The sequence below is a fragment of the Eucyclogobius newberryi genome, unplaced genomic scaffold, assembly GCF_026437365.1.
Source record: "Eucyclogobius newberryi isolate DKJ021-1_F unplaced genomic scaffold, fEucNew1.0.hap1 SCAF_1, whole genome shotgun sequence".
Taxonomy (NCBI): Eukaryota; Metazoa; Chordata; class Actinopteri; order Gobiiformes; family Gobiidae; genus Eucyclogobius; species Eucyclogobius newberryi.
In genome coordinates this window covers 30,328,335-30,400,423 of record NW_027315723.1, presented here as the reverse complement: position 1 = coordinate 30,400,423, position 72,089 = coordinate 30,328,335, and the positions used below count along the sequence as shown (strand labels likewise).

The 72,089-nt window shown below is 41.8% G+C and overlaps 4 protein-coding genes across 4 annotated transcripts; 2 read left to right on the top strand and 2 right to left on the bottom strand.

Annotated features, from left to right (window-relative positions):
* Nucleotides 1-33,844: 33,844 nt before the first annotated feature.
* On the top strand, nucleotides 33,845-36,423 carry LOC140365281 (12-(S)-hydroxy-5,8,10,14-eicosatetraenoic acid receptor-like). Its single transcript, XM_072451620.1, has 2 exons — nucleotides 33,845-34,416; nucleotides 35,653-36,423. Exons 1-2 carry the CDS (start codon nucleotides 33,856-33,858, stop codon nucleotides 36,115-36,117), a joined length of 1,026 nt encoding a protein of 341 aa, XP_072307721.1. The 5' UTR covers nucleotides 33,845-33,855; the 3' UTR covers nucleotides 36,118-36,423.
* A 5,931-nt stretch (nucleotides 36,424-42,354) lies between these two features.
* LOC140358439 (12-(S)-hydroxy-5,8,10,14-eicosatetraenoic acid receptor-like) lies at nucleotides 42,355-55,642 on the top strand. The gene is made up of 3 exons (XM_072443283.1): nucleotides 42,355-42,633; nucleotides 54,207-54,612; nucleotides 54,988-55,642. The coding sequence occupies exons 1-3, from the start codon at nucleotides 42,482-42,484 to the stop codon at nucleotides 55,432-55,434; spliced, it is 1,005 nt and encodes a 334-aa protein (XP_072299384.1). The 5' UTR covers nucleotides 42,355-42,481; the 3' UTR covers nucleotides 55,435-55,642.
* Nucleotides 55,643-56,501: 859 nt separating this feature from the next.
* On the bottom strand, nucleotides 56,502-61,648 carry LOC140363692 (dynein regulatory complex protein 1-like). Its single transcript, XM_072450306.1, has 16 exons — nucleotides 61,593-61,648; nucleotides 61,415-61,472; nucleotides 61,103-61,230; nucleotides 60,846-61,029; nucleotides 60,635-60,775; nucleotides 60,480-60,563; nucleotides 60,294-60,416; nucleotides 60,078-60,205; nucleotides 59,845-59,979; nucleotides 59,447-59,774; nucleotides 59,281-59,370; nucleotides 59,122-59,205; nucleotides 58,426-58,565; nucleotides 57,594-57,731; nucleotides 57,079-57,205; nucleotides 56,502-56,548 (listed from the first exon to the last, which is right to left on the bottom strand). Exons 1-16 carry the CDS (start codon nucleotides 61,646-61,648, stop codon nucleotides 56,525-56,527), a joined length of 1,968 nt encoding a protein of 655 aa, XP_072306407.1. The 3' UTR covers nucleotides 56,502-56,524.
* A 3,086-nt stretch (nucleotides 61,649-64,734) lies between these two features.
* ostm1 (osteoclastogenesis associated transmembrane protein 1) lies at nucleotides 64,735-69,439 on the bottom strand. The gene is made up of 6 exons (XM_072443271.1): nucleotides 69,077-69,439; nucleotides 68,169-68,283; nucleotides 67,998-68,095; nucleotides 67,783-67,893; nucleotides 66,995-67,160; nucleotides 64,735-66,362 (listed from the first exon to the last, which is right to left on the bottom strand). Exons 1-6 carry the CDS (start codon nucleotides 69,422-69,424, stop codon nucleotides 66,307-66,309), a joined length of 894 nt encoding a protein of 297 aa, XP_072299372.1. The 5' UTR covers nucleotides 69,425-69,439; the 3' UTR covers nucleotides 64,735-66,306.
* Between the last annotated feature and the right edge of the window lie 2,650 nt (nucleotides 69,440-72,089).

Sequence of the window (72,089 nt, the reverse complement as noted above, 5' to 3'; positions counted from 1 at the left end):
GAGAAGAAACATGAACATCAACATAACTCTAATACAGGACCAATGAGAAGAAACATGACCATCAACATAACTCTAATACAGGACCAATGAGAAGAAACATGACCATCAACATAACTCTAATACTGCACCAATGAGAAGAAACATGACCATCAACATAACTCTAATACTGTACCAATGAGAAGAAACAAGAATATCAACATAACTCTAACACTGCACCAATGAGAAGAAACATAACCATCAACATAACTCAAATACTGCACTAATGAGAAGAAACATGACCATAAACATAACTCTAATACTGCACCGATGAGAAGCAACATGACCATCAACATAACTCTAACACTGCACCGATGAGAAGAAACATGACCATCAACATAACTCTAACACTGCACCGATGAGAAGAAACATGACCATCAACATAACTCTAATATTGCACCAATGAGAAGTAACATGACCATCAACATAACTCGAATACTGCACCAATGAGAAGAAACATGACCATCAACATAACTCTAATATTGCACCAAAGAGAAGAAACATGACCATCAACATAACTCTAATACTGCACCAATGAGAAGAAACATGACCATCAACATAACTCTAATACAGCACCAATGAGAAGAAACATGACCATCAACATAACTCTAATACTGCACCAATGAGAAGAAACATGACCATCAACATAACTCTAACACTGCACCGATGAGAAGAAACATGACCATCAACATAACTCTAAGACTGCACCGATGAGAAGAAACATGACCATCAACATAACTCTAATACTGCACCAATGAGAAGAAACATGACCATCAACATAACTCTAATACTGCACCGATGAGAAGCAACATGACCATCAACATAACTCTAACACTGCACCGATGAGAAGAAACATGACCATCAACATAACTCTAATACTGCACCAAAGAGAAGAAACATGACCATCAACATAACAACATAACTCTAATACAGGACCAATGAGAAGAAACATGACCATCAACATAACTCTAATACAGGACCAATGAGAAGAAACATGACCATCAACATAACTCTAATACTGCACCGATGAGAAGAAACATGACCATCAACATAACTCTAACACTGCACCAATGAGAAGAAACATGACCATCAACATAACTCTAACACTGCACCGATGAGAAGAAACATGACCATCAACATAACTCTAATACAGGACCAATGAGAAGAAACATGACCATCAACATAACTCTAATACTGCACCAAAGAGAAGAAACATGACCATCAACATAACTCTAATACAGGACCAATGAGAAGAAACATGACCATCAACATAACTCTAATACTGCACCGATGAGAGGAAACATGACCATCAACATGTCTCTGATACTGCACCAATGAGAAGAAACATGACCATCAACATAACTCTAACACTGCACCGATGAGAAGAAACATGACCATCAACATAACTCTAATACTGCACCAATGAGAAGAAACATGACCATCAACATAACTCTAACACTGCACCAATGAGAAGAAACATGACCATCAACATAACTCTAATACAGGACCGATGAGAAGAAACATGACCATCAACATAACTCTAATACTGCACCAATGAGAAGAAACATGACCATCAACATAACTCTAATATTGCACCAATGAGAAGAAACATGACCATCAACATAACTCTAATACTGCACCGATGAGAGGAAACATGACCATTAACATAACTCTAACACTGCACCAATGAGAAGAAACATGACCATCAACATAACTCTAATACTGGACCAATGAGAAGAAACATGACCATCAACATAACTCTAATACAGGACCAATGAGAAGAAACATGACCATCAACATAACTCTAATACAGGACCAATGAGAAGAAACATGACCATCAGCATAACTCTAATACAGGACCAATGAGAAGAAACATGACCATCAACATAACTCTAATTCTGGACCAATGAGAAGAAACATGACCATCAACATAACTCTAATACTGCACCAATGAGAAGAAACATGACCATCAACATAACTCTAATGCAGGACCAATGAGAAGAAACATGACCATCAACATAACTCCAATACTGTACCAATGAGAAGAAACATGACCATCAACATAACTCTAACACTGCACCGATGAGAAGAAACATGACCATCAACATAACTCTAATACTGCACCAAAGAGAAGAAACATGACCATCAACATAACTCTAACACTGCACCGATGAGAAGAAACATGACCATCAACATAACTCTAATACAGGACCAATGAGAAGAAACATGACCATCAACATAACTCTAATACTGCACCGATGAGAAGAAACATGACCATCAACATAACTCTAAGACTGCACCGATGAGAGGAAACATGACCATCAACATATCTCTGATACTGCACCAATGAGAAGAAACATGACCATCAACATAACTCTAACACTGCACCGATGAGAAGAAACATGACCATCAACATAACTCTAACACTGCACCGATGAGAAGAAACATGACCATCAACATAACTCTAATACTGCACCAAAGAGAAGAAACATGACCATCAACATAACTCTAATACTGCACCGATGAGAGGAAACATGACCATCAACATAACTCTAACACTGCACCAATGAGAAGAAACATGACCATCAACATAACTCTAACACTGAACGGATGAGAAGAAATATGACCATCAACATAACTCTAATACTGCACCAATGAGAAGAAACATAACCATCAACATAACTCTAATACTGCACCAATGAGAAGAAACATGACCATCAACATAACTCTAACACTGCACCGATGAGAAGAAACATGACCATCAACATAACTCTAATACTGCACCGATGAGAAGAAACATGACCATCAACATAACTCTAACACTGCACCGATGAGAAGAAACATGACCATCAACATAACTCGAATACTGCACCAATGAGAAGAAACATGACCATCAACATAACTCTAATATTGCACCAAAGAGAAGAAACATGACCATCAACATAACTCTAATACTGATCCAATGAGAAGAAACATGACCATCAACATAACTCTAATACAGCACCAATGAGAAGAAACATAACCATCAACATAACTCTAATACTGCACCAATGAGAAGAAACATGACCATCAACATAACTCTAACACTGCACCGATGAGAAGAAACATGACCATCAACATAACTCTAAGACTGCACCGATGAGAAGAAACATGACCATCAACATAACTCTAATACTGCACCAATGAGAAGAAACATGACCATCAACATAACTCTAATACTGCACCGATGAGAAGCAACATGACCATCAACATAACTCTAACACTGCACCGATGAGAAGAAACATGACCATCAACATAACTCTAATACTGCACCAAAGAGAAGAAACATGACCATCAACATAACAACATAACTCTAATACAGGACCAATGAGAAGAAACATGACCATCAACATAACTCTAATACAGGACCAATGAGAAGAAACATGACCATCAACATAACTCTAATACTGCACCGATGAGAAGAAACATGACCATCAACATAACTCTAACACTGCACCAATGAGAAGAAACATGACCATCAACATAACTCTAACACTGCACCGATGAGAAGAAACATGACCATCAACATAACTCTAATACAGGACCAATGAGAAGAAACATGACCATCAACATAACTCTAATACTGCACCAAAGAGAAGAAACATGACCATCAACATAACTCTAATACAGGACCAATGAGAAGAAACATGACCATCAACATAACTCTAATACTGCACCGATGAGAGGAAACATGACCATCAACATATCTCTGATACTGCACCAATGAGAAGAAACATGACCATCAACATAACTCTAACACTGCACCGATGAGAAGAAACATGACCATCAACATAACTCTAATACTGCACCAATGAGAAGAAACATGACCATCAACATAACTCTAACACTGCACCAATGAGAAGAAACATGACCATCAACATAACTCTAATACAGGACCGATGAGAAGAAACATGACCATCAACATAACTCTAATACTGCACCAAGGAGAAGAAACATGACCATCAACATAACTCTAATATTGCACCAATGAGAAGAAACATGACCATCAACATAACTCTAATACTGCACCGATGAGAAGAAACATGACCATCAACATAACTCTAACACTGCACCGATGAGAAGAAACATGACCATCAACATAACTCGAATACTGCACCAATGAGAAGAAACATGACCATCAACATAACTCTAATACTGCACCGATGAGAAGAAACATGACCATCAACATAACTCTAATACAGGACCAATGAGAAGAAACATGACCATCAACATAACTCTAATACTGCACCAATGAGAAGAAACATGACCATCAACATAACTCTAATACAGCACCAATGAGAAGAAACATAACCATCAACATAACTCTAATACTGCACCAATGAGAAGAAAGATGACCATCAACATAACTCTAATACAGCACCAATGAGAAGAAACATAACCATCAACATAACTCTAATACTGCACCAATGAGAAGAAAGATGACCATCAACATAACTCTAACACTGCACCGATGAGAAGAAAGATGACCATCAACATAACTCTAATATTGCACCAAAGAGAAGAAACATGACCATCAACATAACTCTAATACTGCACCAATGAGAAGAAAGATGACCATCAACATAACTCTAACACTGCACCGATGAGAAGAAACATGACCATCAACATAACTCTAAGACTGCACCGATGAGAAGAAACATGACCATCAACATAACTCTAATACTGCACCAATGAGAAGAAACATGACCATCAACATAACTCTAATACTGCACCGATGAGAAGCAACATGACCATCAACATAACTCTAACACTGCACCGATGAGAAGAAACATGACCATCAACATAACTCTAATACTGCACCAAAGAGAAGAAACATGACCATCAACATAACAACATAACTCTAATACAGGACCAATGAGAAGAAACATGACCATCAACATAACTCTAATACAGGACCAATGAGAAGAAACATGACCATCAACATAACTCTAATACTGCACCGATGAGAAGAAACATGACCATCAACATAACTCTAACACTGCACCAATGAGAAGAAACATGACCATCAACATAACTCTAACACTGCACCGATGAGAAGAAACATGACCATCAACATAACTCTAATACAGGACCAATGAGAAGAAACATGACCATCAACATAACTCTAATACTGCACCAAAGAGAAGAAACATGATCATCAACATAACTCTAATACAGGACCAATGAGAAGAAACATGACCATCAACATAACTCTAATACTGCACCGATGAGAGGAAACATGACCATCAACATATCTCTGATACTGCACCAATGAGAAGAAACATGACCATCAACATAACTTTAACACTGCACCGATGAGAAGAAACATGACCATCAACATAACTCTAATACTGCACCAATGAGAAGAAACATGACCATCAACATAACTCTAACACTGCACCAATGAGAAGAAACATGACCATCAACATAACTCTAATACAGGACCGATGAGAAGAAACATGACCATCAACATAACTCTAATACTGCACCAATGAGAAGAAACATGACCATCAACATAACTCTAATATTGCACCAATGAGAAGAAACATGACCATCAACATAACTCTAATACTGCACCGATGAGAGGAAACATGACCATCAACATAACTCTAACACTGCACCAATGAGAAGAAACATGACCATCAACATAACTCTAATACTGGACCAATGAGAAGAAACATGACCATCAACATAACTCTAATACAGGACCAATGAGAAGAAACATGACCATCAACATAACTCTAATACAGGACCAATGAGAAGAAACATGACCATCAGCATAACTCTAATACAGGACCAATGAGAAGAAACATGACCATCAACATAACTCTAATTCTGGACCAATGAGAAGAAACATGACCATCAACATAACTCTAATACTGCACCAATGAGAAGAAACATGACCATCAACATAACTCTAATGCAGGACCAATGAGAAGAAACATGACCATCAACATAACTCCAATACTGTACCAATGAGAAGAAACATGACCATCAACATAACTCTAACACTGCACCGATGAGAAGAAACATGACCATCAACATAACTCTAATACTGCACCAAAGAGAAGAAACATGACCATCAACATAACTCTAACACTGCACCGATGAGAAGAAACATGACCATCAACATAACTCTAATACAGGACCAATGAGAAGAAACATGACCATCAACATAACTCTAATACTGCACCGATGAGAAGAAACATGACCATCAACATAACTCTAAGACTGCACCGATGAGAGGAAACATGACCATCAACATATCTCTGATACTGCACCAATGAGAAGAAACATGACCATCAACATAACTCTAACACTGCACCGATGAGAAGAAACATGACCATCAACATAACTCTAACACTGCACCAATGAGAAGAAACATGACCATCAACATAACTCTAATACAGGACCGATGAGAAGAAACATGACCATCAACATAACTCTAATACTGCACCAATGAGAAGAAACATGACCATCAACATAACTCTAATATTGCACCAATGAGAAGAAACATGACCATCAACATAACTCTAATACTGCACCGATGAGAGGAAACATGACCATCAACATAACTCGAATACTGCACCAATGAGAAGAAACATGACCATCAACATAACTCTAATACTGCACCAATGAGAAGAAAGATGACCATCAACATAACTCTAACACTGCACCGATGAGAAGAAAGATGACCATCAACATAACTCTAATATTGCACCAAAGAGAAGAAACATGACCATCAACATAACTCTAATACTGCACCAATGAGAAGAAAGATGACCATCAACATAACTCTAACACTGCACCGATGAGAAGAAACATGACCATCAACATAACTCTAAGACTGCACCGATGAGAAGAAACATGACCATCAACATAACTCTAATACTGCACCAATGAGAAGAAACATGACCATCAACATAACTCTAATACTGCACCGATGAGAAGCAACATGACCATCAACATAACTCTAACACTGCACCGATGAGAAGAAACATGACCATCAACATAACTCTAATACTGCACCAAAGAGAAGAAACATGACCATCAACATAACAACATAACTCTAATACAGGACCAATGAGAAGAAACATGACCATCAACATAACTCTAATACAGGACCAATGAGAAGAAACATGACCATCAACATAACTCTAATACTGCACCGATGAGAAGAAACATGACCATCAACATAACTCTAACACTGCACCAATGAGAAGAAACATGACCATCAACATAACTCTAACACTGCACCGATGAGAAGAAACATGACCATCAACATAACTCTAATACAGGACCAATGAGAAGAAACATGACCATCAACATAACTCTAATACTGCACCAAAGAGAAGAAACATGATCATCAACATAACTCTAATACAGGACCAATGAGAAGAAACATGACCATCAACATAACTCTAATACTGCACCGATGAGAGGAAACATGACCATCAACATATCTCTGATACTGCACCAATGAGAAGAAACATGACCATCAACATAACTTTAACACTGCACCGATGAGAAGAAACATGACCATCAACATAACTCTAATACTGCACCAATGAGAAGAAACATGACCATCAACATAACTCTAACACTGCACCAATGAGAAGAAACATGACCATCAACATAACTCTAATACAGGACCGATGAGAAGAAACATGACCATCAACATAACTCTAATACTGCACCAATGAGAAGAAACATGACCATCAACATAACTCTAATATTGCACCAATGAGAAGAAACATGACCATCAACATAACTCTAATACTGCACCGATGAGAGGAAACATGACCATCAACATAACTCTAACACTGCACCAATGAGAAGAAACATGACCATCAACATAACTCTAATACTGGACCAATGAGAAGAAACATGACCATCAACATAACTCTAATACAGGACCAATGAGAAGAAACATGACCATCAACATAACTCTAATACAGGACCAATGAGAAGAAACATGACCATCAGCATAACTCTAATACAGGACCAATGAGAAGAAACATGACCATCAACATAACTCTAATTCTGGACCAATGAGAAGAAACATGACCATCAACATAACTCTAATACTGCACCAATGAGAAGAAACATGACCATCAACATAACTCTAATGCAGGACCAATGAGAAGAAACATGACCATCAACATAACTCCAATACTGTACCAATGAGAAGAAACATGACCATCAACATAACTCTAACACTGCACCGATGAGAAGAAACATGACCATCAACATAACTCTAATACTGCACCAAAGAGAAGAAACATGACCATCAACATAACTCTAACACTGCACCGATGAGAAGAAACATGACCATCAACATAACTCTAATACAGGACCAATGAGAAGAAACATGACCATCAACATAACTCTAATACTGCACCGATGAGAAGAAACATGACCATCAACATAACTCTAAGACTGCACCGATGAGAGGAAACATGACCATCAACATATCTCTGATACTGCACCAATGAGAAGAAACATGACCATCAACATAACTCTAACACTGCACCGATGAGAAGAAACATGACCATCAACATAACTCTAACACTGCACCAATGAGAAGAAACATGACCATCAACATAACTCTAATACAGGACCGATGAGAAGAAACATGACCATCAACATAACTCTAATACTGCACCAATGAGAAGAAACATGACCATCAACATAACTCTAATATTGCACCAATGAGAAGAAACATGACCATCAACATAACTCTAATACTGCACCGATGAGAAGAAACATGACCATCAACATAACTCTAATACTGGACCAATGAGAAGAAACATGACCATCAACATAACTCTAATACAGGACCAATGAGAAGAAACATGACCATCAACATAACTCTAATACAGGACCAATGAGAAGAAACATGACCATCAGCATAACTCTAATACAGGACCAATGAGAAGAAACATGACCATCAGCATAACTCTAATACAGGACCAATGAGAAGAAACATGACCATCAACATAACTCTAATTCTGGACCAATGAGAAGAAACATGACCATCAACATAACTCTAATACTGCACCAATGAGAAGAAACATGACCATCAACATAACTCTAATGCAGGACCAATGAGAAGAAACATGACCATCAACATAACTCCAATACTGTACCAATGAGAAGAAACATGACCATCAACATAACTCTAACACTGCACCGATGAGAAGAAACATGACAATCAACATAACTCTAATACTGCACCAAAGAGAAGAAACATGACCATCAACATAACTCTAACACTGCACCGATGAGAAGAAACATGACCATCAACATAACTCTAATACTGCACCAAAGAGAAGAAACATGACCATCAACATAACTCTAATACTGCACCGATGAGAGGAAACATGACCATCAACATAACTCTAACACTGCACCAATGAGAAGAAACATGACCATCAACATAACTCTAACACTGAACGGATGAGAAGAAATATGACCATCAACATAACTCTAATACTGCACCAATGAGAAGAAACATAACCATCAACATAACTCTAATACTGCACCAATGAGAAGAAACATGACCATCAACATAACTCTAACACTGCACCGATGAGAAGAAACATGACCATCAACATAACTCTAATACTGCACCGATGAGAAGAAACATGACCATCAACATAACTCTAACACTGCACCGATGAGAAGAAACATGACCATCAACATAACTCTAATACTGCACCGATGAGAAGAAACATGACCATCAACATAACTCTAATACTGCACCAATGAGAAGAAACATGACCATCAACATAACTCTAACACTGCACCAATGAGAAGAAACATGACCATCAACATAACTCTAACACTGCACCGATGAGAAGAAACATGACCATCAACATAACTCTAACACTGCACCGATGAGAAGAAACATGACCATCAACATAACTCTAATACTGCACCAAAGAGAAGAAACATGACCATCAACATAACTAACACTGCACCGATGAGAAGAAACATGACCATCAACATAACTCTAACACTGCACCAATGAGAAGAAACATGACCATCAACATAACTCTAATACTGCACCGATGAGAAGAAACATGACCATCAACATAACTCTAATACTGCACCAAAGAGAAGAAACATGACCATCAACATAACTCTAACACTGCACCGATGAGAAGAAACATGACCATCAACATAACTCTAACACTGCACCAATGAGAAGAAACATGACCATCAACATAACTCTAATACTGCACCAATGAGAAGAAACATGACCATCAACATAACTCTAACACTGCACCAATGAGAAGAAACATGACCAATAACATAACTATAATACTGCACCAATGAGAAGAAACATGACCATCAACATAACTCTAATACTGGACCAATGAGAAGAAACATGACCATCAACATAACTTTAACACTGCATCAATGAGAAGAAACATGACCATCAACATAACTCTAATGCAGGACCGATGAGAAGAAACATGACCATCAACATAACTCTAACACTGCACCAATGAGAAGAAAAATGACCATCAACATAACTCTAACACTGCATCAATGAGAAGAAACATGACCATCAACATAACTCTTACACTGCACCGATGAGAAGAAACATGACCATCAACATAACTCTAATACAGGACCAATGAGAAGAAACATGACCATCAACATAACTCTAATACTGGACCAATGAGAAGAAACATGACCATCAACATAACTCTAATACAGGACCAATGAGAAGAAACATGACCATCAACATAACTCTAATACAGGACCAATGAGAAGAAACATGACCATCAACATAACTCTAATACAGGACCAATGAGAAGAAACATGACCATCAACATAACTCTAATACAGGACCAATGAGAAGAAACATGACCATCAACATAACTCTAATACTGCACCGATGAGAAGAAACATGACCATCAACATAACTCTAATACTGCACCGATGAGAAGAAACATGACCATCAACATATCTCTAATACAGCACCGATGAGAAGAAACATGACCATCAACATAACTCTAATACTGCACCGATGAGAAGAAACATGACCATCAACATAACTCTAATTCTGCACCAATGAGAAGAAACATGACCATCAACATAACTCTTACACTGCACCGATGAGAAGAAACATGACCATCAACATAACTCTAATACAGGACCAATGAGAAGAAACATGACCATCAACATAACTCTAATACTGGACCAATGAGAAGAAACATGACCATCAACATAACTCTAATACCGAACCAATGAGAAGAAACATGACCATCAACATAACTCTAATACTGGACCAATGAGAAGAAACATGACCATCAACATAACTCTAATACAGGACCAATGAGAAGAAACATGACCATCAACATAACTCTAATACTGGACCAATGAGAAGAAACATGACCATCAACATAACTCTAATACTGGACCAATGAGAAGAAACATGACCATCAACATAACTCTAATACAGGACCAATGAGGAGAAACATGACCATCAACATAACTCTAATACTGGACCAATGAGAAGAAACATGACCATCAACATAACTCTAATACTGGACCAATGAGAAGGAACATGACCATCAACATAACTCTAATTCTGGACCAATGAGAAGAAACATGACCATCAACATAACTCTAATACTGCACCAATGAGAAGAAACATGACCATCAACATAACTCTAATACAGGACCAATGAGAAGAAACATGACCATCAACATAACTCCAATACTGTACCAATGAGAAGAAACATGACCATCAACATAACTCTAACACTGCACCAATGAGAAGAAACATGACCATCAACATAACTCTAACACTGCACCAATGAGAAGAAACATGACCATCAACATAACTCTAACACTGCACCAATGAGAAGAAACATGACCATCAACATAACTCTAACACTGCACCGATGAGAAGAAACATGACCATCAACATAACTCTAATACTGCACCGATGAGAAGAAACATGACCATCAACATAAATCTAACACTGCACCGATGAGAAGAAACATGACCATCAACATAACTCTAATACTGCACCAAAGAGAAGAAACATGACCATAAACATGACTCTAATACAGGACCAATGAGAAGAAACATGACCATCAACATAACTCTAATACAGGACCAATGAGAAGAAACATGACCATCAACATAACTCTAATACTGCACCGATGAGAAGAAACATGACCATCAAAATAACTCTAACACTGCACCAATGAGAAGAAACATGACCATCAACATAACTCTAATTCTGGACCAATGAGAAGAAACATGACCATCAACATAACTCTAATACTGCACCAATGAGAAGAAACATGACCATCAACATAACTCTAATACAGGACCAATGAGAAGAAACATGACCATCAACATAACTCCAATACTGTACCAATGAGAAGAAACATGACCATCAACATAACTCTAACACTGCACCAATGAGAAGAAACATGACCATCAACATAACTCTAATTCTGGACCAATGAGAAGAAACATGACCATCAACATAACTCTAACACTGCACCAATGAGAAGAAACATGACCATCAACATAACTCTAACACTGCACCGATGAGAAGAAACATGACCATCAACATAACTCTAATACTGCACCGATGAGAAGAAACATGACCATCAACATAACTCTAACACTGCACCGATGAGAAGAAACATGACCATCAACATAACTCTAATACTGCACCAAAGAGAAGAAACATGACCATCAACATGACTCTAATACAGGACCAATGAGAAGAAACATGACCATCAACATAACTCTAATACAGGACCAATGAGAAGAAACATGACCATCAACATAACTCTAATACTGCACCGATGAGAAGAAACATGACCATCAAAATAACTCTAACACTGCACCAATGAGAAGAAACATGACCATCAACATAACTCTAACACTGCACCGATGAGAAGAAACATGACCATCAACATAACTCTAATACAGGACCAATGAGAAGAAACATGACCATCAACATAACTCTAATACTGCACCAAAGAGAAGAAACATGACCATCAACATAACTCTAATACTGCACCGGTGAGAGGAAACATGACCATCAACATATCTCTGATACTGCACCAATGAGAAGAAACATGACCATCAACATAACTCTAACACTGCACCAATGAGAAGAAACATGACCATCAACATAACTCTAACACTGCACCGATGAGAAGAAATATGACCATCAACATAACTCTAATACTGCACCGATGAGAAGAAACATAACCATCAACATAACTCTAATACTGCACCGATGAGAAGAAACATGACCATCAACATAACTCTAACACTGCACCGATGAGAAGAAACATGACCATCAACATAACTCTAATACTGCACCAAAGAGAAGAAACATGACCATCAACATAACTCTAATACAGGACCAATGAGAAGAAACATGACCATCAACATAACTCTAACACTGCACCAATGAGAAGAAACATGACCATCAGCATAACTTTAACACTGCACCGATGAGAAGAAACATGACCATCAACATAACTCTAACACTGCACCAATGAGAAGAAAAATGACCATCAACATAACTCTAACACTGCATCAATGAGAAGAAACATGACCATCAACATAACTCTTACACTGCACCGATGAGAAGAAACATGACCATCAACATAACTCTAATACAGGACCAATGAGAAGAAACATGACCATCAACATAACTCTAATACTGGACCAATGAGAAGAAACATGACCATCAACATAACTCTAATACTGGACCAATGAGAAGGAACATGACCATCAACATAACTCTAACACTGCACCAATGAGAAGAAACATGACCATCAACATAACTCTAATACTGGACCAATGAGAAGAAACATGACCATCAACATAACTCTAATACAGGACCAATGAGAAGAAACATGACCATCAACATAACTCTAATACAGGACCAATGAGAAGAGACATGAGCATAAACATAACTCTAATTCTGGACCAATGAGAAGAAACATGACCATCAACATAACTCTAATACTGCACCAATGAGAAGAAACATGACCATCAACATAACTCTAATACTGTACCAATGAGAAGAAACATGACCATCAACATAACTCTAACACTGCACCAATGAGAAGAAACATAACCATCAACATAACTCTAATACTGCACCGATGAGAAGAAACATGACCATCAACATAACTCTAACACTGCACCGATGAGAAGAAACATGACCATCAACATAACTCTAACACTGCACCGATGAGAAGAAACATGACCATCAACATAACTCTAATACAGGACCAATGAGAAGTAACATGACCATCAACATAACTCGAATACTGCACCAATGAGAAGAAACATGACCATCAACATAACTCTAATATTGCACCAAAGAGAAGAAACATGACCATCAACATAACTCTAATACTGCACCAATGAGAAGAAACATGACCATCAACATAACTCTAATACTGCACCAATGAGAAGAAACATAACCATCAACATAACTCTAATACTGCACCAATGAGAAGAAACATGACCATCAACATAACTCTAACACTGCACCGATGAGAAGAAACATGACCATCAACATAACTCTAATACTGCACCAATGAGAAGAAACATGACCATCAACATAACTCTAACACTGCACCAATGAGAAGAAACATGACCATCAACATAACTCTAAGACTGCACCGATGAGAAGAAACATGACCATCAACATAACTCTAATACTGCACCAATGAGAAGAAACATGACCATCAACATAACTCTAATACTGCAACAAAGAGAAGAAACATGACCATCAACATAACAACATAACTCTAATACAGGACCAATGAGAAGAAACATGACCATCAACATAACTCTAATACAGGACCAATGAGAAGAAACATGACCATCAACATAACTCTAATACTGCACCGATGAGAAGAAACATGACCATCAACATAACTCAAACACTGCACCAATGAGAAGAAACATGACCATCAACATAACTCTAACACTGCACCGATGAGAAGAAACATGACCATCAACATAACTCTAATACAGGACCAATGAGAAGAAACATGACCATTAACATAACTCTAATACTGCACCAAAGAGAAGAAACATGACCATCAACATAACTCTAACACTGCACCGATGAGAAGAAACATGACCATCAACATAACTCTAATACAGGACCAATGAGAAGAAACATGACCATTAACATAACTCTAATACTGGACCAATGAGAAGGAACATGACCATCAACATAACTCTAATACTGCACCAAAGAGAAGAAACATGACCATCAACATAACTCTAATACTGCACCAAAGAGAAGAAACATGACCATCAACATAACTCTAATACTGCACCGGTGAGAGGAAACATGACCATCAACATATCTCTGATACTGCACCAATGAGAAGAAACATGACCATCAACATAACTCTAACACTGCACCAATGAGAAGAAACATGACCATCAACATAACTCTAACACTGCACCGATGAGAAGAAATATGACCATCAACATAACTCTAATACTGCACCGATGAGAAGAAACATAACCATCAACATAACTCTAATACTGCACCGATGAGAAGAAACATGACCATCAACATAACTCTAACACTGCACCGATGAGAAGAAACATGACCATCAACATAACTCTAATACTGCACCAAAGAGAAGAAACATGACCATCAACATAACTCTAATACAGGACCAATGAGAAGAAACATGACCATCAACATAACTCTAACACTGCACCAATGAGAAGAAACATGACCATCAGCATAACTTTAACACTGCACCGATGAGAAGAAACATGACCATCAACATAACTCTAACACTGCACCAATGAGAAGAAAAATGACCATCAACATAACTCTAACACTGCATCAATGAGAAGAAACATGACCATCAACATAACTCTTACACTGCACCGATGAGAAGAAACATGACCATCAACATAACTCTAATACAGGACCAATGAGAAGAAACATGACCATCAACATAACTCTAATACTGGACCAATGAGAAGAAACATGACCATCAACATAACTCTAATACTGGACCAATGAGAAGGAACATGACCATCAACATAACTCTAACACTGCACCAATGAGAAGAAACATGACCATCAACATAACTCTAATACTGGACCAATGAGAAGAAACATGACCATCAACATAACTCTAATACAGGACCAATGAGAAGAAACATGACCATCAACATAACTCTAATACAGGACCAATGAGAAGAGACATGAGCATAAACATAACTCTAATTCTGGACCAATGAGAAGAAACATGACCATCAACATAACTCTAATACTGCACCAATGAGAAGAAACATGACCATCAACATAACTCTAATACTGTACCAATGAGAAGAAACATGACCATCAACATAACTCTAACACTGCACCAATGAGAAGAAACATAACCATCAACATAACTCTAATACTGCACCGATGAGAAGAAACATGACCATCAACATAACTCTAACACTGCACCGATGAGAAGAAACATGACCATCAACATAACTCTAACACTGCACCGATGAGAAGAAACATGACCATCAACATAACTCTAATACAGGACCAATGAGAAGTAACATGACCATCAACATAACTCGAATACTGCACCAATGAGAAGAAACATGACCATCAACATAACTCTAATATTGCACCAAAGAGAAGAAACATGACCATCAACATAACTCTAATACTGCACCAATGAGAAGAAACATGACCATCAACATAACTCTAATACTGCACCAATGAGAAGAAACATAACCATCAACATAACTCTAATACTGCACCAATGAGAAGAAACATGACCATCAACATAACTCTAACACTGCACCGATGAGAAGAAACATGACCATCAACATAACTCTAATACTGCACCAATGAGAAGAAACATGACCATCAACATAACTCTAACACTGCACCAATGAGAAGAAACATGACCATCAACATAACTCTAAGACTGCACCGATGAGAAGAAACATGACCATCAACATAACTCTAATACTGCACCAATGAGAAGAAACATGACCATCAACATAACTCTAATACTGCACCAATGAGAAGAAACATGACCATCAACATAACTCTAATACTGCAACAAAGAGAAGAAACATGACCATCAACATAACAACATAACTCTAATACAGGACCAATGAGAAGAAACATGACCATCAACATAACTCTAATACAGGACCAATGAGAAGAAACATGACCATCAACATAACTCTAATACTGCACCGATGAGAAGAAACATGACCATCAACATAACTCAAACACTGCACCAATGAGAAGAAACATGACCATCAACATAACTCTAACACTGCACCGATGAGAAGAAACATGACCATCAACATAACTCTAATACAGGACCAATGAGAAGAAACATGACCATTAACATAACTCTAATACTGCACCAAAGAGAAGAAACATGACCATCAACATAACTCTAATACTGCGCCAATGAGAAGAAACATGACCATCAACATAACTCTAATACTGCACCGATGAGAGGAAACATGACCATCAACATATCTCTGATACTGCACCAATGAGAAGAAACATGACCATCAACATAACTCTAACACTGCACCGATGAGAAGAAACATGACCATCAACATAACTCTAATATTGCACCAATGAGAAGAAACATGACCATCAACATAACTCTAACACTGCACCAATGAGAAGAAACATGACCATCAACATAACTCTATTACCGGACCGATGAGAAGAAACATGACCATCAACATAACTCTAATACTGCACCAATGAGCGGAAACATGACCATCAACATAACTCTAATATTGCACCAATGAGAAGAAACATGACCATCAACATAACTCTAATACTGCACCGATGAGAGAAAAACATGACCATCAACATATCTCTGATACTGCACCAATGAGAAGAAACATGACCATCAACATAACTCTAACACTGCACCAATGAGAAGAAACATGACCATCAACATAACTCTAACACTGCACCGATGAGAAGAAATATGACCATCAACATAACTCTAATACTGCTCCAATGAGAAGAAACATAACCATCAACATAACTCTAATACTCAACCAATGAGAAGAAACATGACCATCAACATAACTCTAACACTGCACCAATGAGAAGAAACATGACCATCAACATATCTCTAATACAGCACCGATGAGAAGAAACATGACCATCAACATAACTCTAATACTGCACCGATGAGAAGAAACATGACCATCAACATAACTCTAATTCTGCACCAATGAGAAGAAACATGACCATCAACATAACTCTTACACTGCACCGATGAGAAGAAACATGACCATCAACATAACTCTAATACAGGACCAATGAGAAGAAACATGACCATCAACATAACTCTAATACTGGACCAATGAGAAGAAACATGACCATCAACATAACTCTAATACCGAACCAATGAGAAGAAACATGACCATCAACATAACTCTAATACTGGACCAATGAGAAGAAACATGACCATCAACATAACTCTAATACAGGACCAATGAGAAGAAACATGACCATCAACATAACTCTAATACAGGACCAATGAGAAGAAACATGACCATCAACATAACTCTAATACTGGACCAATGAGAAGAAACATGACCATCAACATAACTCTAATACTGGACCAATGAGAAGAAACATGACCATCAACATAACTCTAATACAGGACCAATGAGGAGAAACATGACCATCAACATAACTCTAATACTGGACCAATGAGAAGAAACATGACCATCAACATAACTCTAATACTGCACCAATGAGAAGAAACATGACCATCAACATAACTCTAATACAGGACCAATGAGAAGAAACATGACCATCAACATAACTCCAATACTGTACCAATGAGAAGAAACATGACCATCAACATAACTCTAACACTGCACCAATGAGAAGAAACATGACCATCAATATAACTCTAACACTGCACCAATGAGAAGAAACATGACCATCAACATAACTCTAACACTGCACCGATGAGAAGAAACATGACCATCAACATAACTCTAACACTGCACCGATGAGAAGAAACATGACCATCAACATAACTCTAATACTGCACCGATGAGAAGAAACATGACCATCAACATAAATCTAACACTGCACCGATGAGAAGAAACATGACCATCAACATAACTCTAATACTGCACCAAAGAGAAGAAACATGACCATAAACATGACTCTAATACAGGACCAATGAGAAGAAACATGACCATCAACATAACTCTAATACAGGACCAATGAGAAGAAACATGACCATCAACATAACTCTAATACTGCACCGATGAGAAGAAACATGACCATCAAAATAACTCTAACACTGCACCAATGAGAAGAAACATGACCATCAACATAACTCTAATTCTGGACCAATGAGAAGAAACATGACCATCAACATAACTCTAATACTGCACCAATGAGAAGAAACATGACCATCAACATAACTCTAATACAGGACCAATGAGAAGAAACATGACCATCAACATAACTCCAATACTGTACCAATGAGAAGAAACATGACCATCAACATAACTCTAACACTGCACCAATGAGAAGAAACATGACCATCAACATAACTCTAATTCTGGACCAATGAGAAGAAACATGACCATCAACATAACTCTAACACTGCACCAATGAGAAGAAACATGACCATCAACATAACTCTAACACTGCACCGATGAGAAGAAACATGACCATCAACATAACTCTAATACTGCACCGATGAGAAGAAACATGACCATCAACATAACTCTAACACTGCACCGATGAGAAGAAACATGACCATCAACATAACTCTAATACTGCACCAAAGAGAAGAAACATGACCATCAACATGACTCTAATACAGGACCAATGAGAAGAAACATGACCATCAACATAACTCTAATACAGGACCAATGAGAAGAAACATGACCATCAACATAACTCTAATACTGCACCGATGAGAAGAAACATGACCATCAAAATAACTCTAACACTGCACCAATGAGAAGAAACATGACCATCAACATAACTCTAATACAGGACCAATGAGAAGAAACATGACCATCAACATAACTCTAATACTGCACCAAAGAGAAGAAACATGACCATCAACATAACTCTAATACTGCACCGGTGAGAGGAAACATGACCATCAACATATCTCTGATACTGCACCAATGAGAAGAAACATGACCATCAACATAACTCTAACACTGCACCAATGAGAAGAAACATGACCATCAACATAACTCTAACACTGCACCGATGAGAAGAAATATGACCATCAACATAACTCTAATACTGCACCGATGAGAAGAAACATAACCATCAACATAACTCTAATACTGCACCGATGAGAAGAAACATGACCATCAACATAACTCTAACACTGCACCGATGAGAAGAAACATGACCATCAACATAACTCTAATACTGCACCAAAGAGAAGAAACATGACCATCAACATAACTCTAATACAGGACCAATGAGAAGAAACATGACCATCAACATAACTCTAACACTGCACCAATGAGAAGAAACATGACCATCAGCATAACTTTAACACTGCACCGATGAGAAGAAACATGACCATCAACATAACTCTAACACTGCACCAATGAGAAGAAAAATGACCATCAACATAACTCTAACACTGCATCAATGAGAAGAAACATGACCATCAACATAACTCTTACACTGCACCGATGAGAAGAAACATGACCATCAACATAACTCTAATACAGGACCAATGAGAAGAAACATGACCATCAACATAACTCTAATACTGGACCAATGAGAAGAAACATGACCATCAACATAACTCTAATACTGGACCAATGAGAAGGAACATGACCATCAACATAACTCTAACACTGCACCAATGAGAAGAAACATGACCATCAACATAACTCTAATACTGGACCAATGAGAAGAAACATGACCATCAACATAACTCTAATACAGGACCAATGAGAAGAAACATGACCATCAACATAACTCTAATACAGGACCAATGAGAAGAGACATGAGCATAAACATAACTCTAATTCTGGACCAATGAGAAGAAACATGACCATCAACATAACTCTAATACTGCACCAATGAGAAGAAACATGACCATCAACATAACTCTAATACTGTACCAATGAGAAGAAACATGACCATCAACATAACTCTAACACTGCACCAATGAGAAGAAACATAACCATCAACATAACTCTAATACTGCACCGATGAGAAGAAACATGACCATCAACATAACTCTAACACTGCACCGATGAGAAGAAACATGACCATCAACATAACTCTAACACTGCACCGATGAGAAGAAACATGACCATCAACATAACTCTAATACAGGACCAATGAGAAGTAACATGACCATCAACATAACTCGAATACTGCACCAATGAGAAGAAACATGACCATCAACATAACTCTAATATTGCACCAAAGAGAAGAAACATGACCATCAACATAACTCTAATACTGCACCAATGAGAAGAAACATGACCATCAACATAACTCTAATACTGCACCAATGAGAAGAAACATAACCATCAACATAACTCTAATACTGCACCAATGAGAAGAAACATGACCATCAACATAACTCTAACACTGCACCGATGAGAAGAAACATGACCATCAACATAACTCTAATACTGCACCAATGAGAAGAAACATGACCATCAACATAACTCTAACACTGCACCAATGAGAAGAAACATGACCATCAACATAACTCTAAGACTGCACCGATGAGAGGAAACATGACCATCAACATAACTCTAATACTGCACCAATGAGAAGAAACATGACCATCAACATAACTCTAATACTGCAACAAAGAGAACAAACATGACCATCAACATAACAACATAACTCTAATACAGGACCAATGAGAAGAAACATGACCATCAACATAACTCTAATACAGGACCAATGAGAAGAAACATGACCATCAACATAACTCTAATACTGCACCGATGAGAAGAAACATGACCATCAACATAACTCAAACACTGCACCAATGAGAAGAAACATGACCATCAACATAACTCTAACACTGCACCGATGAGAAGAAACATGACCATCAACATAACTCTAATACAGGACCAATGAGAAGAAACATGACCATTAACATAACTCTAATACTGCACCAAAGAGAAGAAACATGACCATCAACATAACTCTAATACTGCGCCAATGAGAAGAAACATGACCATCAACATAACTCTAATACTGCACCGATGAGAGGAAACATGACCATCAACATATCTCTGATACTGCACCAATGAGAAGAAACATGACCATCAACATAACTCTAACACTGCACCGATGAGAAGAAACATGACCATCAACATAACTCTAATATTGCACCAATGAGAAGAAACATGACCATCAACATAACTCTAACACTGCACCAATGAGAAGAAACATGACCATCAACATAACTCTATTACCGGACCGATGAGAAGAAACATGACCATCAACATAACTCTAATACTGCACCAATGAGCGGAAACATGACCATCAACATAACTCTAATATTGCACCAATGAGAAGAAACATGACCATCAACATAACTCTAATACTGCACCGATGAGAGAAAAACATGACCATCAACATATCTCTGATACTGCACCAATGAGAAGAAACATGACCATCAACATAACTCTAACACTGCACCAATGAGAAGAAACATGACCATCAACATAACTCTAACACTGCACCGATGAGAAGAAATATGACCATCAACATAACTCTAATACTGCTCCAATGAGAAGAAACATAACCATCAACATAACTCTAATACTCAACCAATGAGAAGAAACATGACCATCAACATAACTCTAACACTGCACCAATGAGAAGAAACATGACCATCAACATAACTCTAACACTGCACCGATGAGAAGAAACATGACCATCAACATAACTCTAATACTGCACCGATGAGAAGAAACATGACCATCAACATAACTCTAATACTGCACCGATGAGAAGAAACATGACCATCTACATAACTCTAATACTGTACCAATGAGAAGAAACATGACCATCAACATAACTCTAACACTGCACCAATGAGAAGAAACATGACCATCAACATAACTCTAACACTGCACCGATGAGAAGAAACATGACCATCAACATAACTCTAATACTGCACCGATGAGAAGAAACATGACAATCAACATAACTCTAATACTGCACCAATGAGAAGAAACATGACCATCAACATAACTCTAACACTGCACCAATGAGAAGAAACATGACCATCAACATAACTCTAACACTGCACGATGAGAAGAAACATGACCATCAACATAACTCTAACACTGCACCAATGAGAAGAAACATGACCATCAACATAACTCTAACACTGCACCGATGAGAAGAAACATGACCATCAACATAACTCTAATACTGCACCAATGAGAAGAAACATGACCATCAACATAACTCTAATACTGCACCAATGAGAAGAAACATAACCATCAACATAACTCTAATACTGCACCAATGAGAAGAAACATGACCATCAACATAACTCTAACACTGCACCGATGAGAAGAAACATGACCATCAACATAACTCTAATACTGCACCGATGAGAAGAAACATGACCATCAACATAACTCTAACACTGCACCGATGAGAAGAAACATGACCATCAACATAACTCTAATACTCTACCGATGAGAAGAAACATGACCATCAACATAACTCTAATACTGGACCAATGAGAAGAAACATGACCATCAACATAACTCTAACACTGCACCAATTAGAAGAAACATGACCATCAACATAACTCTAATACTGGACCAATGAGAAGAAACATGACCATCAACATAACTCTAATACTGGACCAATGAGAAGAAACATGACCATCAACATAACTCTAATACTGCACCGATGAGAAAAAACATGACCATCAACATAACTCTAATACAGGACCAATGAGAAGAAACATGACCATCAACATAACTCTAAAACAGGACCAATGAGAAGAAACATGACCATCAACATAACTCTAAAACAGGACCAATGAGAAGAAACATGACCATCAACATAACTCTAATACTGGACCAATGAGAAGAAACATGACCATCAACATAACTCTAATACTGCACCGATGAGAAGAAACATGACCATCAACATAACTCTAACACTGCACGAATGAGAAGAAACATGACCATCAACATAACTCTAATACTGCACCGATGAGAAGAAACATGACCATCAACATAACTCTAATACTCGACCAATGAGAAGAAACATGACCATCAACATAACTCTAATACTGCACCAATGAGAAGAAACATGACCATCAACATAACTCTAATACTGGACCAATGAGAAGGAACATGACCATCAACATAACTCTTACACTGCACCAATGAGAAGAAACATGACCATCAACATAACTCTAATACTGGACCAATGAGAAGAAACATGACCATCAACATAACTCTAATACAGGACCAATGAGAAGAAACATGACCATCAACATAACTCTAAAACAGGACCAATGAGAAGAAACATGACCATCAACATAACTCTAATACTGCACCAATGAGAAGAAACATGACCATCAACATAACTCTAATACTGGACCAATGAGAAGAAACATGACCATCAACATAACTCTAATACAGGACCAATGAGAAGAAACATGACCATCAACATAACTCTAAAACAGGACCAATGAGAAGAAACATGACCATCAACATAACTCTAATACAGGACCAATGAGAAGAAACATGACCATCAACATAACTCTAATACTGCACCAATGAGAAGAAACATGACCATCAACATAACTCTAATACAGGACCAATGAGAAGAAACATGACCATCAACATAACTCTAACACTGCACCAATGAGAAGAAACATTACCATCAACATAACTCTAATACTGCACCGATGAGAAGAAACATGACCATCAACATAACTCTAATACAGGACCAATGAGAAGAAACATGACCATCAACATAACTCTAACACTGCACCGATGAGAAGAAACATGACCATCAACATAACTCTAACACTGCACCAATGAGAAGAAACATGACCATCAACATAACTCTAATACAGGACCGATGAGAAGAAACATGACCATCAACATAACTCTAATACTGCACCAATGAGAAGAAACATGACCATCAACATAACTCTAATACTGCACCGATGAGAAGAAACATGACCATCAACATAACTCTAATACTGCACCGATGAGAAGAAACATGACCATCAACATAACTCTAATACTGCACCAATGAGAAGAAACATGACCATCAACATAACTCTAATACTGCACCAATGAGAAGAAACATTACCATCAACATAACTCTAATACTGCACCGATGAGAAGAAACATGACCATCAACATAACTCTAACACTGCACCGATGAGAAGAAACATGACCATCAACATAACTCTAACACTGCACCAATGAGAAGAAACATTACCATCAACATAACTCTAATACTGCACCGATGAGAAGAAACATGACCATCAACATAACTCTAACACTGCACCGATGAGAAGAAACATGACCATCAACATAACTCTAATACTGCACCAATGAGAAGAAACATGATCATCAACATAACTCTAATACTGCACCAATGAGAAGAAACATGACCATCAACATAACTCTAATACTGGACCAATGAGAAGAAACATGACCATCAACATAACTCTAATACAGGACCAATGAGAAGAAACATGACCATCAACATAACTCTAACACTGCACCAATGAGAAGAAACATGACCATCAACATAACTCTAATACAGGACCAATGAGAAGAAACATGACCATCAACATAACTCTAATACTGCACCAATGAGAAGAAACATGACCATCAACATAACTCTAATACTGCACCGATGAGAAGAAACATGACCATCAACATAACTCTAATACTGCACCGATGCGAAGAAACATGACCATCAACATAACTCTAATACTGCACCAATGAGAAGAAACATGACCATCAACATAACTCTAACACTGCACCGATGAGAAGAAACATGACCATCAACATAACTCTAATACTGCACCGATGAGAAGAAACATGACCATCAACATAACTCTAATACTGCACCGATGCGAAGAAACATGACCATCAACATAACTCTAATACTGCACCAATGAGAAGAAACATGACCATCAACATAACTCTAACACTGCACCAATGAGAAGAAACATGACCATCAACATAACTCTAATACTGCACCAATGAGAAGAAACATGACCATCAACATAACTCTAATACTGAACCAATGAGAAGAAACATGACCATCAACATAACTCTAATACAGGACAAATGAGAAGAAACATGACCATCAACATAACTCTAATACTGCACCAATGAGAAGAAACATGACCATCAACATAACTCTAATACTGCACCAATGAGAAGAAACATGACCATCAACATAACTCTAATGCTGCACCAATGAGAAGAAACATGACCATCAACATAACTCTAATACTGCACCAATGAGAAGAAACATGACCATCAACATAACTCTAATACTGAACCAATGAGAAGAAACATGACCATCAACATAACTCTAATACTGCACCAATGAGAAGAAACATGACCATCAACATAACTCTAATACAGGACAAATGAGAAGAAACATGACCATCAACATAACTCTAATGCTGCACCAATGAGAAGAAACATGACCATCAACATAACTCTAATACTGCACCAATGAGAAGAAACATGACCATCAACATAACTCTAATACTGAACCAATGAGAAGGAACATGACCATCAACATAACTCTAATACTGCACCAAAGAGAAGAAACATGACCATCAACATAACTCTAATACTGGACCAATGAGAAGAAACATGACCATCAACATAACTCTAATACTGCACCGATGAGAAGAAACATGACCATCAACATAACTCTAATACTGGACCAATGAGAAGAAACATGACCATCAACATAACTCTAATACTGGACCAATGAGAAGAAACATGACCATCAACATAACTCTAACACTGCACCAATGAGAAGAAACATGACCATCAACATAACTCTAATACTGGACCAATGAGAAGAAACATGACCATCAACATAACTCTAATACTGGACCAATGAGAAGAAACATGACCATCAACATAACTCTAATACTGCACCAATGAGAAGAAACATGACCATCAACATAACTCTAACACTGCACCAATGAGAAGAAACATGACCATCAACATAACTCTAATACTGGACCAATGAGAAGAAACATGACCATCAACATAACTCTAATACAGGACCAATGAGAAGAAACATGACCATCAACATAACTCTAATACTGCACCAAAGAGAAGAAACATGACCATCAACATAACTCTAATACAGGACCAATGAGAGGAAACATGACCATCAACATAACTCTAATACTGCACCGATGAGAAGAAACATGACCATCAACAAAACTCTAATACTGCACAAATGAGAAGAAACATGACCATCAACAAAACTCTAATACCACAGGACCCTGACTTGTCGAGTGCCCCAGGGGTCAGTCCTGGGTCCCCTTATGTTCAACCTCTACATGCTGCCGTTGGGTCAGTTGATATGCAGTGAAAATGTGTCCTATCACAATTATGCAGATGTTTCACTGACGGCAGGTGAATATGACCAGTAGATTCACTCTGTCACTGCATCCAACAGATCAGTGTCTGGATGCAAAACAACTTTCTCCAGCTGAACTCAAGACTGAAATCATCGTTTTTGTCCCACAGAAACAAAGAGAAAGTGTTAGCGGTCACCTCCAGAGTCTCGCTCTAAAACCTACAAACCAGGTTAGAAATCTGGGGGTAATAATGGACTCAAACTTGAACTTTAACAGCCACATCAAATCAATAACATCAGCAGCTTTTTACCATCTAAAAACATTGCCAAAATCAAAAACATAGTGTCTAAACCAGTTTTGGAGAGACTTATCCATGCATTTGTCTCCAGTAGATTAGACTGTGACGGCCTGCTCACTGGCCTCTCCAAACGAGATGTAAAACAGCTGCAGTACATCCAGAACGCTGCTGCTCGGGTCCTGACCAGAACCAGGAAGTACCATCACATTAGTCCTGTTCTCAGGTCTCTGCACTGCCCCCTGTGGCTCAGAAAATAGACTTTAAAGCAGCTCTGCTTGTGTACAAGTCTCTCCATGGCCTAGCACCAAAGTACATCTCAGATATGTTAGCGCCATATGAACCATCTCGGACTCTGAGGACCTCAGGGACCGGCCTCCTGCTGGTGCCAGAGTCAGGACTAAACATGGACCGGCCTCCTGCTGGTGCCAGAGTCAGGACTAAACATGGACCAGCCTCCTGCTGGTGCCAGAGTCAGGAATAAACATGGACCACCCTCCTGCTGGTGCCAGAGTCAGGACTAAACATGGACTGGCCTCCTGCTGGTGCCAGAGTCAGGACTAAACATGGACCAGCCTCCTGCTGGTGCCAGAGTCAGGACTAAACATGGACCGGCCTCCTGCTGGTGCCAGAGTCAGGACTAAAGATGGGCCGGCCTCCTGCTGGTGCCAGAGTCAGGACTAAACATGGACTGGCCTCCTGCTGGTGCCAGAGTCAGGACTAAACATGGACCAGCCTCCTGCTGGTGCCAGAGTCAGGACTAAACATGGACCGGCCTCCTGCTGGTGCCAGAGTCAGGACTAAACATGGACCAGCCTCCTGCTGGTGCCAGAGTCAGGACTAAACATGGACCAGCCTCCTGCTGGTGCCAGAGTCAGGACTAAACAGGGACCGGCCTCCTGCTGGTGCCAGAGTCAGGACTAAACATGGACCGGCCTCCTGCTGGTGCCCAGAGTCAGGACTAAACATGGACCGGCCTCCTGCTGGTGCCAGAGTCAGGACTAAACATGGACCAGCCTCCTGCTGGTGCCAGAGTCAGGACTAAACATGGACCGGCCTCCTGCTGGTGCCAGAGTCAGGACTAAACATGGACCGGCCTCCTGCTGGTGCCAGAGTCAGGACTAAACAGGGACCGGCCTCCTGCTGGTGCCAGAGTCAGGACTAAACATGGACCGGCCTCCTGCTGGTGCCCAGAGTCAGGACTAAACATGGACCGGCCTCCTGCTGGTGCCCAGAGTCAGGACTAAATATGGACCGGCCTCCTGCTGGTGCCCAGAGTCAGGACTAAACATGGACCAGCCTCCTGCTGGTGCCAGAGTCAGGACTAAACATGGACCGGCCTCCTGCTGGTGCCAGTCAGGACTAAACATGGACCGGCCTCCTGCTGGTGCCAGAGTCAGGACTAAACATGGGGAATCTGCATTTCAGTTTTATGCAGCTAAAATCTGGAACAGTCTTCCTGAAGATGTCAGACAGGTTCTGTCTCACATCTTTAAATCAGTTGGACTGATTTAAAAAGGACTTTAAAAGGAGTTGGACTCCGAAAACACGTTACCCTTTGTGGCTACGTGTTTTCTATTTAATTTTTTATTTAGTTGATTTTATTGGATTTCTGTTTCTGTCATTTCTTTATGATTTGAATGCATTTTTCCTGCTGTGTGAAGCACTTTGAATTCCCTTGTGTATGAAATGTGCTCTACAAATAAACTTGCCTTGCCTAATACTGCCACTCCCACCTCATGCTTCACCACTCCCACCTCATGCTTCACCACTCCCACCTCATGCTTCACCACTCCCACCTCATGCTTCACCACTCCCACCTCATGCTTCACCACTCCCACCTCATGCTTCACCACTCCCACCTCATGCTTCACCACTCCCACCTCATGCTTTACCACTCCCACCTCATGCTTCACCACTCCCACCTCATGCTTTACCACTCCCACCTCATGCTTCACCACTCCCACCTCATGCTTCACCACTCCCACCTCATGCTTCACCACTCCCACCTCATGCTTCACCACTCCCACCTCATGCTTCACCACTCCCACCTCATGCTTCACCACTCCCACCTCATGCTTCACCACTCCCACCTCATGCTTCACCACTCCCACCTCATGCTTCACCACTCCCACCTCATGCTTCACCACTCCCACCTCATGCTTCACCACTCCCACCTCATGCTTCACCACTCCCACCTCATGCTTCACCACTCCCACCTCATGCTTCACCACTCCCACCTCATGCTTCACCACTCCCACCTCATGCTTCACCACTCCCACCTCATGCTTTACCACTCCCACCTCATGCTTCACCACTCCCACCTCATGCTTCACCACTCCCACCTCATGCTTCACCACTCCCACCTCATGCTTCCCATGGCTCTAATTTCCCCAAACGTTTCCTCTGTCAGCAGGTGATCATAGTTTCTTGGCAGTTCTTCAAACCTCATCAAATGTCACTGTTGACTTTTCCATCAGCTACTCATTTCCGTGTGTATGATTAACAGAAAAATGCAAATACGCCTGATGATTGAGAAACAATGGTGAAATGCAGGGGTGGTACACATTTACACATTTACACATTTTAGGTAATTGATTTTTTCAATGTATTTGTATGAATGTGATTCTAACCCTGTTTGTACTTCATTACATTTAAAATGACAGAAGTCTTCATATGTTTCGGTGCCTCACAAACACATAACACACTGTATCGCCTGCTCTCGTTGGCCAGAGCGCTGAATATGAGGATTATGGCTTAAAGTATTAATCTATCAAGTTTAGTATAAAGACTGAGGGAAAATGTTGCCAAAATTGTGTTAAAAAACAAAGTCCATAATAACTAGTACATATTGTGTACATGTGAACTTTTTACTCTTACTTAAAGGCACAGTACGAAGCTTTTTAGCCAAAACTAGACTTAAACAAAAGCATGCTTTTAAAAAATGTTTTATTGCACTAAAAATGTATTTTTCAAAAACAAAAGAAGCATTTCCTTACCGAGAGTGGGCTCCACAGAATTGCTTTACTGGAGGAGCCTCCTCCTGATGCGTCCGTAGAAATGGCAGAACACTTATCTCTCCACAGGGAGAAAAGTCCGACATATGGTCTTAATTTTCTATTTCTATGGAATTATTCAGATGACTTTCCACCTCCAAAAAGTTACAACCTGAGCCTATGTACAGTTTTGGCAGCAGTCCTTGTACTTGTAATTGAGTAAATGTTTTGCTGTATAAGTGTACTTTTACTTGAATAAACATTTTCCCTACTCATTCCACCACTGGTTAAATGTATCTCTTAGTCAACACATGTATCTGATGAATTTGACACGTTGCAAATACATTTATATAGATAACATTAGAAATCTATAATGGTGCATCCAGACAGAGAGTTGATAAAACTCAGTGCTGCGCTGGTGCCAAAAATGTCACTTGTGTGCGAGATGGTGAAAGTGACAGTTCAAACCTGATGTTATAGTGAGTTATGACTCTTCACGAGTGCAGAAAGTGCTTCAGGGCGCTGCACACTAGTCTGATTGTTCTGAACGGACTCCAAATCTACATTTCAAGATCTAATTCAAATGTTAATAATGTCTTCTGTTTATAAATGTCTGTGAAAGTGAGTTTGTGTGATGTAAAATAACACAGTCAGGTTACATTTAAAAGCATGAGAATCTGACTGAAGCCAATCAATTCCACATGAACTGTACTTAATGGTGCACTATGTTAGCTGCAGGATCGGCAACCTGCTTGTTTCCATGGAGATGTTATTGCAACATCAATGTTCCAGAGTATGGCATTAAGCTACTTATCTATTTCCATGGTGACAAGCAGGAGACTCCACTAGGCCAAGTTACAGGGAGTGGAGAGCTGACCCACCCACAAAGCAATAACATATCCATGAGGACACTCCACCATAAATGTTACATGTTGTACCTTTAAAATGGAAGATACTATATATCTTAATATTATAAAAGACGGTGTGTTTTTTCCAGTCTAGTATAAAGAATGTATATTCATTAGATTGAAGATACTGTCTGTTTGCAGCGGTAGTTCAAAGACAGTGAGCCAACAGGTTGCACAATGTTGCTTAGAACAATTTGTGACATAAGGATTAGGACAACGTAAATAAAGTCAGAGACGGCACAGCTGAGGAAAACAAAGCAATAATGTGTCTTTACAGGTAATAAATGCACAAAGACTCTTAAAGACTCTATTGTCCAGGATTAGGGACAGGATAGGGAGGAGATGGGTCACAGGGCAGGTAAAACAGAGGGGGGCCCAGGGGGGCCATAAAAGTAGTTACACATTCAACCTGATGAAGCCGTTATGACTCCAACATGTGCCACAAAGCATGAGTTTAATATGCAGGAAATCTACACACACACACACACACACGATCACACTCACACACACCAGGGGAATAGAGAGCAGTGTCACAGACAGGGGCAGAACACAAACGTGCTAAATTATATATAAAAAATAAAATCATGTGTGTATAGGGTATTTATATAAAAATGTTTTTTGTAACAAAATAAATTGTATATATTGAAAATAAACGGTCAAATTAAAACTTGATTTGTGTTTTGGTCCTCAGAACAGTTTGGGTTGCCAGTCTCCGTGAGTAAAAGCCTTTCAAATTAAGTCTATTATTTACATTTCCTCCAGCTTAATGTTGTTCATGTTCAAAACTATCTATATCTGTCCGTAATAACCTCCAGCTTGATGACTTTGAATGCTATATTTCCTGCCATTGTGTTTCTGTCTGTCCTGAAGAGAGAATTCTCGCCTTGTCTGGACTTGTCATTGACCTGAGAACTCCACACTGAGCATGCACAACCCAAGCCCAAAACTCCAATCTTTCCATTTCAAACCCTCCCATTGGACTTTACATTCCTCATCCTAATACACACGAGTACCACGGCATGTAAATCTCCAGTGTGAACGCTCCCAGAAGAGTTTTTTCTCCCATCTGTGAATGACATACAAACCAGGTCTACAGTAGCTAACTTTTTTTTTGCAAGTCCCAAATGAGTTGGACTCTCACACTTTGTGCTAAGAATAAAGAAGGAGTGCCTTTTATCAAACTTCTATATAGAGTTGATATATCACTAAAGCAGGACTAAATCAGCTCTCAAACAGGACTGAGACAGATAAAAAAAGGTCTAACCAGGCTTATAACAAGACAAGGAATTAACTTGGATCAAACTGAGACTAAAGCAGGCCTATGCAAGAGCTAAACCCAGTTAGAATAGAACCAGCACTAAATCAAGTCAAAATCAAACTAAACCAGGTGTAAACTTTATGTGTGGAGCTCTGGTTTGAAGACAGACCCAACTTACATATGACTTTACTTTTTCACATGACACTAAAAGACCTCCCATATGTTTTTTAGTGTTTTTTATTTTATTTTATTAAGCTGTTAACCGACTGCAGCGTCTCTAATCTCCTGTCAAAAACCCATAGGCTTGTCAGCGTATGTACAGGAATTGCAGATGTTATGAGTTGCCTCCTCGGGCAAAAAGGCGGAGCTTCAATAACTCAAACTGTGCAACTTGGAAAAAAGCTGGGACAGTCTTCAGGCAGCAACACAGCAACGCAGCAACACAGGATCACACGTCCACACCACCATTTGCAGACCTTTTCTATTGCTTTTCCATTGGACTGAAGCCACCAAAGCGAGAACTTGAAGAGAAGATAAAGATTAACTCACTCACTCACTTCACACGGTTCGGTGGTAAAACTAGTTGGGCGAGATTCGAAGTGAAGTGATCCTGTTTCAACTTGAATGGTGAGACTTTGCATACCACACTCGTATTGACATTGCGGTGTGTGTTGACAATGGAGAATATCACCCAACAAGCCGTTGTTTACCAGCTCATCGAGGACTGCGAAGCCACGAACAAGAATCTATACAAGTTCTACGCCGCTTTGATGATCATCATATTCATCTTAGCCCTGCCGCTCAACGCGTCCGTCCTGCATCTCTTCATTTTCAAGCTCAAGTTCTGGAAATCCAACACCAACAACGTGTTTCTTTTCAACCTGGTCTTGGCCGACATCCTGCTGCTCTTCTGCTTGCCCATGAAGGCGCACAACTACATCAAGGGCGAGAGGAGAAGCTCGAACGACGCGGTGTGCAAGGCAATGCTGTTCATGCTGTTCCTGAACCGAGGCGCCAGCATCGCCTTCCTCACGGTCACGTCCATCGACAGATATTTCAACGTGGTCCACCCCGGGCGCAAGAATCTGCTCAGGGCGCTGAAAAAGTCGCCTCACATCTCCATAATCATCTGGGTGCTGCTCCTGCCCCTCACCATTCCCACCATGCTCAAGAACTTCGACTGCTGCAACAGCCACAAAACTGACGAAAACGACCTGAAAAACGACGCGCTGATCAAGGTAATGACGAATGTGAGGATTAAAGACAGGAAGTAAAACATCAGGACTCTTCACTGGTGTCATCTGAAGGCCATATTTGGCAAAATGACCAAATCACAGCTGAATTTAACGCGATTTGAAACTGGATTCATCTGTAACATTTAGTCAATAGAGGCGAGAGGGACGTTTGAAAACAGTGGTCACAGTTATTTTCATATTTGTTCTGTTCTTAAAAAGATAAAAGTCCCTCCGCGGTCCAAACGTGAATCGACTGTGATGGTAGAGAATGTAAATGTTGTTATCTAAACCTGAAGTGAGACAAGAATCAAGTCCATAAATCAGATGAAAGTCACAAGTTATTGTCGTTCTGCATCACTACCATTGCCAAATACAGTATGTGCAACTCGCCGCTAAACAAAGAGACATGTCACAGTTCCCATTTGAACACATAGACCGTCAGATGTAGAACATATAGCTTTCGACACGGTTTATTATGACTGTTTCCCAAGCGAGACGTCGGTGCAAAAGCAAAATTGTTCCGTGCAGACAGCGACTTCTGAGCAAGATAATGACTGATGATGAGATAATAGTGAGTCTGCATCAGGACTCGTGCTTGATTGGATAAGAGGTCCACTTATAAGGAGCCACATTCAGGGGCTATTTCTGTCCTAACTATCAGACATGAAGTGGGCAGCCTGGGATCTGTCAAAGTTCCAGTACCAGTAGTGTTGTGAGGTCTAGACGGGTAACATGCACCTCTACTGGCCACTCAAGGTACTGCAATAAGGCAAAGCAAGGCAAGTGTTTTTGTAGAGCACATTTCATACACAAGGAAATAAGAGGGAAACAATGCATTAAAATCACAAAAAATAGTTTAAGAAATAAAAGAGAAGAGCGCAATCTATCATATAAAGAGGCGTGTGTGTGTGTGTGTGTGTGTGTGTGTAGGGTTGTTGTGGGTGAGTTCTGGGGATTTTATTTCTGGAAAGCACTTTCTGTTGCAGTCTCTGTATGAAAAGCATTACATGACAATTTAAAATAGTCTAAATACTTTTAGTTAAATTGTTCAGTCTGTGAGCAGCATGAAATGGGTGTGGAGAGGCAGTCACCAGTCCACACAAGCCCAAACAAATTGAGGAAGAAGTTAACTTTTATAGGCTAAATCATCTTTTTTGCATTATTTCCTAAAATGCAACTGTATATCAAGTTGACAAGCATCAAAAAAATAAATGTAAGTTTTTCTTTTTGCCTTTCCAGGATGTGGTGGACAGCTTACGAGAGGCTGTGTTCTTCTCTCAGATCATCATTCCCTTTGTCATCCTGGTCTACTGCACCGTCCGCATCGTGAACCGTCTGAGGCAGAAGACCATCGGGGACAGGACCAAGCTAAAGCGCGCTACATTTTTAGTCATGACCGTTATGGTGGTGTTCTCCCTCTGCTTCCTGCCCTGCACACTCGCCCGTATGGTTCTGCTGATCGCACGAGTACAGGAGTGGCCCGATGTAAATCAGGACAAAGCCGCAGTGGCCTTCGATGGGCTCATGGTCTTGTCCTACATGGACTGTCTCCTTGATCCAATGGTCTATTGTTTTTGTAGCACCAAATTTAAAGGTTTATACCTGTCCAACTACTTTCCATTCCTGAATAAAGATTCACAAGTGCCCATGGATAGCTCGACAGGACAAGCAGTGTCAAAGCAGACAAGAGACAATGTCATTTAAGTCGTTTATGGGAATGAACTTTGCAGCTGAAAACAGGTCAAAAGACTGAGCATTTTGCTTTACAGGCTATGTACATGTAAATAAAGACACTTTGAGAATAATCTGTTAACCATGAACATTATTGCATGTACTTTGCTGAAGATCTTTGTAGTTCAGTTAACAAAATATACATTTTTCTTTCTTTTGGACAGAAAATGTTGGAAACTTGTACTAACCATGAGTCACAGAATGATTATTTTGAAGGATAAGACTCACTTCTTAGATCTTGGATTAAGAACAGTCGTTTAAAGATGCATCATATTAGTAATGTACGCCTACATTACTAATACATCATTTGGGGGTTTTGGTGAAATGGACTAAAGAAAACTTGGATATTTGTACGAAACTAATGACTGTTGATATTTGAGTGACTCAACTTAGAACAGTCTAGTCCAGTATTTGACTGATGCAGTACATGGTGACTTTATCACTACAATGTGTCACGCTGCAAAGTGGCAATACATCAGTAATATTGTACTAGTTCAAAGTATTGGTCCACATAGACATAAAAACTGCATTAGTTATTCAAACTTAAAAGTGTACATGAGAGATCTTCCTCGAGTATTCAGTGCACGTCAGTAATTCTGTTTGACTTGGAGGAGAAATGGCTGATTCTTAGTAAAAGAATTCCTCTTTGTTGTCTTTAAGGCCAGAAAAATAAAACTCTTATCAGTGTGTTTCATAACCCACTTCAAGTGTAAGGTATGAGAAATGAACGCTGAGAAAATACTTGACATATGTTTAAACTTTATCAGTGAAACATTTTATCTATGGAACTTTATTTGTATAGCACTTTTCACACATTCAAAATGCAGCACAAAGTACTTCACTTCAAAGTACTTGTTCCTTCATTAGCATCTACTGCAGTTAAAGGATAAACGTCTAAAACAATAAACCATAAAGCTCTTAATGTTTATAGAAATACTAATTAGAGTGTTAAAAATAAGAATAAGGTCTTAAATGGAACACTTTTTATTGTTATTTATCATTTTATTAGATTGTGTAATAGCTAGAACGTTATATCTTATATGTATACCCCAGGACCCAAAACAATATTCTATGTCAGGAGAGTTTTCATTTCCAATTGATTTAATTTCATATCATTAAGCTTCATTTAATCATGCATTATTTTTATGTATGACAACTACAACCTTTATAACAGTCAAATGTAATGAAAGAAAAGATGTATAGCACTAGATATCAGTAAATCAGGCAGAAATAATACCCCAAAATTAGGGTTAATTTGGAACGTCTACTCTATTATCATTGCCATGACAACTTAAAGTAAACATACATCCAGCTCCAGAAGCCATGTTCTGGCTGTAATAATCTGAACTCATTATACACTTTATATTTGTGCTTTGTCTATACGTTCAACCATATCAATTTCTGCCCATTAAAAACTTAAATTAAATAAATTACTGCAATTAATAGAATAAATATCTAAGGTTGAGCTGCAGGTTCGGTCAGAATACTATCATGAAAGAAAAATTGGCACAAATAAACAAAAAGTGAATATATTTTTTTCATAATAGCCTAAGAAAGTGGAGCCATTTCTCCAGCCCAAAGGCGCGAGTGTTGTCGAAACGAGATTAATATGACAAGTTTGTGAAGCCAAACCTCAACAAACGAATGAAATGGTTTTGGACATTTCCTTCAAAAATAGTAAATCTCCCATAGTTACACAGCCACCATCTGAGATTATCACATCATCCATTTCTAGAACGTGAACACAACCTGCAGAAATGGATGATGTGATAATCTCAGATGGTGGGCAGGGGCGGAAATAGAAATGTCCGTCCTCGTGATTAGTTTGGTACTGGCTCCACAGGTGATGTGTCAGGGTGACTTCATGGCTTAAAATACGTGTTACACTTCACAACGATCATGTTTTTTGAGTTCAATAATGGAACCACTTTCTGAGGCTATTGTAAATTAATCATTTCACTTTTGTTTATTTGTGCTGACAGAGATTATGACAGAGATACAGTAAGAATCATAGACCGGGTCAACAGATCAGATTACTTTGATTCTAAACTACAAGATGCTCTATCAGAATTTTTCCCTTTTTACAATCACAAGATGGCCTCCCACAATTGCCATGTCAACTGTATCCATGTTCTTTCTACTTATAGTTCTCCCTCGTTGTGTTTGTGCAGTATTTCCACAGGAGCAGCTCTCTAGAGTCAGTGTCCAAACCTCTTTACTGATCCCTTGTGGCGGTGTTGTTATGGTACAGACGTGTTTAAGAAATCTAATGGTTTCTTTTACTGTGGATGGATGGATAAAAATGTATCAAAAGCCCTTTTATTATGAGTGATTGTATTGTACATAGTAAGCCTATTTTTATGTTTATTTTTTATCTTATAGCCTATTTTTATGTTTATTTTTTATTTTATAGCCTATTTTTATCTCTTTTTTTTAATCTTATAGCCTATTTTTATGTTTATTTTTTTTATTTTATGGCCTATTTTTATCTCTCTTTTTTAATCTTATAGCCTATTTTTATGTTTATTTTTTATCTTATAGCCTATTTTAATTTTTTGTCCTATGCCAGATTTTAATTCTTTAATTCTTTTTTACTTTTAAAGGTTGTTTTATCATTGTTCATTGTTTTATGTTGCACCAAATCACCAAAGCAAGTTCAAATGTTTGTTCATTTCTCCCTGTGGCCCTCAGAGGCAACTGTTGTTGTGATTTTGGGCCTTACAAAAATAAATTGATTTGATTTGATTTGATTCATTGACCTTTTCTGATTCTGTTAGTGAAATGAATTACAAAACGAAACGGAAAACTGAAATGTGTTTCATTACAAACCGCTATGAGTCTCTTAAAAAAAAACAATGAGTCATCATCTTTCCTAAACTTTATTTGGTGCACTTTAAACTCACAACATGATGTGCAAAGCTGTGTCACCGCTCGTAACGATGCCTCATACACTTCACTGGAGGTTTTGTTTGAATTCAAAGAAAATACCAAATAATGTTTAGTCATTGATTTATATTTGAGAATGCGCTTGAATATTCTTCTTCCTACATTTATTCTTTTTCTTTCTGTCCTGACCTTTGAAAGAGTTTGTGATCGAGGGCGTGTCAAAACAGAAGTGTTGTAAAGATTTGTGAGACAGATGGGCTAACTGCGGCTGGAACATGTAATAACAGGCCGAGCCATGGAAAACATGTCAAAGGGGCAAAGACATGGAGAAAAATGACAATTCCCTGAACAATGATAGAGAAATCTTTAAAGACAGAGTAACATTTGCAAACAAAATGACTTGTGAGTTGAATTGCGATGGTCTAAGTCAGTAGTTTTCTTACTTTCCCCTCTGAAATAATCGTAATTACTAGAGACAATGTGTCTAATAAAACATGATACAATATGATCAAAATGTGAAATATTCATGCAGGATTGTTGTTTGTTTTTAACTATTACTTAGTTTGGTGACATATTTATCATACTTTTACATCAGTCAATTGGCCGTTTGTCAAGAAAAATTGAAGAAAAAGTAGGTCTGAGGTCTAAAAAGGATTCACAATACACAAAACTCCATCCAAACTGCAAAGACAATTTATTTATTGAAAAAAAAAGGCATTTGTCACGTTTTTAATTGTCAAATCCAAACTAGTGTCTAAAATGGACGAGTTCTGGCCCTTGATTACAGTGCTGCTCTGTAACTATGTTGATGTGATAATTATAAACTTCACCAAAATGGAAAAACGTGGGAAAAACCTGAAATATTTTTAACAAATACAATTGTGTAATATAATTTGTGAAATGTAGTCTAATCTGTCATATGCAGTTTAAGTAAATGAGGACATTAAACGAGGCGTAACACTAAACACTACAGGATTAAATAACAGGACTAAACCTAAATGTGTGAAGCAGAATTGTGGGCTTAATCATCAGTGGTTTGGTTGTTTTTGTGTGAAAGGAGCAGCATATCCCACGGCAACACCTCTAGTCGAGCCGGTCTGGTTTCTAAATGCGTTTTGGGACAAATCATTGACTCAGTGTGCATGAATCGCTGTGAGTTTGAGCTTTTGTATTTCTCAGGAAAGACAGTGGTATGTAATCAAACAGGTCAACACTTAGACTGTCTGACTGAGAACACCGTCACTACTGCAGACGGCTCATTTCAAATACTGAATGCGTTACTTTTTTATTTCCAAGGGAAATGTGTAATTGCACTACTGTCATTATCACTGTCATGCCTCAAGATTGTGAATACAACATAAGTAGATTAATTAATTTCATATTTTGTTCATTGTAAACGTCAATATTCATGTAAAAAGGCTTGATAATAGAGACGAGTACGTTGACTTCCTGTTCGAAACTACAAATCTGATAAAATCTGTTTTTGTTTTTTAAAAGTGACTGCGTGACATTTTAGAGTCTGACATCTTTTACTCAGAGTCTTAGATCTTCAAATAATAACATCAAAGTACAGGGGCGTGGGCGGGGATAGGGGGTGGGTGAAATCAGGAATCATCTGTACACTTAAGCCTCAATTGAAGGACAGCACAGGATTACTCAAACATGCAGGTATTTGGCATAATATCTGCAGCTTTAAAACCACTGCTTTTACCACAGCTACGAGCGCTGTACCTTTAACAACTTCAAATAGTAAGAACCAATCTAGCTTTTCAAAATTAACTTTTCAAAATTACCTAATGGAAACACCTCATGTCATGTACTATTTCTTGCAATAAACAGTATATTGACTATTTCAGATTCCAGAAGTAATTAAATTATGAGACTTATCAATGCCACTTGACCAACCGTTTCAACTTATTTATTTATTTATTTGACAGGGATAATAAGTATATTTGACTTTATAACAACTTAATGTGTTGCGTGCCAGTCATGTTGATCATATCTGTCACGTCTGTGGTTTTGTTTCATATCAGAACATGTCATCTACAGAAAATGTGCATTCATAGTATTCCTTCAGCAAGTTTTTCGAATACTATGGTATATACAGGAGAGTACGATAAATGCCACATAAAGCCAATAAAATATGGTCTGATTTAAAGACGCGTTATGAAGCAATTCTTTCAGTGATATCATTATAAAAGCACAAAACTATAATTCCGATGCTTTTTCAGTTCACGATGAAATTTCGACAATTCCTCTGACATCCTTCCTCTGTCCGACAACATGCATGTTACTAACTTATTGTAGCTGGACTTATTGGCAAAGCAAAGTCATGTAAATGCCAGTTATGAAAATGACACTTCACCTTTTGCAACTGTTCTGTAAACAATGATACTTCCTCAGTCCTTCCTCTGTCCGACCAAACACAACATTTACAATTTAAAATATTGAGTCATGAAATTTAACACTGGACATTCTTTTCTTCACTAATTCTAATAAGCAAGGCCTACTGCGCATCTTACAGTGCAAATCAACCACGCTAAAGCCGTTTATATCGTTTGATTGTATCGCGGTGTTAAAATGCATTTGAGATATGTAATGTTTAAGTGAAATTAGAGTTATACTAAACTATGACGGTCAACATATAGCATATTTTGAAACTGAAATTCAATCTTTTGAATGCATCAGACTCTGGGCGAACTGGATTTGAGTTCATAAAAACGTTATCTCACTGTTGACTACGTTTTCTCTCCAGGATTGAACGTGTCTCGACTCGAGAGCTGAAATATCTGAAATGATCACGCGTTTTGTCTTTTTGTCTTTAAGGCTTAACTTGACTTGCTTTTACTGTTAATAATTCTACTGTATTCTTTTACCTGCAGCACCCGGTTTCCCTCCGTAAACACTGTCATACATGACTCGAGACAATGATCAGCTGTTTGTCTGACAAGTGCAGACATGATGGTTTCTATGGACAGCCGCTTGAGGAATTTCCCTGAACCAAGTGAAAAAAGTCAGCTTTCAATCAGCTTTCAATCATTTTGCTAAAAAAATTGAAATCAGCTTTCAATCATTTTGCTAAAAATTTTGTAGCTTGATTTACAGTATTTGCATGTTGTGCCTTTCAAGTCAGATTGTGATCAACTTTCGGTAATAAAAAGCAGATGTAATTCCCACCCCCAAAAAGTAGTCATAGTTTTGTTCAGTGCTTATGTTGATGGTGCCTTTAACCACACCTCCAGCTCACTATAAATACTTCTCTCTACACCCACAGAGGCAGTCAGAAAGCATTCACAGAGACGAAATCCACCTCCAACTTAACCCTTGAACTACCATTGAAAACCAGAGGATTTTGTTATTTTTCTTATTATGGACCTTTTCTCCACAAGGGACTATACTACGAGACTTCTCCAGTTCTGAAAGTGGAGCGCTTGAATCTGGTCCACACAAAATGCCCCTGGTTTCGGGCACGCCGGCTCCCCAAGGCGACAACTGCACGACCCCCAACGAGCTGACCTACCAGATCCTGTCCGGGGTCATGATTGGACAGTTTGTTCTGGGGCTGCCGCTCAACCTCTCTGTCCTCTACATCTTTATATTCAGGTATGCAGGGACTGGACACAGCCTGGAACATTTAGAGCTCTATTTATCCATTCAAGTAAGTCAGTGGCATCGTGAAACTATGTGATAAGAATGTGTTTCGCACTCTGAAAACATGGGCAATTACTGGTACTAACACAAGCTATGTATGTCAAAGATTTCATCAGACACAAAAAGTAAAAGTAGATGAGGACAAAACAAGAACCGAACCACAAGTCTATCACATTATGTCACAGGAGAGAGGAGAGAGGAGAGAGGAGAGAGGAGAGAGGACACAGGACACAGGACAAAAGACAAAGGACACAGGACAGAGGAGAGAGGACACAAGGCACAGGGCACAGGGCACAGGACAGAGGAGAGAGGACACAGGGCACAGGACACAGGACAGAGGAGAGAGGACACAGGGCACAGGACACAGGACACAGAACAAAAGACAAAGGACACAGGACAGAGGAGAGAGGACAGAGGGCACAGGACACAGGACAGAGGAGAGAGGACACAGGGCATAGGGCACAGGGCAAACATGGGACACTAGACACTGGACACTGGGCACAGGACACTGGACACTGGACACAGGACACTGGACACTGGACACTGGACACAGGACACAGGACACTGGACACAGGACACAGGACACAGGACACAGGACACCGGACACCGGACACAGGACACAGGACACAGGACACTGGACACTGGACACTGGACACTGGACACTGGACACTGGACACAGGACACTGGACACTGGACACTGGACACTGGACACTGGACACTGGACACTGGACACAGGACACAGGACACTGGACACTGGACACGGGACACGGGACACGGGACACGGGACACGGGACACGGGACACGGGACACTGGACACTGGACACTGGACACTGGACACAGGACACTGGACACTGGACACTGGACACTGGACACTGGACACAGGACACAGGACACTGGACACTGGACACTGGACACTGGACACTGGACACTGGACACTGGACACTGGACACTGGACACTGGACACTGGACACAGGACACAGGACACAGGACACAGGACACTGGACACTGGACACTGGACACTGGACACTGGACACTGGACACAGGACACAGGACACAGGACACTGGACACTGGACACTGGACACTGGACACTGGACACTGGACACTGGACACAGGACACAGGACACTGGACACTGGACACTGGACACAGGACACTGGACACTGGACACTGGACACAGGACACAGGACACTGGACACTGGACACTGGACACAGGACACAGGACACAGGACACTGGACACTGGACACTGGACACTGGACACTGGACACAGGACACAGGACACAGGACACTGGACACTGGACACTGGACACAGGACACTGGACACTGGACACAGGACACAGGACACTGGACACTGGACACTGGACACTGGACACTGGACACTGGACACTGGACACAGGACACAGGACACAGGACACAGGACACTGGACACTGGACACAGGACACAGGACACTGGACACTGGACACTGGACACAGGACACTGGACACTGGACACAGGACACTGGACACTGGACACTGGACACTGGACACTGGACACTGGACACTGGACACAGGACAGAGGACACTGGACACTGGACACAGGACACAGGACACAGGACACTGGACACTGGACACTGGACACAGGACACTGGACACAGGACACAGGACACTGGACACTGGACACTGGACACTGGACACAGGACACTGGACACTGGACACTGGACACTGGACACTGGACACTGGACACTGGACACTGGACACAGGACACAGGACACTGGACACTGGACACTGGACACTGGACACTGGACACTGGACACAGGACACAGGACACTGGACACTGGACACAGGACACAGGACACTGGACACTGGACACAGGACACAGGACACTGGACACAGGACACTGGACACTGGACACTGGACACAGGACACAGGACACAGGACACTGGACACTGGACACTGGACACTGGACACAGGACACAGGACACAGGACACTGGACACTGGACACTGGACACTGGACACTGGACACTGGACACAGGACACTGGACACTGGACACAGGACACAGGACACAGGACACTGGACACAGGACACTGGACACAGGACACTGGACACTGGACACAGGACACAGGACACTGGACACAGGACACTGGACACTGGACACAGGACACAGGACACTGGACACAGGACACTGGACACAGGACACTGGACACAGGACACAGGACACTGGACACTGGACACTGGACACAGGACACAGGACACAGGACACAGGACACTGGACACTGGACACAGGACACAGGACACAGGACACAGGACACAGGACACTGGACACAGGACACTGGACACTGGACACTGGACACTGGACACAGGACACAGGACACTGGACACTGGACACAGGACACAGGACACAGGACACAGGACACTGGACACTGGACACTGGACACTGGACACTGGACACTGGACACTGGACACAGGACACTGGACACTGGACACAGGACACAGGACACTGGACACTGGACACAGGACACAGGACACTGGACACTGGACACAGGACACAGGACACAGGACACTGGACACAGGACACAGGACACAGGACACTGGACACAGGACACAGCACACTGGACACAGGACACTGGACACTGGACACAGGACACAGGACACAGGACACTGGACACTGGACACAGGACACAGGACACTGGACACTGGACACAGGACACAGGACACTGGACACTGGACACACTGGACACAGGACACAGGACACTGGACACTGGACACTGGACACAGGACACAGGACACAGGACACAGGACACTGGACACTGGACACTGGACACTGGACACAGGACACTGGACACAGGACACAGGACACTGGACACAGGACACTGGACACTGGACACTGGACACTGGACACTGGACACTGGACACTGGACACTGGACACAGGACACAGGACACTGGACACTGGACACTGGACACTGGACACTGGACACAGGACACAGGACACAGGACACTGGACACTGGACACAGGACACTGGACACTGGACACTGGACACTGGACACAGGACACAGGACACTGGACACAGGACACTGGACACTGGACACTGGACACTGGACACTGGACACTGGACACTGGACACAGGACACTGGACACAGGACACAGGACACAGGACACAGGACACTGGACACTGGACACTGGACACAGGACACAGGACACTGGACACTGGACACTGGACACTGGACACTGGACACTGGACACAGGACACTGGACACAGGACACAGGACACAGGACACAGGACACTGGACACAGGACACTGGACACAGGACACTGGACACTGGACACTGGACACAGGACACAGGACACTGGACACAGGACACTGGACACTGGACACAGGACACAGGACACTGGACACAGGACACTGGACACAGGACACAGGACACTGGACACTGGACACTGGACACTGGACACAGGACACAGGACACAGGACACAGGACACTGGACACTGGACACTGGACACAGGACACAGGACACAGGACACAGGACACTGGACACAGGACACTGGACACTGGACACTGGACACTGGACACTGGACACAGGACACAGGACACTGGACACTGGACACTGGACACAGGACACAGGACACAGGACACAGGACACTGGACACTGGACACTGGACACTGGACACTGGACACAGGACACTGGACACTGGACACAGGACACAGGACACTGGACACTGGACACAGGACACAGGACACTGGACACAGGACACAGGACACTGGACACAGGACACAGCACACAGGACACTGGACACTGGACACTGGACACAGGACACAGGACACTGGACACTGGACACTGGACACTGGACACTGGACACAGGACACTGGACACAGGACACTGGACACTGGACACAGGACACAGGACACTGGACACTGGACACAGGACACAGGACACTGGACACAGGACACTGGACACTGGACACTGGACACTGGACACAGGACACTGGACACAGGACACAGGACACAGGACACTGGACACTGGACACTGGACACAGGACACAGGACACAGGACACAGGACACAGGACACTGGACACTGGACACTGGACACAGGACACTGGACACTGGACACAGGACACTGGACACAGGACACTGGACACACTGGACACAGGACACTGGACACTGGACACTGGACACTGGACACTGGACACTGGACACAGGACACAGGACACTGGACACTGGACACAGGACACTGGACACAGGACACTGGACACTGGACACAGGACACTGGACACTGGACACAGGACACTGGACACTGGACACTGGACACAGGACACAGGACACTGGACACTGGACACAAGACACAGGACACTGGACACAGGACACAGGACACAGGACACAGGACACTGGACACAGGACACTGGACACAGGACACAGGACACAGGACACTGGACACAGGACACAGGACACAGCACACAGGACACTGGACACTGGACACAGGACACAGGACACTGGACACTGGACACTGGACACTGGACACAGGACACTGGACACTGGACACTGGACACTGGACACAGGACACAGGACACTGGACACACTGGACACTGGACACACTGGACACTGGACACTGGACACTGGACACTGGACACAGGACAGTGGACACAGGACACTGGACACTGGACACAGGACACAGGACACTGGACACAGGACACTGGACACTGGACACAGGACACAGGACACAGGACACTGGACACTGGACACTGGACACAGGACACAGGACACTGGACACTGGACACAGGACACAGGACACAGGACACAGGACACTGGACACTGGACACAGGACACTGGACACACTGGACACAGGACACAGGACACAGGACACTGGACACTGGACACTGGACACTGGACACTGGACACAGGACACAGGACACAGGACACAGGACACTGGACACTGGACACAGGACACTGGACACAGGACACAGGACACTGGACACTGGACACTGGACACAGGACACTGGACACTGGACACTGGACACTGGACACAGGACACTGGACACTGGACACTGGACACTGGACACTGGACACAGGACACTGGACACTGGACACTGGACACTGGACACTGGACACAGGACACTGGACACTGGACACTGGACACAGGACACTGGACACTGGACACTGGACACAGGACACAGGACACTGGACACAGGACACTGGACACTGGACACTGGACACTGGACACAGGACACAGGACACAGGACACAGGACACTGGACACTGGACACTGGACACAGGACACTGGACACTGGACACTGGACACTGGACACTGGACACTGGACACAGGACACTGGACACAGGACACAGGACACAGGACACAGGACACTGGACACAGGACACTGGACACAGGACACTGGACACTGGACACAGGACACAGGACACAGGACACTGGACACAGGACACTGGACACTGGACACAGGACACAGGACACTGGACACAGGACACTGGACACAGGACACTGGACACAGGACACAGGACACTGGACACTGGACACTGGACACTGGACACAGGACACAGGACACAGGACACAGGACACTGGACACTGGACACTGGACACAGGACACAGGACACTGGACACAGGACACTGGACACTGGACACTGGACACTGGACACTGGACACAGGACACAGGACACAGGACACTGGACACTGGACACTGGACACTGGACACAGGACACAGGACACAGGACACAGGACACTGGACACTGGACACTGGACACAGGACACTGGACACTGGACACAGGACACAGGACACTGGACACTGGACACAGGACACAGGACACTGGACACAGGACACAGGACACAGGACACTGGACACAGCACACTGGACACAGGACACTGGACACTGGACACAGGACACAGGACACAGGACACTGGACACTGGACACTGGACACAGGACACAGGACACTGGACACTGGACACAGGACACAGGACACAGGACACAGGACACTGGACACTGGACACAGGACACAGGACACTGGACACACTGGACACAGGACACAGGACACAGGACACTGGACACTGGACACAGGACACAGGACACAGGACACTGGACACTGGACACTGGACACAGGACACTGGACACTGGACACAGGACACTGGACACAGGACACTGGACACTGGACACTGGACACTGGACACAGGACACTGGACACTGGACACTGGACACTGGACACAGGACACAGGACACTGGACACTGGACACTGGACACTGGACACTGGACACTGGACACAGGACACAGGACACTGGACACTGGACACTGGACACTGGACACTGGACACTGGACACTGGACACAGGACACAGGACACTGGACACAGGACACTGGACACTGGACACTGGACACTGGACACTGGACACAGGACACTGGACACAGGACACAGGACACAGGACACAGGACACTGGACACTGGACACAGGACACAGGACACTGGACACTGGACACTGGACACTGGACACTGGACACAGGACACTGGACACAGGACACAGGACACTGGACACAGGACACTGGACACTGGACACTGGACACTGGACACTGGACACAGGACACAGGACACTGGACACAGGACACTGGACACAGGACACTGGACACAGGACACTGGACACTGGACACTGGACACTGGACACTGGACACAGGACACAGGACACAGGACACAGGACACAGGACACTGGACACAGGACACAGGACACAGGACACAGGACACTGGACACAGGACACTGGACACTGGACACTGGACACTGGACACTGGACACTGGACACAGGACACAGGACACTGGACACTGGACACTGGACACAGGACACAGGACACAGGACACTGGACACTGGACACTGGACACTGGACACTGGACACTGGACACAGGACACTGGACACTGGACACAGGACACAGGACACTGGACACTGGACACAGGACACAGGACACTGGACACAGGACACAGGACACTGGACACAGGACACAGCACACAGGACACTGGACACTGGACACTGGACACAGGACACAGGACACAGGACACAGGACACAGGACACTGGACACAGGACACTGGACACTGGACACTGGACACTGGACACTGGACACTGGACACAGGACACAGGACACTGGACACTGGACACTGGACACTGGACACTGGACACTGGACACAGGACACAGGACACAGGACACTGGACACTGGACACTGGACACAGGACACAGGACACAGGACACAGGACACTGGACACAGGACACTGGACACTGGACACTGGACACTGGACACTGGACACAGGACACAGGACACTGGACACTGGACACTGGACACAGGACACAGGACACAGGACACAGGACACTGGACACTGGACACTGGACACTGGACACTGGACACAGGACACTGGACACTGGACACAGGACACAGGACACTGGACACTGGACACAGGACACAGGACACTGGACACTGGACACAGGACACAGGACACTGGACACAGGACACAGGACACAGGACACTGGACACAGGACACAGCACACTGGACACAGGACACTGGACACTGGACACAGGACACAGGACACAGGACACTGGACACTGGACACAGGACACAGGACACTGGACACTGGACACAGGACACAGGACACAGGACACAGGACACTGGACACTGGACACAGGACACAGGACACTGGACACTGGACACACTGGACACAGGACACTGGACACTGGACACAGGACACAGGACACAGGACACAGGACACAGGACACAGGACACTGGACACTGGACACTGGACACAGGACACTGGACACAGGACACAGGACACTGGACACAGGACACTGGACACTGGACACTGGACACTGGACACAGGACACTGGACACTGGACACTGGACACAGGACACAGGACACTGGACACTGGACACTGGACACTGGACACAGGACACAGGACACTGGACACTGGACACTGGACACTGGACACAGGACACTGGACACTGGACACTGGACACTGGACACAGGACACTGGACACTGGACACAGGACACTGGACACTGGACACTGGACACTGGACACTGGACACAGGACACTGGACACTGGACACAGGACACAGGACACAGGACACAGGACACTGGACACTGGACACTGGACACAGGACACAGGACACTGGACACTGGACACTGGACACTGGACACTGGACACTGGACACTGGACACAGGACACTGGACACAGGACACAGGACACTGGACACAGGACACTGGACACAGGACACTGGACACTGGACACAGGACACAGGACACTGGACACTGGACACTGGACACAGGACACAGGACACAGGACACTGGACACAGGACACTGGACACAGGACACTGGACACAGGACACAGGACACTGGACACTGGACACTGGACACAGGACACAGGACACAGGACACTGGACACTGGACACTGGACACAGGACACAGGACACAGGACACTGGACACAGGACACTGGACACTGGACACTGGACACTGGACACTGGACACAGGACACAGGACACTGGACACTGGACACTGGACACAGGACACAGGACACAGGACACAGGACACTGGACACTGGACACTGGACACTGGACACTGGACACTGGACACAGGACACTGGACACTGGACACAGGACACAGGACACTGGACACTGGACACAGGACACTGGACACAGGACACAGGACACAGGACACAGGACACTGGACACAGGACACAGCACACAGGACACTGGACACAGGACACAGGACACTGGACACTGGACACTGGACACTGGACACTGGACACTGGACACAGGACACTGGACACTGGACACAGGACACTGGACACAGGACACAGGACACTGGACACTGGACACTGGACACAGGACACAGGACACTGGACACAGGACACTGGACACTGGACACTGGACACTGGACACAGGACACTGGACACAGGACACAGGACACAGGACACTGGACACTGGACACTGGACACAGGACACAGGACACAGGACACAGGACACAGGACACTGGACACTGGACACTGGACACAGGACACTGGACACTGGACACAGGACACTGGACACAGGACACTGGACACACTGGACACAGGACACTGGACACTGGACACTGGACACTGGACACTGGACACTGGACACTGGACACAGGACACAGGACACTGGACACTGGACACAGGACACTGGACACAGGACACAGGACACTGGACACTGGACACTGGACACAGGACACTGGACACTGGACACTGGACACTGGACACAGGACACAGGACACTGGACACTGGACACTGGACACAGGACACAGGACACAGGACACTGGACACTGGACACTGGACACTGGACACAGGACACAGGACACAGGACACAGGACACAGGACACTGGACACTGGACACTGGACACAGGACAGAGGACACTGGACACTGGACACTGGACACTGGACACTGGACACAGGACACAGGACACAGGGCACTGGGCACTGGACACTGGACACTGGACACTGGACACAGGACACTGGACACTGGACACTGGACACTGGACACTAGACACAGGACACTGGACACACTGGACACAGGACACAGGACACTGGACACTGGACACTGGACACTGGACACTGGACACAGGACACAGGACACAGGACACTGGACACTGGACACTGGACACTGGACACTGGACACAGGACACAGGACACTGGACACTGGACACTGGACACTGGACACAGGACACAGGACACTGGACACAGGACACTGGACACAGGACACTGGACACTGGACACTGGACACTGGACACAGGACACTGGACACAGGACACAGGACACAGGACACAGGACACACTGGACACACTGGACACAGTACACTGGACACTGGACACTGGACACAGGACACTGGACACAGGACACTGGACACAGGACACAGGACACTGGACACAGGACACAGGACACAGGACACTGGACACTGGACACTGGACACTGGACACAGGACACTGGACACTGGACACTGGACACTGGACACAGGACACAGGACACTGGACACTGGACACTGGACACTGGACACAGGACACAGGACACTGGACACTGGACACTGGACACTGGACACTGGACACAGGACACTGGACACTGGACACTGGACACAGGACACAGGACACAGAACTGTTCTAGCTCTTTGAAAAGCAATAGTATTTTTGAATGACATGCAGTAAAAGCACATTTGAGCCGCCGTGACTGGGACGTGACTGAAAACCTGTTGTACACTCACGCACAGCTCCTAGTTACAGTACAACTCAAGGAAAACATCTGTGTCGGCGCAATAAGTAACAAATGAACACTGTAACTTTGTCCCGCTGTCTGGAGTCCAAGTATGAGGCAGTAGTGTGCACAAGAGAGTACGAATCTGGCCGCTGATAGATTTATGTGGGTACCAGTGAGATGTGTGATGTGTCGTCTTGAACATCCATCATTTAGCTTGGCATTAAACTGAAGATGAGTCATGGACCGGGGGGAACTAGGTATTTCGAGGGGAAAAGTCATCAAGCTCATATCTCTGTACACTCCATGGTTCTCCCAAATAATCATCATTACTTCGTGTTACAAAACTCACAAGGATAGAAATGCGTTGTTTATTTTAAAGGGGAATTATTCTGCACGATTGAGCGGCCTTTTAATGTACACACGCAAGTATTAGATGTTTGCGTTGTGTGTTTTCCGCACATCTGCAGTGTGGGAGTGGACCTAGAATCCACAGTGCTTTGTGTGGACTTGCTGAAGTGTCTGTCCCCAATGGAAAGCATTCAACTCCAGACAACTTTTAGCTAATGGATAAGCCAAATAATTAACAACAGCCAAAATATGACTACTCACAATTAGCATTAGCAGTACTTTAGTAGTGATATATCTTGTGTATATTGAGAAACACTATAAAAGCATCGCCTTCTTATTATAAATCATTCAGAATTTAGAATGATTTTTCCACTGCTATTTTTCTAGAGTAATAGGCCTACATTAATTTAGCATAAAAGAACATTCACATACAAGAGCTTCTCAACAACAACTGAGTGTAAGAATGATGAGCAACACAACTGACAAAATGTGTTTTATTGCTTCTTGAAGATACTGAAATGAACTGCAAACTGGAAACTGACAGTAGTCTATAGTCTGTTTGCTGACGGGAGTTTTAGAACACGATTTAGGACACGTGCCCAACAACAACATTTAATTTCCTCAAAAAATGGACTCAGAAACATCTTATTTGAGGAAAGAAGGGCAATCCGTTTAAACGCGTCTGATCCCAAAGTCTGTATCAGTGATAAATGTCAGCGTCATTTCAGTGTTCCTGTTGTTTATCTGTCTAAAACTGTTTACTTGATTAAAAATAATTATAAACTAAATATTTAGCAGAGTTGTAGACCATTATATTTGTTATTAGACTTAATAATTTCAGTCGTGTTAATAATTTCAGTTGTGTTTTGAGGAGGAAAATGTCCCTATTTGTGCATTTTTGACCCTCATTATTACCATTTTTGAGGCTTGACTTCGACGCTTGTTTTGTGGCCCATTTCCTCTTTAGGTACAGATTCTGGAAGAACAAGAGCATCTTCTTGTTCAACATTGTGGTGGCTGACTTCCTGCTGGTAGTGTGCCTCCCTGTGAAGGCCTACCATTACCTGCAACACGAGCGGCACAGCCCGAACATGGCCATGTGCAAGACCATGCTCTTCATGCTCTTCCTGAACCGCGGCGCCAGCATCGCCTTCCTCATCATGCTGTCGCTGGACCGCTACTTCAACGTGGTGCACCTGGGAAGGAAAAACTGTGTCAAGTTCCTGAAGAAGACCCCCCAGATCTCGGTGGTCATCTGGCTGCTGCTCTTGCCCCTCACCGTCCCCACCATGATGTACACATTTGAGTGTTGCAACAGCCACGGGCGGACCAACGAGACCGACATAAGTAACGCCATAGACACGTTCAGAGAGGTGCGTGAATGAAATGTAGACCCACAGGCGATGAACTACTGCTGCCCACACTAGTCACATGTAATAGCCTGGTTTCAACAGGGAGGGCATCCAGTGTAAAAGAGAAGGACATGCGACTGTTTCACTATATATATATATATATATATATATATATATATATATATATATATATATATATATATATATATATATATATATATATAAAATATATATGTTTTTCTCTCACCTTTTAACAAGAACTACTATTATCTACAACTCAACATATTCAAATACTATAAAAATGGCCAATGATCCTTTCAAACAGTCCTATTATTATTAACATTTGTTTTTTTCTAATTTAGACCTCCAATCCTGATGTTGTGTACCATTTTTCAGGTAGTCTTCTTCACCCAGATCATCATCCCCTTTATAATCCTGGTCTTCTGCACGGTGCGCATCGTGAGGCGGCTGAAGAGGAAGACCGTTGGCGACAAGACCAAGCTTCGGCGTGCGGTCCTCGTGGTGCTGTCCGTGGTCTGCGTTTTCTCCTCCTGCTTCCTGCCCTGTGCCATCGCCCGGGCCGCGCTCCTCTACGTCCGCGTCAACGATATGGAGTCGGAGAATATGATGACACAGATCTATGACAGTCTAATGGTCCTGTCCTTCATTGACTGTCTCCTGGACCCACTGGTGTACTGCTTCTGTAACACGGGCTTTAAAAATGCATACATCTCCAACTTCTGCCCCGCCTTCCTTAAAGAAAAGCTGTTAACTACAGACTTTGGGATGGGAGTGGCAGCAACATCTACCTATACAAATTCTGGAGAAAGGATCATTCACTGACAAATTATAGAAGTGAAATAATTGTTTGTCACAATATTTGTAAAGACTATAAGAAATCGTCAAAAAATAGTAGCCAGTATTTAAGTATTTAAAAGGTGCAAGAGTCAGAATACATTTTGACTGAAGTTAACACAGTTTCGTATATTGTATCTATCGTTGCCAAAAAGTAGATGAAATAATGAACCGCACAACAATTGTATATTTTCAGAATTTCCCAACAAGATAACTGTAATGTGTTAATAACTGAAATTGTATATTTTTTTAATATAAATTACACGAGAAAATAAATATATTTACTTTTAGTATTATTTAATATTATTATACATATATTTACCATTAGCCACAACCACAACAAGCTGCAAGAGCAAGGAGAACTTACACAATTGTGTTCTTACAGCTCTTGATGTAAGAACAAACCTCTTACATCAGGACAGGCAGTAGAAGCACCAGGACTGACACACATACAATTACAAAGACTGTAGAGCCAGACAGAGGAGGAGGGTCCGGGTCCGGGTCCAGGTCCTGGTCCAGAGATCACCCAGGCAGAGGAGGAGGGTCCGGGTCCTGGTCCAGAGGTCAGGATTGTGATATGTATACAGGGTTCAGTCATCGCAGACGTCTGAAATAGAAACCGCAATATATAATATAACATGCACACTCACACAGACTGTTATCAAAGTGTTTTATTTACATTTTGTTGTGATAGTATTTGTCTAAACCTGTGAATAAATATTTGAATATGTAAGCTTGTGCCTAATGGCCTCGTCTGCTGATGTAAATATGCACTCTGTTTTTCTTATCAAACGAAGCTTCAAGTGTATCTGCTGAAGTATGTGACTTTCCTGCTCAACACAAACCAAAGATGGAGATGTTGACAAGACTCAAATAAAAAAGAACCCAGACCACACTCTTGCACAATCGCGTAGTGACGCCCCGAGTTAACAGAGTTCAGGAACTCACACATCAATGTCCAGATGTACACTGGCCTTTGGGAAAGTCTCTCACCCCACTCACTCCTCCTAAAGCCCAAGATTTAGTGTAACAAAGTTTAAATTATAGCATCCTGATCACACACCTGGGAAATGGTGCTTTAGTCCATGTCAAGTTGCGTTACCTGTTAAAATTGGAAGAGAAACATTTAAGAACATGATTATACATTGAATGCATTTTGTATTTTCTAGTACATTTTATGGACATCGCGACGCTCGTCTCTGATCCTTTCTCATCTTATGAAAATGTCACATTGTATCTAAAATAAACCTTTAAAGTCATTAAAAAGTTGTCATATACAAACAACACTAGATTTGTTATAAAATCATACAACACTGACAAGACACTAAAAATGGTTACCAGTCAACTGATATTTTGAAATACTATAGTTTGGAAAAAATATCTAAATGTGTCCTTATTCATTTGATACAGAAAGATCAGGTAATAAAGTATGAGTACATGTTTTATCTACATTTAAAAGGAGAAAACAAAACACAAAGTCTACTATATGTACAGTATGTTTAAATGTAAGTAAGTGACATTTGTGAGATATTTTTAGTTGTCGAGGTGGTTGTTGCAAATCAATCTCACAAATGGGGAATAAAGCTATCGCTGTAGTTGTACACACTATTGCTGTAGGGTTAGAACACGTACATCTGGGCTGAAGGACTGGTCCATTACCACCTGCTGCAGAAGCATGTGCACCATCTGCAGCTCTGAGCTCTCCTGCTGCAGACTCTGGATCTCCTGGTGGAGCTTGGAGACGTCGCAGAGGACGGTGCTGGACACAGGAAGATAAGACACAATAAACCTTAGACACTGAGACCAAAATCAAACCCATTATTCAGTTAATGGATTATTGCACCACACTCTTTTAGCTGTCTGTTAATGTCACTTTATCATTCAGGAAGTTGGATTTTCTAAAGCTGATCACATACTGCATAAATAGTGAATAATTAAACACTGTGAATTAAACTAAATTAAAGATTTCATAGTGTAAATAATGGAAAAATCGTGAAATTGTGATGTTTCTTCTCACAATAATCGTTGCAATTAAATTTGATATCGTGACATCCCCTGGTAGGTAAAATATAAACTTCACAGTCATATTTGAAGGGACACACATATCAGTGATCCTATCCTTTATTTACAGGTACAGAACAACTCACTGATGCTGCTCCAGTTTCTTCTCTGTCGTCTCCCAGATCTTCAGTCGGTCAGCTGTGATGGCGTTGCCCAGGCTTTCCCAGTAGGCTTTGTCTTTCGACGTGTCCCAGGCCTCCAGACTCTGCACACTCCATTTCACCCTGGAGTGACAAAAACAAAGAGATACATTAAAAGAGCTTTATTGAACAAGTATATCTTTGCCGCTCAGATCCAGGCAGAAGACATGGGGCACAAGTGGGAAGCGGATGTTCCACTTGGATTGTGGGTTTATAAGGTAAGACTGGACTTGGAGTGGGAATCACAGGGTCCCTCACAATTTGATGCAATACACGATAAACGGCTCACGATACAATAATATCACGATTTTGTGACACATTCGATAGTCGATATATTGCTCATGATATTCACGATATATCACTACTTCTTAAAGAACCCAGTACATCTTAACAACATTTTTCTTTGTTAAACCCACGACCTGCACAAACTCAAAATACATCCATTTTAATCATCCAAACAGTCAAAATGTCAAAGTGTTCCTTGTCTTTAAACAAGCAACAAAATAATTCGGGAAATTATACCAAAAATGACTCACGGTATTACTCATTGGTACAGCAGCCCATGTTGTTAAGGTAGATTTATTTCATCTTCAAGTGCAACACAGTTTGTACAGTATTTGTGCAACTTCTATGATCAGTTTAAGCTAACAAAACTAGCCTTTAAGGCAAAAGATTATCATTAGTAACTTTGTACACCGTATAGTTCCTTGTTAAACGTATCATATCCAATAATACATGCCCCAAAAACCATCCCCTCCAAGTGTAGCCATTCTCTAACCTTCCCTGCTTGTAACGGTCAAGGAAACACTTCAGAGCCTGCAGGACGTCGTTTGGATCAATTGGGTCAAGAATCACTGGGGCAACGGAGCTGGTTTCTACTTCATCTGTGGAGCAACTGGGCTCTGGAGCTGCAGCATCCTGAAATCCACCGCAGCATGTGAGAAAGACTGCAATACTGTCATTGTAACTTTTGTAGCAGTTTTAGGACGACAGCTTGTGCTCTCAAGATAAAAGTTTTCACATGGAAATAGCAACATTGTTCAATCTGCAGCTAAAGAGGTTTCATTATTTCATTTAACTGACTTGAATATATAGATTTATATGTATTTATATGTATATCTAAACACTAAGATGTATATGTATTTATATGTATATCCAGTGTACAGAAAAACTAATAGAATGCCTTTAAAAATAATAATAATAATAATATTAGGTGCAGTTTAGATTTTTATGAAACTTTACTACTAAAAAAAATACCAAAAAAATAGATTTTTTATCTTAAAAAAACTATTTTTCCAGGTTTATACATCCCAATTATGTGAATTTTTACACTAAATAGTCTGGATATTTTATATGAAAACATTACATGTTGTAGTACATTCTTTTTAAATGTATGTAGGTAAAAATTATAATTGATATCTCCATTTCCCCCCCTATTGGTCTGCAGTGTGTTGCCTTTATGCCTGTCACTCACTTCCCTCTCCTTGGAGCACTGCTGGCCATATTTAAACAGGAAATCCACCAACTTTGGCACATCCTTTTCCTTAATACCAAGCGTCTGAAGAATAAAAAAATACGCCGTTAAGCATACGGATGAAACGGTTCAAATGACAGTAAACATCTTTTCACGTACATTAAACAGATAACCCATTTTGATAGGAGTCCGCTCGTTTCCATCCAAGGTATCGAGCAATTTCACAATTTTGACCTCCAACAAGAAACCCTGCCAAGAAACGTTTAGTGTTACAGACAACGATTACAACAGTCTTTCATCAACCCAATGATCACGTTTTCCTCACCGCCTCGTCACACAGTATTTCCACCAGTCTCTTTACAGTCCTGGGGGTCGCCGCGCCGCTCCTCTCCCCTGCTGCACACCCCAGCTCCGCCTCGGACTCGCTCTCGTTGTAGACACTTTCCTGCGAGGTCCAGGACACCGCGCGTCTCTCCTCCCGTCCCCGCCCGGCCTTGGCGACGCTCAAATTCGGTCGCTCCCACGGCACGCGCAGGACTTGTTGGTAGATGGTGGAATCGACGTACAGAGCCCTCTCCAGCAGCTCCTTCACCTCCGCTTCTTCCATGAGCCACATGTTCTCGAATTGAACGGCACCGGCGACGGCGAAGTGGCTAGAGAAACGAGATCAGAACGTGGGTGATGGCGTTTGGGCGTGAATGGTGGCGGTGGAGTGAGGCTCACAGTCTCTTCTTCTGAAGGCGTTCGTAGTCCTGAGCTTTACGGTTCAACTCCTTCAGCTGTTTCTCCATGAGTTGTTTCTCTTTTCCTTTGCCGGTTTGTTTATTCACCCGCAGTTTTGCAAGCTCGGACTTTAGACTTGAGATACGGAACGAAACCAAAAAGAAAGATGAACGTTTGTTGGATGACTTGTGGTAGAGATGCAAGCATGAGGACTGAAACATTGGAGACTTTACCTGGATGCTTTAGCTTTCATCTGGGCGTGCACTGCCTTGAGTTTGGCGTTATCCGCTTTCAGCTTCTCGATTTTCTGCTCCATGAATATTTTTTCTGATTCGACCTGGTGTATTTCCAGCTCTTGGGTCTACAGACGAAAGCAGCCACATAAATCCAGTAGAAACTAACACTAATAATTAATAGAAAATGAGCTTTTTTTTGTATATACAATGTACTTGAAAATCAGCAACTTCCTTGTTTCTGATAATATTAAAGTTTTCAGACGCTTCAAACATCAGATGGTGAATTTGGGCGTTGTATTCCTCCACGGCCTGCTGCCTCTTCAATAGCTTATCAATCTAAAAAACAAACATGATAACAATCTGTAGATGTACAAACAGGAAGTAAAGTTAGTTTCAGACCTCTGTGTCCAAAAGGTTCTTCATACGCTTCTCCCACACACTCTGTTCTTCAGTGCGTTTGGCTTGCTCCTCTTTCTGAACGTTCTGTCAATGCAAGCGCAGGGATTAACAAGATCTACAGGAGTAAATCGTTGTTTACTGTCAAAAGCGCTCACTTCCTTCCACTGTTCCAGCTCCTCTCGATAAGCCTTTGTCAATACTTTGTCCTGTTCCTCCATTCTTTCAAGCATGAGTTCAAGTTCCTCTGTTTGCTTCTTCAGATCAGCCACAAAGCTGTCGTCTCTGGCCTTTAGGTCCTGCTCAAACCAAAAGAAACAATCACTATTTAATGTACTATCAGGAGACTTCATATCAGAGAAAGAGTACCTGCTGAATGACATCTAGTATTTTCTTCTTGTCTTTTAAGAGCTGGTCGAACAGCTGCTGTTGGTGGGTGTGTGCTGCCTGCACCACTTGGGGGATCACCATCTCTTTAGCGCTGTGCCAACCTTTGCAAATCTCCTCAATTTTGTCCTCGCTGGATAATTTATGACCCTCAAGAAGTTCTAGTCTACAAAATATTTCATAAGTGGGTGGTTTGGTGGAATACACGTTTTCAAAATCGCCGTTAGTTCAACACAGACCTTATTTTACGGGCTTTATCCATCTCACGCCTGCTTTGAACTTGTCTAGCCTCTGCAGCAGCCTGAATATTGGTTTCCATTATGTTTAAATCTCTCTTCAGTTTGATGAACTTCTGAGATGAAGTCAGCTGAAGAACAATTGGAAGATATAACATATATATAAATAAATAAATACACACACAATTTGCAGCATTTACAATTAGTAACTTTAGTTATAAACGTTGTAAACAGTAGGCTGCAGAAACATGTGTTGTAAAATATGCTATACATATAATATAAGTGACGATGAGTGTAGCTAAAGTTAATACAAACCTTTTCCTCATTCTTTGACTCCATCCTCCTTGAATCACCATTGTTCTCTTTGGTGTCCCTAGATGATTAAACTGGTCATTAACAGGCGTTAAAAACATGTAGCTTAAGCCAGTATAGTCACATTTTGACAATGTGCTGCAAACAGCAGCCAAGGGTTAAGTGTGGGATGTAAACTTACTCTTTATCACAGAGTTCCTCTGAGGACTGCGTCGTCTCTTTCGTCGCTTTTTCCATATTTTGCATTTTTCAAATGTTGATTTTAAACAACACAAATATTCACCGTAGCCAACAGTGACTAACGCCTGTAGCTAATGTTAAACGTTTGTTTAGACGTTGCTATGGTAATATGATGCGTTCATGTCTTTACTGTCGATGTCTGTGGCAGTCACTTTGCGGCTGTCCTTGGGTGGACTGAGTAATCTTTAGTTCGTTTCATAAAGTTGTGGCTTTTATCATGTTGTTACGTTCATAATGCGGTGTTAAAACAATGGAACTTTCTGGACTGAACACTAGATGGCCCCATAGTCTTCTTATAAAACACACCAAGCGCCAGACGCACACAAACCAGGCTCCAAGTGCAGCCGGCCGCGAGTTCGATTCCCAACTACGAGTGCAATTCACCGCATGTCCTCCCCTCTCTCTCCCCCATTCCACTCTGTACTTTCCCTGGCAATAAAGCCTACGGCAAATAAAAAATAAAACACATCAAGTGTCTGCGTTGAATGTCCTGAAGGAGACGGATGAAAAACAGAACATCCCTCTGTGTCTGAGTCCCACTGTCATAATGTGAATAATCCATGTCTAGTCAAGCTGATGGCAGGATGGGCCCTCACTGGTGCACACACAAACAGACCCAGGACACAGGGTCAGATGGTCCTGCCCTGAAGAGTGCCCCCTGGCCTCTCTCCCCGTGCTCCCTTTGAGCCTCAAGTGTTCTCCTTTCACTGTAGAGCCACATGGATGTAAGTCAGAGCCAAAGGTTCTGACATGATACAGCTGTGATGTCACCAACAGCTGACTTAAAGAGGGGGGCTGCAGTGGCCCTGCTTCTACAAACTCTCATTAAAGATCATGCCATACTTTTCTATATCTACATTACACTAAACACAGGATTTGACAGACCTTGTCCTGACTTGCTGCAGGTGTTTAATAAGTTCTGTGCATTGTGCGTCTCTGTTCATGCCCCACTCCAGGAGCATATAGGCCTATGTTTACAACTCGTCAAACAAAGCATCATATTCAAAGCTTTGGGGTTGAAAGGTGCACGATAATCCAGGCCTGACCTCCAGCCAGTTTACTATGACAGCTTAGTGATGCTCTTGTGCGCGGCCATTGTGTAACAGCATAAGTCCACACTAACTAGCCTATTTCTTAATATTGGCAATGGCAAAAGAAAATAAATTCAACTGAAAAAATAGTGGAGCGGAAACCTGGATGTGGAGGACACTTCATAAACAATAAAGTGCAACTTAACCATAAACACAACATAAAGCAAAATACAAGCTTATAATAAAGGCATTTAGTCCACGGGAGCAGGTTATTGCCTTGTCAAAGAACAGCATAATGGTCATTTACCAAGGATTATATTGAAAGTGGAAGGACACACGAGCTCGTCCAGTAATAATGCAGTGACCTTGTGCTGAAGGTAACGTGCACGAGGCTGCTGACCATCGGCTCTGGTAACTCTTGAGAAAACAAACAGCAGCACATTTTTCTCCTCCATTACCCTGCGGAGCAAATCTTCAACTGAACAATTTTAACCTTTAGATTTTCATTAAAAAGTGATTCATTCAGTGCGTTTCAGTGTTGTCAGTATGGTTAAAATGATCTCGGGTCTCAGGGAAATAACCTAGCTCTCACAAACATCAACAGCTCACCGTGAGCTTTAGACAGCACTCTGCCCTATTTTTGTGTGTTTAGAGGCCGCCCAACACACTACACATTTGATTTATTTTGACTCATTTGGGAGTTTTTTTAAGGTCCTATTGATCACATTCTTTCATGATTTGCAAAAAAAAAAAAAATGTCCCCACCTCAAAAAGTCACTTTGCACATATAGCCTCATTTTTATTTATCTTACATTTTGGGGAGTAATTAATGACAAAGCCACTGCCACTTTGACCTTCATTTGTCCATCTTTTATCATGACCAAGTGTTTGCCCCACTGACCTGCCGACTACAATTAAACACACGTCACATCCCAGACATTTGTACATTTCAAGTGCATATGACAGGTTCTTATTGGTTAGTTTCGTGGGATCGTCCCCTGTGGTAAATGTCCATCATAGTTTTATATCAGTAGAGTGGCAATTAGTTGAAGTAATTGGAAAACAAATAAAAGTTTAACAAAACAAAGGTGTCATCAGGTGTTTGTCCAATTGTGTAATACGGATTTTGGCCCTTGTTTACATTACGGTTGCTGGGTAACAGTTGTGGCATCGCCCAACTTCACCTACATTGTGAAAAAAAAAAAAAATCATGTTCACCTGGTTTTAGTGAGATGTCACACTATGCACTTCCACAAACTAACCAACTATTCACTTCATTTACAACGTCTTCATTTGTCCCATGATGCGTTGCGGGTCATTCCCTCAGCACTCCCCCTACAGGTGAGGGTCTGACGGTCTCATCACTGCTTAACTGAAGGTCATCGGGGGGCGCGCGTGATGAACTGACGTCACTGCGGCGCGCGCGGGGCCCCACTCATATTCCATTGTTTAAATCATTAGAACTCTCTCAGTCTGATCACAGCCACGTGTTGCACTCTTGCCCCAGCAGGATTTACGGCCTTGACTCCGGGCAACGAAAACAACAACAAAAACAACAACAACAAAACAAATGCGTCTTTCCCAAAGCTGCAGAGCGCATGTCACTGTAGCCGCGGCGAGAGCGACGACAAAAGGCCGTGTATGGTGCCGCTTTTGGCCGCAAACGGGACCTTATGACCGGGCGCAACGTGTAATGCGCTTACGGCGTTGGCCCGCGGGCTCCGCTCCCCAAGACCAAAAAGCCAAAGGAGTTTAACGGATGTGTTGCCGCGATTATTCCGCAAAGTATCTTTATCCCACATTTAGATTAGCTGTTAATGACGGGACGCACGACACACAGGGCCGTGTAAACGCGAGCACGGGTCACTTCTGTGCTACAATCGGCTTAACACATAATAACTTCACAGGTCTTATGTAAAAGAATGGGGGGGGGGATATAAATATAATATCTTGACGCGAGGCAACGATAAAACTTGAAATTAACCACAGTGACACGACTGAACAGCCCTCTACAGATGACAAGAGCCTTAATTCATTTACAGTAACATTTGCATTTATTCACTACAACCGCAAGCGGCAGAACGCATCGCTTTAATGATCGTGACTCATAAACGGGGCCCCTCTGTCAGAAAGCCTTAACAAATTATGTTAAATATCAGTGGGGGAAACGGGCACAAAGAAAAGCACATTAAAAGCTTTATAAAACCCTGACTACTGGAAAACAGGTAACATCACAGTGAGCTACTTTGGAGTGCTTTTCCCAGTGCGTCTTTACTCGCCCCCGGTCCCTGATGTGTGCCCTCCCTCTCCTCGCGGCAGACACGCGTTACAACTAATGGACATCAAGTGGTCCTTCTCTGTGCTCCTTTTTTCTGGACATACATTAGCAACAGAGCCCGGTAAATAGTGCACACAGACGCTCGCGCATCCGGCCCATCGCGCACAAGTCACTGCGCATGCGTCGGAAAAACACCGGGAGTCATGAGCGGAGACGCACTGGACTTTGATGATGGTAAAGTTTTACAAACCCAACAAACCCATGCAAAGGAGGGGAACATGTGCCTTGCTTTTTGAGTATTGTGTATTTTCACTCTCTGGTCCTCCATAAAGCTCCATTCACTCATAATTCCCAGTAAATTGCCAGGTGCAAATGACCAGAATCATAATTTTCTGGCTTTATTCACACGTTCATGCACGTTACACCGTTCTTGCTTTAGCACTGGGGATTTAACCAGGTTTTAAGCGGGGAATTCAGTTCTGGCTTTATTTTTCCAGGTTTTAAGCGGTTAGTTCAGTTGTGGCTTTAGTCACGAGTCACCGCTGCGGAAAAATGCCGGTAAATTCCCAGGTAAGACTGCGTGTGTGAATGGAGCTTGATATTAAAGGTTGAATGGACGATTTTTTTGGCCCAAATCTGAGTTTTATTTCCTCCTGGCGTGGACTGCCGATTAGTCCTGCCACGTATCGATCATAAAACGCACCTATCGCTCACCTGCAGCCGCGTGTGGCTTGTCCCCACGTTTGCGCGTGCCTAAGTGCATTGATCTATCATAATATAGTTCCCTCAGTGCACGGGACAAAATGAAGACGGAGAAAGACATTTCGAGCTGACGCAGAAGAAGATGGAAATCTACAGGAGACGAGAGATGCGATGCGCTCCGTTACGTTAATAAACAAACGCACGTGTGTGTTGTATCAGTCGCACGGGGGAGTGCGCATGCGCACTTCCACCTGAGTTCTCAAATTGCCGAAAAATCGTCCATTACGCCTTTAACAAATGCATAAAATAAATTTGAAAAAATATTAAATAATAGTCAAATTGCGAGGACACAGATGAAGTAAACGCCACTCTCTTAAGTTCAAAGTGGTCGATTTGCCTTTTTGAGTGTGGGTGATTTTAAAGGTCACAGAGCGTTATGAGGAATGGACAGAAGCATCGGACAAACTAGGAATTCTGTCAAAACATTGTTCAGAGACAAAAACCATGTTGATGGTTATACCTCCTTAGAGCATTTCGAACAGCAGCAGACAAGTGTGCTGGGGGTATAATACAAGACAAACAATCAGGTCTTTTCCTTAAGTTTGGTGGCCTTTTTTTCAGGCAAAGTCTTCTTCAAAGACTCTTCAGCTCAGTTTGTCCTGGATGTTCATCAGACTGGAGTACTGCGGTGCCCGTTTGGCTGTAAAGCAAAAAATAAATAAATAAATGAGTCTGAAACATTGTCATACTCATCACACATCAAGTCTTATAATACATAGAACAATATCTAGAACACACCTTCATTTATGGATGTAAATCATTCTATTATTGGCATTATACATTCAAAACACGTTAACAATTTCAAACTAAAACATCTGTGAGCTTGATGAGCATAAGCACTTGAACATAATGTGGCAGTTATCAACAAAATACCAGTTGTTTTTGTTACTATATGTTTCTTTTGCATGGCTTCTTTGGTCTAAACACGGCATTTTCTAATAATTGATAGTAATCCCTTATAAATGTGAATACTCTTCGGGCCTCGTAACAAAGCAAAAATGTTCTTTGGCATTGTAGGGCTATTATTTTACACCACAATAACTTCTGAGGTGTTCTTTGAACATTCAAGGTGCAAAACAAAATCCCCGAGCCTAGTCAAATGTGAGTTATGCACGAGGCAACCCCACCATGCTTTAGAAACGCACAAAACCCCTGCCTCACCGATATCACAGTCAGTCAGTCAGTCTGGCCCGGCCTTTCACGGGACAAACGCTCTGAAGACCCTGTCAAAAATCTGGGTGTGACAATGGGGGCATTAAGCTGGTTACTCACGCTGTATGAGCTTGCGTTTCTTTTGTTCGGAGTGAAGGAAGCTGCTCAAGTAGAAGATGATGGGCAGAAAAAGCATGAAGCTCGACACAGCGATGATCGGGACGTTCTCCTCGCGAGGCAATGAGCAGTTAAAGGTTTTACTCCAGCGTCTGCGGGTCACATTCATCTGGAGAAGAATACAATTTAAATAGTCATTTGATAGGACGCTTTTCTGGTCACGCTAAGCCGATTAGTAGTCACTTCTCACTCACACTCATTGGTGGCAAGTAGGAGAAGTCTTGATACTTCATACAGAGTTTGAAACAACAATTATGATTATTATAGTAAAATGGATCATTTCTAAAAGTAATCAAGAAAGAACCAACGTTGTCCTATTTCAGTATCAATACCAGCTTAAATGAGTATCCAGTTTTCAATACTAGTTTTAGTATTTATTTTTGGAAAACCCTTGTGAAAATGCTTGCACCTTCTGTTGTCACAACTGCCCTGGGACAGGCTGATGGGAAGTATCCTCTCAATCATCAAACACTGTCAGTTCATAGTTTAGGTAAAAGGGTCAGTGCTTTGTAAAACTCTTATATTTGTTGTTTATGTCTGGTTATATAGGTATAAATCCTATCACTTAATGTTTAGGTATGTTTAGGTAAGTCAACAGGTCAAATGATTGTATGATATTTGGCCAAGAAAACATTAAAAATTAAATAGATTTCTCTCTGATAGTAGTAGTAGCGCTCTCTATTCCACTGTCTTCATCTGGCAAACAAAATAACAAAAGGTGAAGTTCATACCGCATCTTCAATGTCTATACACATTGTATTATTCTTCTCCATGTCGCCGTAGAGACTGGTTAGGTCTCGATATGTCTCCTTGCACTTTATACACAGCTCTGTGTGGTTACCCTGAGTGGAAATGAGAACAATTAAGATAAGATAAGATAAGATAATCCTTTATTGTCAAACAATAGACAATACATCTTCATGAAATAAATGAAGGCAGCGAGTACCTCCTGGTATTGATCAAAGCAGCTGTATGTCTGGTTGAGCATTTCCAGAAAATACAGCGTGTCATTGGTCAGACTTGGAGCATCCTTTGATATGCAATCTACAAAGACAGAGAAACATTCAGGTGGCTAAAAATTAAGGAAGTACATGGTACGCTCAAAAGAAGGACTCACTTCTGCAGTTGGATTTGCCCCATATTCCTTCCAGGTTACTAAAGAGTAGAAAAACTAACATTAGCCTGTCGCTTCGCAGGAGACTGTCCCGACAGACCTCGCCCCCGGGACCCTTCTGAGGACACAAAGCACACACACAAAACATTAGGACCAACTGTGCAGTGAAAGTATTCATTTTGTCCATCCCAGTAGGGCTAATGGTCATTTTGCTAATCGATCAGTCTTCCGATTATTCGTTCGATTCATCAATAAGCTGTTTAGAATGCAAAAGTCCTGTGATTTTTTACTAAATTTGACCCGGATGAAGCTGAAGTGACGCGTTTGAGAATCCCGGCAGAGGACATTTATGGACAAAAAGTGTTTTTCATCAAATAAACTGAATTTCCCACATAATTTTCATGGTATTATGGCTCAATTTCAGTCATAAACTTATCTTCTCAGCTTATGGCGTGTTTGGAACCAATGTATACACAAGCAGACCATTATTCAACTATTTTAGTTGACGATTATTTCAATAATTGATTAGTTGCGAATAGCCATTAACGCGTTACCGCCCTACATCCCGGATACGTGTTTAGATGATCAGAAAACTGGTGGTCAACACAAATGTAAAAGGTGTGACTGAAACCGATGACTGAGCTTTTGACTGCAATGTTTAAGGGCACAAATCAGATGAGTTGTTGATCTAAGTGAGTTCTTGTTGTTTTAGCACCAAATCTAACTGGAGCAACAGAGCTTCAGACAGAGCCGTGCCTCCCGTTAGCTGCAGTGACGTCATCAAAAGTCACGCAAGGCTCGTGACTGACTCGTGGTTTGTCTAGTGACTGCGCGCACTCCTCTCACAACTTCACATTTTAATAAACCTGGTGATACACTGAAGGAGACGAGTGGATGCATGTGGCACTCACGTGGTCCGATGAGATGTTCGCGTACGTGCTGTTGAGGGTTTCGAAGCTGAGGAAGCAGTTTTGGCACACTTTGACGGGCCGGGCCGCTGGCACTAAACAGTTCACGTACGCGACATATTGATCGCCGAATCGGTCCAGCAGTTGTTTGCAGTACAGGCTGATGTCCGAGTAGTCACCGAGCGCCGCGAGCAGGTTCAGCGAGCCCACACTGTCCACTCTGGGGTCGTTGAAGACCGGTGACGCGCGCTGCGACTTCTCTGTAAACTCCGAAACCACGTCTGTAGATACACGAACACCGCAGCACACGCAGCATAACACCGTGCGCCAAATGTTCTGGTTAGAAATCATGATTGAGCGCGTGAAAAGGACGACAGACGCTCGTCTTCAGCAAAACAGAAGCGTCCACTTCCGTATTTTCCTCACGGGGCGATCATGTGATTCTCGGTACTCTCGCGAGAACTGCGTCGCTCAGTGAAATGTCAAGGAAAGAGCGGTGACGGAGAGCTGCGGTGCAAGTGGAGAGTCAACGTGCAAAGTTTGGGTTTATATGTGTGTAAATGTGCTTTAGTTTGTGGGTTTCAGATGCCATACTGCCAGGGGCCACTTTCCTATTGTTTATTATTGTATTTTACCGCCATCTAAAAGGAAAATTCACAAATGTTGTACTTGATCATGTTTTATCAGTGACTAGAACAGAGAACTCACTGTATTCCCCCAAAAAAACATTTAATTCAGCTGCCCCCCATCAGTATTAAATATTATTGACCTATAGAATCGTGTTATAATGTCTTCTCAATATTGTGTGTTGGAAGTATGTATATAGCAAAAACAAAACATATTTTTGTTAAGTAAAACAATCAAGTATCATAGTTAGATTTTACTTACTTTTTTAAGTAATAAACATAATGCCATTAAATATTAAATTGCCTAATCTATTTATATATTTTTATCTGAATAAAAAAACTACAACTTGTCTTCTATGTTCGTTTAATTTCATTCAAAGATGTACTTAATGTGCTTAACCTTAATCAAGAGGTGACAATTTCCAGTTCAATAGAAAATTTGTTCTTCTGTATCTACCTCTGTATCTACCTGCGTTGCACCAATGAAATTTCCCCATGTGGGACAATAAAGGAATATCTTATCTTATCTTATCTTAATTCAAGTCTAATTCATTTAGGCTATAAGTGGTTAAGATTAGTGTTCAGGACTAAATGTTACAATCAAAGAGACTGGACTATGTAGCATTCAATTTACCCAAAAGATGAATTTTATGTGAACATATCTATTTCAAGATACAGTGCTTTTTATTTTATTTTTAATACATTTGCAAAGTATGAGAACAATTCTGTCATGTTGTCATTATGGGGTATTTTTTTGTAAAATCTTCAGGCAAATAATTAACTCAATCAATGTGGAACAAGTGATCATTTCAGATAAATATGAACAGATTTGATGATACTATGAGAAAATATACTGAAACCACACGCCCTGTATGCACTTGGGCTTGTAAATAAGTGCCACATCTCCATAGGTCATTGTCTGTCATTTGGGGAAGGGGCAGTGACAAGATGCATGATGAGCACTCGCTAGAAAGCCTTCTCATTATTTATGGGGTTTTTGACACCATACAATTTTACAATGTGTTTCGTGCTCCGAGAGTCAAGGTAAATGATTTGGGCTCCCATCCTGATTGTGATAATTGTCAAAAACCCCCTCGAATCAAGCCGGCGCAGTCAATGGTCGTTAATGTGAAATTAGTGGCTCTTGATAACTCACGGACTGCATCAATTCTGCAGTCATCAGGCTCTAATGAAAATAAGGGGGGAGCATCAGTGGTCTATTCTGATCCCCGCGCGGCTCTAAATGTATCCTGGCCCCTCGCGCCGTCTCTCCACTGCACTTGTCATTAACTCTGCTTCTCCTGACCACGGTTCACCTAATTGTTCAGATGTTCCCCATTCCTTTAGCAGCTCTCTACCCCAGAAATAATTATACAGCTTGCAGCCTTTGTCATCTGCTGTATACATCTGTGCAATGTAGATTAAAACATCTGTTTGCACACTTTTGTATGCTCGAAGGTGTATTTGTGATCGTGGGGAAAAAAACAAAATGCAAAAAAACAAAATATCAGTTTAAAAGAAATAGAGAATATTGTGCAAAGTCTTTTTAGATTCAGGCAATGTCATCTAGTCTACATGTGGGAGGCGTGTTTGACTATTTTACATAATATTTTTATTCTAATTTTAACTATCTTTCTTCTGCTTGTCACATGTCTGTAACACAATTGTAATGTTTTAACTGGTGTGCACCTGCCCAGAGATGCAAAGTAGCTCTTTGCTTAGCTCTTTGCTAATTTTATATTATATATGTGTTTGTTTGGACACAGTTTCTGACAAATAAATAAAAACTAAAAAGAATTTTCCCTTGGTGATGAATAAAAGTAATTCTGACTCTGAACTCTCTCTCTGACTCTGTCGTATTAAAGAATGGGATCAGCAGCACAATTTTGTGACAATACTTTTTAATCTAATCTAATCTATTATCTAATAAAATAAACCATAAATGTGCAGGCATGTGAAGCTAAGCCAGAGCAATATGCTTTGCTCTGGGTTCTTCTCTTGTCACAAGGAAACAGGTTTGACACAGATGCCCATCCTGACCCAGGAGCTTATGCTGCCTTTCAATGGCAAAAAGAGAACATTGGTAAATCCAACTATCTTTTGTTAAAAAATGTATATTATAACGTAATTAGACAATCATTTCTACTTTTAATTTCTGTAATAGCTTGTAAAAAGCTTTATAAGTAACTGCAGTACTATGAATGTGTCACCATGAGCTAATCAGTAAAATGTTCATCTCGGCACTAGAGATGACCGGTGCTGGTCACGTGGCTCTGCTGGGTTCATTACCATAAGACATAGTCCAGAGAAACCATCACTAATTAGACTGATAATAAATGAGAAGATGTGATGATGAGAGCCCTCCAGAGGCAGCGCTCGGAGCCAGAGTC

Coding starts and splice junctions, on each gene's coding strand:
- LOC140365281 (XM_072451620.1), top strand. CDS start 33,856: ATGGAGAATATCACCCAACAAGCCGTTGTTTACCAGCTCATCGAGGAC. Junction 34,417..35,652: donor AAAACGACGCGCTGATCAAG/GTAATGACGAAT, acceptor TTGCCTTTCCAG/GATGTGGTGGACAGCTTACG.
- LOC140358439 (XM_072443283.1), top strand. CDS start 42,482: ATGCCCCTGGTTTCGGGCACGCCGGCTCCCCAAGGCGACAACTGCACG. Junction 42,634..54,206: donor CTCTACATCTTTATATTCAG/GTATGCAGGGAC, acceptor TTTCCTCTTTAG/GTACAGATTCTGGAAGAACA. Junction 54,613..54,987: donor CCATAGACACGTTCAGAGAG/GTGCGTGAATGA, acceptor ACCATTTTTCAG/GTAGTCTTCTTCACCCAGAT.
- LOC140363692 (XM_072450306.1), bottom strand. CDS start 61,648: ATGGAAAAAGCGACGAAAGAGACGACGCAGTCCTCAGAGGAACTCTGT. Junction 61,231..61,414: donor AGTCAAAGAATGAGGAAAAG/GTTTGTATTAAC, acceptor ATTGTTCTTCAG/CTGACTTCATCTCAGAAGTT. Junction 57,206..57,593: donor AAGAAACTGGAGCAGCATCA/GTGAGTTGTTCT, acceptor TCCTGTGTCCAG/CACCGTCCTCTGCGACGTCT.
- ostm1 (XM_072443271.1), bottom strand. CDS start 69,424: ATGATTTCTAACCAGAACATTTGGCGCACGGTGTTATGCTGCGTGTGC. Junction 68,096..68,168: donor GGGCAAATCCAACTGCAGAA/GTGAGTCCTTCT, acceptor CTGTCTTTGTAG/ATTGCATATCAAAGGATGCT. Junction 67,894..67,997: donor GCTTTGATCAATACCAGGAG/GTACTCGCTGCC, acceptor ATTTCCACTCAG/GGTAACCACACAGAGCTGTG.